Consider the following 72,089-nt stretch of genomic DNA (forward strand, 5'->3'; position numbering starts at 1 on the left):
TTTGTCTCGGGTTTGTGTAATAAAATTCATTTAAAATTTAGATTATTTTAAATTTAATTAATATAAAAAGATGTCTGATATTAAATTGATGAGTGACACATACTCAACCAAATATAGTATGTATTAGTGATCTCCCTTTAAATGACACATTAACAAAAATTGATGAAATTAAAATATTATACTAGATTTTGTCATAGAGAAAGATATTTGACTCAACCATGTAAGAATATAACCTCTATTTTATGTTTTCTCAAAAAAAATTTTTACAGTAAACAGTATCTCAAATGTGCGATAAAGAAAGAGAAGTTAAATTTATAAACTAATTTGTTGTTTTGTCTCTTCTCACACTTTTTCTTGCAATATATATATATATATATATATATATATATATATATATATATATATATATATATATATATATATAGCTGTATGTTTTTCTTTTACTCATTCTATGTTGTATAATATTTACAAAAGATTCTTTAATTCCTATTTTGAGAAAAACAAATGAATCTTTTGACATGGGCCCTGCTGGTATCCCTTTCAATGCCACTTGCATCTATAGGGTCCATCCTTCCGATGTGCTGTCCAAAGAGAAATTTGTATCGATGACAATCAGGAGTATTCATGGTATAGTTTGGTGAGAGATCCGAATTAAACTTAATTAAATTATAATAAAAATTATTTAAATTAAATCAAATCAGTTTAATTTATTTAGAATTGAATTGAATTAAAATCACTAGTTTGATATACTATTTTGAAAATTGAAAATCTGAATTGTTAGAAGTTAATTTTTTTCAAACCGAATCATTTATTAAAAGAATGAAATTGTTAAGTTATTTTTATAAAAAAAAAAAAACTTAAAAACTTGTTTTTAGTATTTCTTAATTTTGAGTTTTGGTTCGATTTCAGTTTTGTTTTAGTTCTAGAACCGTTTGTGCAATATAGTTTGATTCACTAAACAAACATAACGATTTAGTTATTTTAACTTGAGTTCAATTCAATTCGGCAGATAGATTCAGTTTATGATTTTTTTTAAACAGTCCTACATACCAACATTAATAAAATTAGTGGTCTTTTAAAACTAATAAGTTTTTATAAATATTAAATTATATTGGACCAAAATGAAATAATGGGCCTAAACCATGTTTGATTGGCAATCTCGATCCACTCATTTCAAACCATGTGAGATACATATAGAGGATTTAAACGAGAATCAGTGATATGATACACATGTTTAGCATTGATGCATATTCACCATGTTTTACTATATCCTTAGTGATCAGTCATTCAACTGTTAGAACAAGATTTGTTCTGATCAATATTCTGTGTTTTGATGATAACATTATATATGAATTTTGTATAAGATAATGTGGTACTCTAATCATTTGCATTTTCCATTTCAGGAAATACATAAAGAGTATGCACAGATCAGCGCTCAGAAGCAACTGACTCAGAAGGTTCTGGATGGCTACATCAGAACATGCTCTGGCAAGACATCAGAAGATGGTCAAGCAGAATCAGAACATGAACTGAAAGCATCAGAAGAACGAATTCAGAAGCAGAAACTCTGAAGTTCTGAATGGTATCACGCTTAAGCTCTTCAAAGTCAGAAGACAAGAAGATGCTTTGCACCAAGCTGTTGACTATGAAATTCAAACGTTGTTATTCTACAAATCTGAGTCCAGAAGATAGTACAAGATGACAGGCTACTAAGTCTAATCTCTGACGGACAAAAGGAACGTTAAAAGCTACAAAAGGCAAAGTCAGTAAAAGCAAGAAAAGCAAGGCTCGAGGTAGTTGACAAAAGTGTGAAACATTAAATGCAAAGTTGTACTATTCACGCAAAGCATTAAATGCTCCCAACGGTCATTTCCTCTCAGCGCCTATAAATAGAAGTTCTGATCAGAAGCAAAGTAGAACAATTGTGCAAAATACTGAAACGCTGTCAAAATCAAAACTCACGAACTTCATCTTCAACCTCACAAACTCTTGTAATATTTTAGTGAGTGTTAAGCTTAGAACTTAAGAGAAATATCACTGTTGTGATTATAGCTTTATTAGAAGCAATCTTACTCTTGTAAACATTATTTTACATTGTTTGTAAAAGGTTCCTAGAGTGATCAAGTTGTGATCTGTAGACTCAAGAAGACTTAGAAGGTTTCTAAGTGGAGAATTTCCTAGAGTGATCAAGTTGTGATCTGTATACTCTAGAAGACTTAGAAGTTTTCTAAGTGGATAACCATTGTAATCAGTTGGATTAGTGGATTAAATCCTCAATTGAGGTAAATCACTCTAAGGGGGTGGACTGGAGTAGTTTCGTTAACAACGAACCAGGATAAAAATAATTGTGTTCATTGTTTTTATCTTACAAGTTTTTGAAGTCACACTTATTCAAACCCCATCTTTCTAAGTGTTTTTCTATCCTTCACCAACACCATCCTTAATGGAGTAAGATCATGTAAGTCATAACGAAGATTATAACCTACGGTTCTACGTGCCTCGCAAGTCATTTCTTACTACATCTTTGTTGATGAGTTGTCCACAACACATTCAAATAGAGAAGAGTTATGTGAGTTTTACCCGATATTGAAACTTCAAGACTCTGTGTGTTTCGCTAGGTTATAAATGACTATATATACATATCTTGCATACTAGGTCTTATTTATCACTTTTTTACACATCACTAATTCAAAGACCATTTATTTGGCATATGATAGCCAAAGTCACTACTGTTGTACTCAGAACAAGTATAGTTAACATCCACTGTGTGGTATGGTAAAATGTTCATGAACCACACTCTTTCAAGAGCTTTTGATTAATCTTCCCGTGTTTCAAAATGATGGCCACTAGGATTTCATCCAGTACTGGTGACCAAGAGGCCAAAGCGGAGATACAGGCTGATGTAGAAGATCTAAGTATCCAGAATTAAACATGCAAAGAAGGGTTTAGAACATTTAGAAACAATAACAATAGGATGGAAATCAACAGGAGGACATGGAGGTTATGGATCCCTAACCCTTCGTTGTCGAAATCAGGGACTCCCTAGTCCTATAAAAGTTTAAGCCACCCCCTCTAGTGATGTTTGATGGAAAAAGTGGTCTTCAAGAGAACATTATTAATGTCCATACACATATGGGGATCGTAGGTGCATAGGAATCTCTCAATTGCAAGCTTCTCTTAAAAACCTTGAAATAGGTGACTTTGCACGGGTACATGAATCTTCTCAGGTTCTCTAAAACTAGTTATCAAGACTTGTCCATGAAATTGATCCATTAACGGCCAAGAATCGTAAGGTGTACATTACAAGCATTTTTAATGTGTGTCATTATAGTAATTTCAAGTCCTTATGCGAATAACTGACGTGTTTCAACAAGCCCACCATCAATGTGATAAACCATGACTAGGAAGTGTTCGTGGAGACCTTTTAGAATGGAATCAAGTCATACATTTAAATGATTCCCTCCCTCCAACACCAGCATACTATATGAAAGAAATAATGGTGAAGGCTAAATGTTTCGTAAAAGAATAGGAAAGAAATGCTAAGAAAATATCCATAGTCGCGAAGGAACGCATCAGTATAGGAAATCTATTGAGCACTACCCTCAAACAATTAGGGACAATGGGCTTTCCAAACCTCCTAGAAAACATGTCGGTGACTACACCCCGTTAAACACCAGGTGAAAACAAATATGGCGAGAGGTTTTCATACCAAGGACATTCTCGAACCTTAATCCCTAAATGGGAGGTGATGGGAAATAAACCCAACAAGTAGTGAAAATACGATACTGTTAAGGATTATTATACATATGACTTCCATCAGGTGAAGAATAAAATATAGTGCCTCGTCCAAAAGGGGTACCTAAGAAGATACATTGAGTGCATGTTATATAGCTCTAAAAAGAGATCATAACCTTATGTCTATGATAGACGTATAAGTCCCAACCGATAAATAAAAAGAAATTGAAGAAATAAGTGGAGGAAAACCCACTCACAATAGAATCAACAGTATTGCTATAGGTTTCATTTGGAGGAGGCGAATCAAGCTCCTCATGTAAGAGGTATGCCCACTAGGTCATGCACTTAGTTGATTCATCATCAAATCCTCACCTAAATTATGCATATGATGTCACTTTCTCCCATAGGGACATTTCTATGATTCTATGCCATGAAGGTGACTTCACGGTCATCAGTGTATAAGTTTTTAACTAGGATGTCCAACGATTACTCATATACCTCTAAAGTTTTGTTGACGTCCTTTACTAGGATGCATTAGAAAGACACTAGCTAAAACCAACATTTGTAGCCTTCTAAAGGCTCCTTAGAGGGCTTCTCGAGACAACGGGTACAAGTCCAAGGATATATCTTCATTAGAACAATATTCAGACAGGACGAGAACATTGAGACTATAAAATCCATATACATTATTGTAAATGCTCCTTCATCATACAATATAATCGTTGGTCACCTCGTGTTCAATGTCATAGAAAGGGTTTTATCCACACTTTACCTTACCATGAAATACCCCTTAGATAATGGACAAGTAGAAGTTGTGAATGGAGATAAAAAATTAGCCATGAAGTATTACCAAGATAGCTTTAGAATAAAAAAAAAGATGGCAATGGCTGCCAACCTTCCACCGAGGCCGAATGTACATAACGTGAATGTCAACTTGGTGGACCTAGATCCAAGGGAAGAATACTTGGAAGATAGATTAGTCAATATGAAGGGCCTCGAACAAGTTCAAATCGACCCTCACCGTTTCCAGACTACAAAATTAGAAACCACCATGACAAAAGACGAAGAAGAGGAACTAATCCACCTGCTTCAGAAGAACGTAGAATTATTTTTCTATAACTCCTCAAATATGTCAGGAATAGATGTCGATAACATTAGTTATTGTTTTACCCTTAACAACATTATTAAGTCGGTTATACAATAAAAATAGGGGGGATATAAGTGGATATTCATTGAAGAAGAAGTAAAGAAACTAAAAAAGGTGAGGCAGATAAGCAAGATCAAGTATCCATCAAAGTTATCTAACACGGTGATGGTGAATAACTCCTCGATGAATGAAGAATGTGCATGGATTTCAAAATCTTCAATCTTGTATGTCGATTTGTACCCCTTAACTTTATGATATCTATTCAGGTTACAATCAGGTCAAGATGAACATATGGGACGCATCCAAAACTACTTTCAAGACCAATAATTACAACTACTATTACTAGATAATTCCTTTTGGTCTTAAAAAATCAGGCGCTAACTATCATAGATTGCCTGATAATTCACATAAAGGGCAATAAGTTATTAGGTATATCTAGCCACTTCAAAATTGCAAACCATATTTTCCAAGACATTTCACAATTAAAAAAATGTATAATTTAATTTTTCTTCAACACCATAGCCATTGATGCACAAATAAAAACGTTGAATTTTAAATACAACATTTAATTATGTTTTTTTGTAATAATAATTGTAGGTAACAACTTCTCTATCGATTAAAATGTGTATTGTTCTTCCGACAAGTTAGCTAATATCATTTTATTTAATTACATTAAATTATTTATTAAATAATTTAAATTTTAGACAATTTTAATATATTTAGTTTTTGAATAACTCTCTCTAACTTCTTGTGGTGGATAATGAAAAAATCATATTGTTGTTATAATATGATCATTACTTCTGCTCTATTTGCTTATTTTTTGATAATTTTGAATTTATTGTGTGTAATTTGAATCTTCACATTTCACCTAATAATTTTTTAAAAAATATTGAAGTTGATCATGAAAGTGATTTATGTACTATAATGTATGACGGAGCAATATTATATGTAATAATAAGACTTGATTTTCATTGATTTGAAAAAAAAAACATAGTACTTAAATATATTTTATAAAAAAAAATTAAAAAAAGTTATAATTGTTTATATTGTTTTTCACCCAACAATTATTTTATATATATTAATGTCAACTAATTTCATTTTCATATTGGAGTGAGAGTTAAAACAAAGTATTTTCTTCTTTGCCTTCACTTATAAAATCGTGAAAATAAATTATATATATGAAGTGGATTACAAGGGTGCTAAGAATATAATACTTAGTATAAAGTGAATTATGTATTAATTTACAGAAACTGGCACCAAAGAAAAACACATGTAAAAGAAGAGATTATCTGAAGATAAGTGGCTAGAACTTAGGATTCCTATGTTGCTTAACTAAGGCTGTAAATAAAAAGAGGAAAAAACAAGAAGACAGTAGTACAAGATTTAATTGGTGGATCGATCAAATCCATGGTAAATGTAAAAGAAAGTGGTGGCAAATGCCAAACAGTCATAGTCGGCATTTGCCAAACTTGGTATGTTCCTTTCATTCAAGTGACGACAAAAATCCCTTTGTGGTTATTCCTTGCGCAAGTACTCCAATACGTCGTTTTGGTGGGGTGGAATTTCACGTGAAGACATCTTTCGAGTTCCCTGTAAATATTTTCGATTTTGGCATAGATTATCTTGAACTTTGTTATTCCATACTTTGATAGGATACGTAGTTATCATCCACTCCCTCCAATACTTTTTAAACTTACATGTCTATATAAAAAAAAATTAGTACTTATGGTTTTTCAGAGATGTTAAAGTTGATATGGATAGCTGATCCCAAGTGCAAATAAAATAAGAAAATTTCTTTACCCACCTCCCTATGGGGGGTCACCCCAGCGAAATTCCCAAACTACCCCTGCTTCGGAAATGAACTTCCGAAGCGCTTTTTTTTTAAAAAAACTTCCTTGATTCGGAAGTTCATCTCCGAAAACACCTCATGGGGGGTGCGTTCGGAGATGAACATCCGAAAACACCTCATGGGGGGTGAATTCGGAAGTTCATTTCCGAATTATGCAGAAACTGTGTTTTTTTTTTATGTTTTTTCTTAAACGCAACCGCATTTTAATTAAACGTTACCGGCAAATAAAATAAACAATAGATAGACTGAAAACACTAATATGATAAATAAACAAAAAAAATACTAATATGAAAATATTATATACAAACCGAAATAAATAAAAATAGTGTGCTAAATATACAATCCAAAATCAAAAAATGAATAAACCCCACCACTACTGAGTGTGCCTAACCCGCTCACCCTGGGCCCTCCTCTGCCGCCTGTACCCCGCCGCACGGCCCGCATCAGTGACGATCATCTCCATCACGGCGACTGCCTCTGGTCCGCCCTGATGAATGACACCTCGATGCAACGCGTCCCGCCCAAGCATCTCTATCCGCTGGCAGATCGGAAGGAGATCAATGGCGTGGTCATCCTCCGCCTGCCGGTTCTCTAGGATCTCCTCGTGTGCTGGCCTAGGAGCGCCGGGAACGTCGGGTCTCAAGAGAGGATGGGACACCCGGTAGAACCATGTGACGTACCCCTCCACACTGTGCCAGTCCTGGGTGACCCGCATGCGACGGTACTCCTCCGGTACCACATGATGCTGCCACTCCTCCCATATGGCAGTGAGCTGCACTCTGGTCACTGTGTCAGGAGCAGCCTCGAAGGGTGACCTGGGTATGATCTGCACGAACCCAAACTGCCGCATGCACCGCTCCGGGAGATACCGGACCATGATGCCGGTCCCGCATGCCAACCAGCCTGAATATAGAGCAACCCCGTCGAAGGGGACAACCTGAGCATAGTCGGCGAACGGCCTCCAGGTGACGTCGTCGTGCATCGTGCGGTCCAGGTACAGGCGGTATGGTCCCACCGCATCGTTCCCCCTCTGGAGGGCGTATCTGGCGGCCCTGGGCATGGCGTCAACGTACGCAGGATCGATGTGGAAGCCGTGGATGCGGGAGAAGTAGGAGATGATCCAGCTCTGAAACACAAATACGATAATGTATTAAAAATAAATACGAAACATAAATAAATAAATAAATACGAGAATGTGTTAAAATCAAATGTACCGTAAGCAGAGTGCAGGATCCGACCAGCTGCCTCGTCCTCCAGTTGGAGGCCTCATTCAGCTTCTGGTAGAGATATGCCAGAGTAGCTGCCCCCCAGTTCCACTGGTGAACGGTATCCAGGTCCATGAAATAGCGGAGGTAGGCCACGTCGACGTACCTGGCGCTCTTGTCCACAAAGCATGCAGCGCCTACCACATGCATGTACCAGCACCGAAGAGCGCAGCCGCGGTGGTACTCCCTGAATAGGTCGTTACCCTCCTGCTCGGCCTCGACCGCCGCGTCCAGGTGGAACTCAAAATAGAGGCTCAGTGTGTTGAACCGGACATGAGGCCCAGAAGTCGAGACGCACTCTAGGTGAGCAACCTCGTGCGGCAGGCCCAAATAGTGCATCATCCACTCAATGGCCTCGACCCTCTGGATCCTGGAGTGGTCCAACAGCGGCCCCCTAATAGGCAGGTGGAGAAGACACTGGACGTCATGCAAGGTGATCGTCAACTCCCCCACCGGCAAGTGGAAAGAAGACGTCTCCTTGTGCCAGCGCTCCACAAATGCCCCCTGCATGCCGGTGCTGATGGTGGTGTACCCGGTCATGCAGAGCCCGCAAAGCCCTGAACCTCGCACATGGTCGTTAAACCACTGAGCTGCTGGTTTAAACAGACCGAAAATCTTCCTGGAGTGGTTCACCATTTTCAATGGCTCTCTCTCCTGTTACAAAAAAAACAAATAAGCGAGAAATAAACGGTAAAATTATAAAAAATGGTGACAAATAAACGGCTAAGTTAAAAAAAATACCTCTCCCTCCCAGATCCGCCGAGCGACGTGATCCTGGTAGTGAATCAGCAGGGAAGTGTCAAAAGGCCCTCCCGGAAAGCTATCCACCTCCTGCTCCTCCTGCTCCTCCTCCTCCCCGACTGGAGGGTCAACATCCGGTATGACCTCCTCCTCCTCCTCATCCTCATCCTCCTCTTCTCGCTGGCGGGAAGAAGATACCCGAGCCAGCCTACTCCTAGAGCCTGAAGCAGATGAACTCTCCACCAAGTCCTGTGGAACGCGGACACGGCGTCCCCGTCCCTGCCCCCGTCCCTGCGTCGACGCCAGATGCGCCGCCGCCCGCTCGCGTCTAGTCGACGCAGTCTGGGACTCTCTCCCCTGTCTGATGCGTGCTGGCTGGTCTGACATGATCCTGTAAACAATCGAAATCGATTAATATGCGAGACAAATGAAAAAACAAAAAAAAATGAACTTCTGGTACAGTTCGGAAGTTCATTTCCGAAAACTGGGATGGAGGTGTTTTCGGAAATGAACTTCCGAAACACCCCCACGCAGAGCTTCTCTGCAACCTCCAATGGCAGACCCAAAAACCTAAACCAAATCCATTTTTTTGCCTACTAAACATCCTAATATCAGTACTAAGCTATCTTAATGTCATTTTTTCAGATTCTAAACACCCTAATATAGTTTAATCAAATAGATCTAAAACTTGAAAAAACAATGATAAACTTACCAATTAGTGTTTAATGATGAGTTTGGTTGAGTTTGGAAGAAGAGTTTGGCTACTTCACACTTGCTTCTGCAGAAATTTCGCCTATGGAAGTGTTTGATGATGATTAGGGTAAATGATTTGGGGGAGGGGGAGAGTTCTGCTTAATCTGCAGAACGCGTTTTATTTCGGAAGTTCATTTCCGAAATTGTAGTTTCGGAAATGAACTTCCGAAATAAGACACTTTTTTAAAAAAAAAAAGCGCTTTCGGAGATGAACTTCCGAAAACACCTTTTTCATGCATTTCGGAAGTTCATTTCCGAAGTCAGGGGTATAATGGGGTTTTCACCAGAGGTGGACTAGAAGATAGGGAGGTGGCCAAAGAATTTCTCTAAAATAAAAGAGTCATGTTGATGTAAAATTTTGTCGGAATCTATGATATAGATCAACCACATAATAATGTGGATTGTTAATTTGTTGCCCGTAACTAGCGTTATGGCTCGAGTACAGTGTCGTCGAAAGAGCAAGTGCCACTGCATCGCTGCGTTGATGCAATAGAAAAAAAAGCAAAGATTTTCATATTTTTGTGAATGAAGTGTGGGTAAAGAAGTTAGTTTATGAGAGTATGATTCACTTTGGGATATGGAAGATAGACACTAGAAAATTTATGAAAATAGTTGACACTGTAGTTAAGACGAAGATCAATTTCATGTACCTACAAACAAAACAAAAAACTAAGTGGACATGCGAAAAGGAAGAAGAAATAGACAGCTCGAGATTTAAGTTTTGATACACAAGCAAAGTTAGGTCGAAAAATAGGGTGAGAATGATTGTAGACAATGGGTGGAAGAAGGATATTATGAATATCATAGCCCTGAAATTTACACAACTCCGGTTGGGTTAGAAGAACACCTTAAAGTAAAATTTTGAGAGAAATTGTGAGGCTTATTTCAGGATATACTCCAATAAAATAATATTTTTTATAAGAGGATCTAAATGGACATGTAGGGAGTATAGCAAGAGATTTGGAGGCGTGCATGAGAGGTATGATCTCGAGGAGGTAAATGTGGAGGGTAACTCCACATGTAGTTTTGGTCGACTTTTGATCTTACTATAGCTAATATTTGCTTTAGCAAAAGAGGTGAACATCTTATCACACATAAGAGATGTGTGATATGTTCTTATGATGACTTCTCGGCAAGTGTATCGATAGTGTCAAAGTAATATAAAAAAATATCGTCTCCACATGGATTGAAATTTGACAAGGTAAAAATTATGCGAATGAAAAGTAATAATTGGGGAATTTTTAGATGGTTTTGGAAAAACAAAAATAAATTGTATTGTCCCTTATTGATGTTTAATGCATTATATGAATGGTAAAATCGTACGTTATACTCCCGCAAGAATTAGCAAGGCCACTATACTCAATCTCTTGGTGTATAACTCACTAATTTCTACTAGATGTCTCTTATCACTATTCAACTAGCGTAAGTGAAATTGGCAATGTAACAGTACGTTAATTCAAATGTCATTACTAGAGGTCTCATATTCCTATTCAACCAGCGTAAGCACAAAAATTGTCCTAGTTCAAACGCATAGGCTAAGGGTTAGTATTCCATATGCGCCTAAGATCAGATTAACAGAGTATCTCAAATAAAAAACATTAAGCAGAAGAGACAATTAAATAGAAATAAAATTTCAATTATTCATATAATATCAAATTAAAAATATGTCTCAAAAAGTTTAATACAAGTTCATCTCATAAAACTCAATCTATAGTAGATTAGATACTCATATTACAACAATAAATTACCAAGATAGATGATGAAGTTTGCATGAAAATCCCTTGAAGAAACTAGCCTCCAGTGGCTTTTAATACACCCAAAATCGTTTCTCTGGTGCTCCTTGCCATCACTTTCTGTCTCAATTCGGTTCAAAATGCGTCAGAAAAGCCCAGAAAAAGAACCCATCGCGTGCACGATGGCTTTGTTACATCCTGTGTGATAAAATCACGTGCGCGATGCCCTATTCGTTGATGTGTTACGCACACGATGTTGTGTGATGCGATGCGTGGTTATTCCAATAAATTTTGTGTTTTTGCTCCTTTTCCCATTCATTTTTCACCGAGTTCCTATTTCTTCATACTTAGAGATGTTTGCATCTTTCTTCGGCCTTTATGCTTCATATTTTCTCATCTTTGACTAATTTTTCTCTGATTTCTCATCTCACATAGATTTTTGTCTTATTGAGAAGTCAGATAGAGATTTTGTAGGACTGTAAAGTTATATCCGAAGAGATATTGACTATACAACATAGAGTATTGTTAATAGATGTAAGAGTGGAGAGGAGAGATAAAGAAGAGAAGAAGTCACATGGGAGGGTGAAATACAAGAGAGTTTCCAACACATGGTTTTGGAGGGGTTTCAGACATCCATAAGAAAGTGTAGTGATGTATGGAATAAGATGGTCCAATAGATTAGAAAAGAAGCTAAAGAGATGTTGAGAGAATCAAGATGTTTTGAATCTAGTGGTAAAATCATGGTGTGGAATGAAAGTTCTCAAAATAGAGGTAGAGTAAAAAGGAATATTTTAAAAAATATTCTTGGTGTAAAAACGTCAAAAGTTGTGAAAAGTATAAAAAAGTTAAGAAAGAGACCAAGAAGACAGTGAGTGAAGCAAAAGCCTAAATTTTTTGATAGATTATACCGATCTTTAAGAATAAAAGAAGAAGAAAAATCTACATATAGGTTTGCTAAGGGGAGACAAAGAAAGCAAATAAAATAAGATAAGTGAAGTGTGTTAAAAATGAAAAAGACAAAGTTTTGATTTAAAAAAGGATGTAAATAATACTTGGAAGACATATTCTTAAAATTTATTTAATTAAAGATATGATATCTCACTGAATTTCACTAAGCTCAACACTATAAAAGAAGACTGAAATTATAATTACTATCGTCAAATTCAAAAACAAGAAGTAAAAGAAACTTTAAAAAAAGATGAGTAACAATAAACCATTAAAGTGGTTGTGCGAGACATTGATTTAATCACCCGACTCTTCTATGAAATTATGAGGTTAGAGCAACTGTCAGATGAATGGAAAATAAACATGTTAGTTTTAATCTATAAGAACAATGAGATATACAGTATTGTGCAAATCATAATAGGTTAAATTTATGATTCATACCATAAATTTATGAGGAAAAAGTGATTAAATGGAAACTAAAAAAAATTACTCAAATTACTAGGATTCAATTTGATTTTATGCCTAGAAGTTGACTATGAAAGTGATTTATCTGTTATGATAGAGTGCCTAAATATGCCTAAATAGATTTTATAAAAATCTCTGGAGAAGAGAAAGCGGTTAAGATTATATATTTTTTCAATGAACAATTCTTTTAAACATATTGATGTCAGTTACTTTCATTTTCATATTGGAGTGATAGTTAAAACAAAATATTTTCTTCTTTGCCTTCACTTCTAAAATCGTGAAAATATATATGAAGTGGATTACAAGGGTGCCACAGGAGTATCTTAGTATAAAGTGAATTATGTATTGAAACCCTATAGATTATCTAAAGGTAGGTGGCCAGAACTTAAGATTTCTATATTGCTTAACTAAGGCTGTAAATAAAAAGAGAGAAAAGAACAATAAGACAGTAGTACAAGGATTGATTGGTTCCTTTCATTCATGTGACAACAAAAATCTCTTTGTGGTCCTTCCATGCATAAGTAATCCTATATGTCTTTTTTGGTGGGGTCAAATTACGTGAGGGCATCCATGTTCCCTCTAATTTTGTTTGAACTTCAGCTGAGATTTTCCATCAATTATTAATAACTTACAATATCTAAATCAAAATCTCTTTTTTATCCAACCTCAAAATCTGTTTTTATCCTAGATTCTCTTCACTCGAAACACTGTCTCATTAAGCCAGCTTAATCAGTAGTGGTCCATGAACATGAATTCGAACTCGCGACATTTCACTTATTCATTTGTAAATCACAATGATCCAAACCAACTTATAATGTCAAGTTTTGTGGATACTATTAAAGATAAAATACAAACTGAGTCCAACCATATAAACAAAATATCATTTTCCCTTAGTCCCAAGTACAAACCAACAACAACAAACATAACATTACTTTAATCAACTGATATGGGTGCGTAGTCATCGGCAGCTGGTGGAGCTTGAGATATGGCCGATAATACAACAAAAGTACCAAATAAGATTGTGATTATTGCAGTGAAGTTGACAAGTAAAGCTTCAGAACCATATTTTGGAAGTCCTGAACTCTCCAAAAATGTGAGCTTTTCCAGAAACCCAAGAGAAGCAGTGGCAAGAGCTAAAATATACACAAACAGCCCGAATAATACATGCCATGGAAGTGACTCACGTCTTATCTCTGAACTTCCACCAGGGTAGAAAAATACAACAAACCCAAATATCCACTACATGTATCAAAATTACAATGTTAGAAAAAATGGAAGATAAATGTATTCATTTGTAATTCTGGCTGATAAACCAAACTCTGATACTATATTAAGAGTCGAAAGAAAATAATTTCATTGATTACGAAGTAACTATATAAATACATTTCCTACATCAAGCAAGGGAGAGAGTAACAAATTAATAGAGAAGTAACTGAAGGAACTCACACATGACTTAATCATATAACTGTAATATAACTAACTTACTAAGAGGTCATTTGGGGTGGTTGCTGGCTTAGAAAGTTAAATGTGAATACAAAATATGTTTGGATAATTACAAGTAAGGATATTTGTTATACATAAGTAGAGTTTGTTAAAATTAGTTAAGAGTTGATTAGTAAATTAGTTAAGTTTAGTTAGTGTGGGAATATTTAGCAAAATATAAATATGGAAAGATGAAAAGTGAAATGTAAAATTAAGAAGTAATAATAGGAAGAAATGTAAAATTAAGAAGCTTATATTTATGTATAATGTGTTCTCAGTTGGTATAGTATGTAGCTTACTATATAAATTTATGTCCAGGTTTGTTATAGTACTGTAAGAGAAAAATAAAGAGTGTAACAAAGTGAATTTCATTTTATTGGAAATTTAATTTTCTTTGTTAAACATATATATTTTTTCATTCAATTAATTGTTTAGAATACATTTTTTTCCAACTTTAGTAAGGGTTATATTTTATATCACTATTGAAAGTCAAATTTCCGTTGCTGCTCCAACAATTAGTATCAGAGCCAATTGTAAAATATATAAATATAAATTCGCTAAAAAAATTAAGTTTTACCACTTTAAAATTTTATAATTGGATATGATACCAATTGTTTGAGCCGCAAAGGAAATTTGACTTTTAATAATAATATGAAATACAACTCTCACTAAACATAAATAAAAAATAATAATGTAGCCTACACAATTAATTGTATGATGAAATATATATGTTTAACCAAGAAAGATTAAATTTATAATAAAATTAAACTTTGCTTGTTGCACTCTATAGTTTTTTGTTGTAGTATTACAGACAAACATAGACTAAAATTTATATAGTAAGCTATACTATAAAATGAGAGAACCACATTACACATAAATATAAGTCTCTCAATTTACTTTCCTTCCTATTATTACTCCTTAATTTCAAGGAATTTACTTTACATTTTACTTTTCATCTTTCTATTCAACTGTATGTCACAGTAAATTTGTAGAACAATAACAACAAAAATAATGAGTAAACAAAGTAAGGTTAGTGAGGTTATTTCATACCATTATTAGAAGGTTAATTTCCACGGCAGATCCAAACATGAGTATCACACTCAATTGTTAAAATTTAAGAGTGGTAAAATTTTATTTTGTAAAGATAATGACTTCTATTAATGGAATCATCAAGGTTGAGAAATATGAAATAGAGAAATTTAATAGAAAAAGTGATTTTTCCTATTGCAGGAAGCAAATGAAAAAATTACTTATTTCACAAACGCATAAAGTCTTGGCAGGAAAAGAACAAAAATATGAAGGATGAGGATTGAGAATAGCTAGATCTTAAAGCAGGGGCATCCACAATCTTTTGCTTTGAGAGGGGTGTTGCATTCTTGGTCAATGAAGAAGCAAAGGAAGCTAGCGTATGGGAAAAGTTAGAGACCAACTTCATGACGAATTCTCTAACAAATCAGATTTATTTGAAATCCAAATTGTATACGTGTAAGATGGAAGAAGCGGCTTAATCCATGGTTATATCAATAAGTTTGATAGGATTATATCAAACTTAAAACATATAGATGTTAAGGTAGATGAGGAAGACCAAACACTCATGCTACTACTTTCATCGCCAAAGTCCTATGAAAATCTAGTTCAACCAAACCATTGATGTTTGTAGGTGATACTCTAACCATGGACGAGACTAGAATGTCATGGTTAGTGGATGGCCTTCGAGAGATTGTTACAAGTGGAATGTTATCCACTGATGGAAGAGAACAAACTCGAGGATTGTTTGCAACTAGAAAAGTATGGGGTTGGCAGCCTATGGCAAAAACATAGTTGACGTAACAGACATTGCACTAAGGACTGTCTTGAGTTTTCAGAGGTCATGTATAGATTAGCTATGGTTTAATTGTGACAATATAAATAGGGCCCTATTTTACCACGGTTTAGCGGTAGGCCACCGCCTTACATGCCCTTAAAAACGGCCTTGATTAGACATTGCAGCCTATGACAGCGGACATAGGATCCACCACGTCTCAACATCGTGGCGTCTATTTGACAACACCAATGAATTCACAATAAACAAAAACCATAACTTCACCATAATCATAAACCACTTTAAAGGAAAAGTAGAATACTAGTATTATTCAATGGTTTACCTGAATGCCATAAAAGGATATAACCCCGATTCCAAGCCATGAATGCAAGCTGTACAGATTAGCAATCCCACTTTCATTGTGATTCTTGAACGCAGCACAAATTCCAATTATTCCAAGAATTAATGCAATCGCGTGGAGAACAAGGTGTATCAGTTTCTTCACTTCCTTCTTCAACGGAAGAGATTTGTAACTTATAATCGCTGCAATTATTTTTCCAAAAAACAATTTGTATGTCAACAAAATTCAATGTCATTAATTGACTCATAAACAAGTAACAAAGTGAAATGTGAACCTATTTTATTTACCTTCACCTCCAAATATTATTAAGCCAATAAGCATAAGAACAGGATGAAGCTGGATAAAGAAAAAGAAACATAAGATAAGAGATTTAAAAAATGATTAAGTGTAGAACTACTCAACAATAAGTGCTTTTTTATATATATTTTTAGGATAATAGCAAGTGACTAATATCATAGAATATAATCAATCAACTTGCCTAATAAAGCATTATTCTTGATACATTTCTCTGACTTTATGATCCATGATAACAGATCATGACTAGTTGATTATTTAAATTTGAAGGACCATATCTTTGAATATCACTTTTTTAAATTATTAAGCATATTAATTTGAATCAAAATAGGCATGGTCAATTGCTTACAGTACAAGCCACTACAAAATTTTCAAACACAAATGATCTTTAACTAGAAAATAAGGCAAGTATTCACTATCTTAATTAACATCAACGTGAATAGATAATTCAAAGGCTATTGATATTTCTAGTGAACAACCTAGCCAAATCTAAAAAATGGTAGAAAAATATGAAGTATGTTCATCAAAGTCTAAGTGTATGTTCACGCAACCATAATGTTTGGCTGCTCTCAAGGACAAAGTTAGGATTTATAGTTTTTGAGTCTAACCGTATTATAACACTGGAATATTTTGTTCAACTCACTTTAAATCAGAATCAATTTTACAAAATCAATTCACTCAAAATCAAATTTTTTTCACCAGCAAAAGCAAACACATCTCATTAATGCAGTGCAATAGAAAAATCCATTTTTCATTGAAATGAACAGATAAGCATGTGTTGTCAACATGCCCATCTTGCAGGAAAGAAAATTAGGACACCATCAACTAAAAAAAGCAACAAAAATAAATAAATTTACCAGAGGACATCATGATAAAGCAAAAGGGATCGGATACTACAATGATGCAAACGACTTTTAAACATATAAAAATAATATCTGAATATTTTAATTTATCACAAATTAGTAGCAAGCTTATGAAAAGCATCTCCAATGAGTCTCATCATACATTTAAATATATCCTACCAAATTTTTTATGTAACTACATTTAAACATATATTTATTCATGGCGCGAGTTCCACGAAATTTTACTTGTTCACTTTAGCATGTGGAGATACAAATTCAATTAATGAACCACTACCAATAATTCAATCAAAGTTTCTCTCTGATTATATTATTAAAAAACGAGAACCATACATGATACACCTAATGATACAAAACTTATACCAACCACAAATATAAATTTCAACCAATATCAAAAACCAAATATATTTTCTCCTTAATTAATATTTTACATTAATTAAGAAAATAATTTTAATTAGTTTTTATTTATAGAAAAAAAAAGAAAAAATAAATTAAACATAATTTTTATCTAATTTTATTTTAAAGAAAATATTTTTTTTAAATGAAATAAAATAAAAAAAAAAATTCTTAAACAAATAATTATAGTTAACGTGAAATTATTATTTTTATTTATTTGGCATTTATAAATTATTATTTTTAAAATAAAATAAACATTTATAAATATTTTTTTCTTAAAAAAATAGCATATTGGCATTTATAAATTTTTTATTTATAGTTTTATTTTCTAACCAAGTCAAATAACAGGTGGATTTTATTTATAGTTTTATATTTTATTTATAATTTTATTATTTACTTATAATAGTAAGGTATTAGGGGGTATGCTTTACAATAATATTTATTAGTATAAGTATTGTTTATAACAGTTTTATTATCTACTTATAATAGTAAGGTATTAATAGCTTTATGTTTTATAATATTTTTTATTATCTATTTATAATTTTAAAAATAGATACTATTAAGATAGATGTTCTATTTATAATATTTTTATAATAATAGACATGGATAATTATAGAAAAACTTTAAATAACCTTTTCTCTTATTTATAAAGGTTTTTTTATTTGTAAATTTTCTGATTGAATAATAATAAATAGAATTATTGAAAAATATCAAAATTCTCTTTGAAGTTATGAATACATCTACACACAGAAATGTATACACAATTGTGGTAATACATTTGTGTATATCAGTATTCATAACTTCAAAGAAAATTTTGATATTTTCGATAATTCTACTTATTAGTATTCCATCAGAAAATTTACAGATAAAGAAACATTTATAAATAAGAGAAAAAGTTATTTAAAATTTTCTATAATTATCCTTGTCTATTATTATAAAAATATTATAAATAGAACATACATCTTAATAATATCTATTGTTAAAACTATAAATAGATAATAAAAATATTGTAAAACATAAAACTATTAATATCTTACTATTATAAGTAGATAATAAAACTACTATATATAAAACATACTTATAATAAAAAATATTATTGTAAAGCATATAACTTAATACCTTACTATTATAAAACTACTAATAAAATTATAAATAGAAAATAAAACTTTAAACAAAATCTACCATTTATCGCTATTGATAGAAAATAAAACTATAAATAAAAAATAATATTATAAATAGAACATACACAGTATCTATATTCTTTAATTATGATTATATAACTGATAATTACTCCACACACCCTTGGAGACATAACCATTCATCCCTGTTTGGCTATTATTTTCTATTTATAGTTTTATTTTCTATTAATAGTCAAATAAGGATGGATCATTATGTCTCCAAGATGGGGAAATAAATTAAACATAAACCTAAATAGTATCTTATTTCATTTTACTACAAATATATAAGTTATAATTAGCTCACACACCCTTTAGGGACAGAATTATCAAAAAGACAAAACTACATCAAATAAATGGAGGAAATTGCTTACAGTACAAGCCACTATAAAATTTGATATTTGACTAGAAAATAAGGAAAGTATTCACTATCTTAATTAACATCAACACGAATAGGTAATTCAAAGGCTAATGATAGCACTAGTGAACAACCTAGCCAAATCTAAGAAATGGTAGAAAAATATGAAGCATGTTCATCAAGAGTCTAAATGTATGTTTGGTAACCATACCTGATTCTTGACGTGTAAAATAGATGTTGACATGTTTAGTTGCTCTTGAGGACAATTAATTATGTTTTTTCAGAATTTATTCTACTTAAAATTAAAATTTATAGTTTTTAAATCTAAAAATAATTTTTACATTGAAATATTTTGTTCAAGTCACTTTTAATTAAAATCTATTTTATAAAATCAATTTTTTTCACCGGCTAAAGCAAACACGCCATTAATGCTAATGCAGTGCAGTAGAAAAATCCATTTTTCATTGAAATGAACTGATAAGCATGTGTTGTAAACATGCCCATCTTGCAGGAAAGAAAATTAGGACACCATCAACTAAAAAAAGCAACAAAAATAAATAAATTTACCAGAGGACATCATGATAAAGCAAAAGGGATCGGATACTACAATGATGCAAACGACTTTTAAACATATAAAAATAATATCTGAATATTTAATTTATCACAAGTGGATATTTAAATATATCCTACCAAATTTTTTATGTAACTACGTTTAAACATATATTTATTCATGGCGCGAGTTCCACGAGATATTACTTGTTCACTTTAGCATGTGGAGATACAAATTCAATTAATGAACCACTACCAAAGTTTCTATGTGATTATATTATTAAAAAATGAGAACCATACATACACGTAAAGGATACAAAACTTGACCAAATATACTTTCTCCTTAACGATTTATAAAGTTAATATTTTACAAATTTAAATTTTATATATTATTTTAAAATATATTTGATAAAAATATATAAAAAAAATTAATTAATTTTTATTTATAGAAAAAATAAAAGAAAAAATAAATTAAATGTAATTTATATATAATTTTATTTTAAAGAAAATAAATTTATAAAATAAAATAAATATTTTTTCCTTAACTATGGTTAAGGTGAAATTATTATTTTTATTATTTGGCATTTATGATTTATTGAATGTAATTTTGTTTTCAATAAAGTGTATATGAATTAAAAACAAACTAAAATTCTATTCCATTAAAATCAAAATTGTACCATAAAAAAAATCTTAATTTTAACCATTAATTAAAATTTATTCAAATTAATTAATTTATAAGATTTCCAATCAATTTAAGGATATTTTATTTACTCATCAATTAATGATAGTTTTATTACTCGTCAATCAATGATACTAACCCCACTTTTAATGAGAATAAACCGCATTTAATATTGACTATCTAGGACGTTAGAAAAGTCTGGAAGCAATTTTTTTTCATCCGGAAGCAACTTTGAATTCAAAGATTCCCCACATTTCCAGTTAACATCAAAATGCAGCAAACAAACAAACAAAAAATTTATAAAAAAAAAAAAAACTTAAGTACTCCTTAATTTAAGTGTAGATTAGTCATCCCAGCCTAAAAAAGTGGACCACAATTCAAAAGTTAATTACTCTTTAATTTTAATTAATTTTTTTTACTAAGATCATTGCACAACCTACTTACTCCCCCAGAAACTTGAAACAAAATTGGATAGCGAAAATTAAAATTAATCGAAGAATTAACAATCAATTTTCCAGAAACAAAACCGTAATAGGTTTAATCAATGAAAAAAAAAAAAAAAAGAAGAAAGAAATTGATAAGAAAAAGAGAAAGAGAAACATTACATTGAAGATGAGAGCCTTATTGGGAGAACTCCAAGCCAAACCACCTCTGAAATGGAAGTTCCAGACCAACACCAATACGGCGGCGACAACACCGAGAACGTGAACAACGTACGTGAACGGAACAGCAGGAACACCCAACGCCATCGTATAAGGTTATAACTGTTTGTTTGTGTGAACGTGTTGTTGGGGCTAAATTGTGGAAAGAAAAAGGCACACAGGGGACACGAGTTTCGTCGATGTGGTTGTTAAGATATACGGTGTGTGGAGTTACAGGTCATCTAACTACCCTTCTAAGTACTGGCCGAACGATGATATAGAAATGTTCTTGTTTTCTAACTGGATGTTCGCCACGTTGGTCTTTCTGGTACCAATCTTTTAGCTGTGGAGCCGTGGACTAAGTTTAGTGGGTCCAAATTTAAATATAAGTTAATTTTTTTAAAATCACAAAATATAAATATAAATTTTGAAATTATAATAGGAGAAAATTATAATAGGAGAAAATTTTCTTACCATTTCTCAGATGTGATTTATATTATTTTTTAATATAAATATAGTAAATATATTTAAATATTATTTAGATAATAAACAAAAAGGACTTATATATAATTCTTTATACATGATTCTTACTATTTTTAATAAAGTATAATAAAAAATTATACACTTATTATATTTTTATTGAAAAATAGTAAGAACCATCTCTAAACAATTTTATCTATCTTAAACAAAATTACTTATATAGTATATTTTTATTTAAAAATAATATAAACGGCATTTAAGAAATTATATAGTAGTATTAGTTTTTTTTTTTTGCCTTTTCGAACTCTAGATGCTAGAGGAAAGGGACCCTAATAATCCAGAGTTTGTGTCGAAAGTATAGATATTGACCAAATACTATTTTCGAATTCAATATTCTCCGGATTACGTCCTTAACAGAAACTCCTTTACTACTTGACCTCGTTAATTATATGTTAATTAATATATCCGATAGTTAGAGTTTTTTGTGTTACAATACTTTGAGTTTTGTTATTATGGTTTGTTAATTATTACAGTTCACTACAATTAGTTAGCTTTTATATATACTACTGATTATTGTATAATTTAAGTGCAACTTTTATATTGTCAAAAACAAAAGTGCAATTACCAAATGTTAGTTGATTCAGTAGTGATTGGCGTTGGACTTGGTAGGAAGAACTTTTATATTAGTCTAGCATGTTCTATAAATATTGATTCTCTTATGGCTCTGTTTGGTAAGACGCGTTTTCGAGCTTATAGCTTATCTCTTATGTCTTATAAACTCATATGATAATTTAGACTCGTTTAATAACGGTATTTTCATCACGAGTTTATAGCTTATTTTACTAGCTTATAGCTTATTTTCCAGACGATATTTCAAATAGCGTTTTAGCTTATGTCTTATAACTTTTTTTTTATCCTTATCACTTTAATTAAAATTCATCTTTAGCCCTTATAATTTATTTTAATTTAAAATAAAATAATTATATATTAAATATCTTTTATGTTATTTTACATTTATAAGTTAATTGAACCGCTAATTTACCAAACACTTCAATTAGCTTATATGCTATTAGTCTCAATCATCCGCTATAAGCTATAAGCTATCTGTCATCAGCCATCAGTCATAAGTTATAAGCTATCAGCTAGCTTATAAATCAACCGTTATTTTTATCAAACAGGTCCATAGGATAATTCTAAGTTAATTGAACCGCTAATTTACCAAACACTTCAATTAGCTTATAAGTTATCAGTCTCAACCATCCGCTATAAGCTATAAGCTATCAGTCATCATTCACCAGTCATCTGTCATAAGCTATAAGTTATCAGCTAGCTTATCAATCAACCGTTATTTTTACCAAACATATCCATAGGGTAATTATAAGTTAATTGAACCGCTAATTTACCAAACACTTCAATTAGCTTATAAGTTATCAGTCTCAACCATCCGCTATAAGTTATAAGCTATCAGTCATCAGTCACCAGCCATCAGTCATAAGCTATAAGCTATCAGTTAGCTTATCAATCAACCGCTATTTTTACCAAACAGATCCATATGGTAATTATAAGTTAATTGAACCGTTAATTTATCAAACACTTCAATTAACTTATAAGTTATTAGTCTCAACCATCCGATATAAGCTATAAGCTATCAGTCATTAGCCATCAGTCATAAGTTATAAGCTATCAGCTAGCTTATGTTTGTATTGTTTTAGCTTTTATTGTAATTTTAAGATATACCCAAATTCATTTAAGTTTTTTTTTCAATTTTTCTTTCTTATTCCTTAGTTTTATTTGTGTCTCATTCCTTATCCATGGTGAACTATAGCCTTTGATTCATACATAAAAATTTTCACAAATGATTTGAGTTTATCTTTATTGTTAGGTTTTGTTCTTTTGCGAAGTTTGATATCAAGAAAACTATTACTACAACTAAATTGGTTCAAGAACATTGCATTCAAGAACATTGCATGATTTTATTCTTTAATTAAATTTGAGTATATTATTTATGGTTCTGATTGTTACAATCATTTCAATTTTATTTATTCTTCTTTGGATTAATTTATTTTTGTGGCATATGAAATTATGTCATTATCCCTTTGTACACACCAATGTTATTTTACTATTTTTTTTTTATTATTATTGTTCCATTTAAAAATTATAAATAGATATAGTTGATAATACAGAATGATTTGAATTGGTGGTGATGATCTTCGTTACAGTAGCATGAGGTGAATCTGTATGGTTATCACTTTGAAGTCCAAGTTAGTTTAAGATTTAAGATGGGTATAGTAAGAAGATGGAGATTAAAGTACATTGCTTTCTGTGTGAATTGTCTTTTATATCTTGGGTCAAGTGGAGTGGATTTAAGGTGAGTTGGGCCTTAGACATTTGTACCTTTAGTCGGTCCAAAACTATTTCCCCCAAAGTTTTGTTGGGCTCTGAATGAGTCGAGGAATTCTTAAATGAGTTGTTCGACCTTCAATATGTTGTCCAATGTGGCCTAGAACAAAAACGTTTAGAGTCAATTAAAAAAGTAGTGGGAGACAAGTGAATTAAATACATTTTCATCATACAAAGGTTTCATCGTCTTTCTCAGAGTATCACTTAGAGCGGTTATAGTCCCTTGATCAAATTATTTGCTCATTCTCCACCTACCTCGCTTCATCTGTATCACACATCCAAGTACCCTCTTCGACTCAACTTTTATCTTTCATCACTTCCAAGTCTTTAGTTAGGATGGGTGATAGTATTGTTAATCAGCGTGTAACTCTAGAAGTGATACTTATTCTACTTCGGGATTATGGGGAATCCCTTGATTCTTATCTTCTTCTACTTGCTTATGATTGTATGGATCTAGAAGTGATATCCTTATGTGATGATTCTGACTCACAAAGGGTATCTAGGGATTTCTTCAAGGAATGAGCTTCTTCATCCGACTCATTTAAAGCTCTATTATCAAATGTCTGCGGATAGGTGAATCTCACTAAGGTTCTCATACCCCCATCCCATCTTAACAGAGGAGGAAATAAAAATAATGCAGCGAAGGAGGGAACACACTGATGACTTCCTTCAACTTTCCCTGAGAACCATTGATCGCAAACCTAACATTGTTGAAGTGAACTCCCACTTAGATTTTTGGGGTGAATCAGACATAGTGTCTTAGACCACACCAGCGAACATTCTAAAGTGGATCATCTAGCCCAGAGAGGCATGAAGTTGATGGAGGCGGTCGATATAGTGAAATAGGGATGGATGAATGCAAAGGTGGTGGGTACCCTGTTTGTTCTAAACATTAAGGCATCAATTAAGGTTGCAAGCATCGTGGTCGACGATCTTCTAAAATGGAAACCCATCCAATAGGCCAAAAGAAGAGGATATGCAGTTTCTTTAGTGAGTGCACAATTCCTCTATATGAGTACATGTTCACAAGGATAAGACTATGACTACCTTTCTCCGACTTAGAAGTGGCCATCCTGAAACATTTAAAAACTGTTCCTTCTCAGCTTCATCCGAGGTCTTGGGCCTACGTGAGGGTATTACGGTTGTATGTTGGTGTAAACTTTGGAAGCCTTCCCTTGGATATTCCTTAATCTATTCCACCTGAAGGGTTCCTCTAAGGACAAATTTTGGAACCAAGTACTCATTAGTTTCTATTTGGACGATCCTTGGTTCAACCCATTCACCCAGTATTGGGTATTTTATTGGACGTTTTGTGCTGGTGAGGCCCTTTGTGCCCGAGTCCCATCTCACTTCGTGCTACTCCTCTACCAAGTCTTATCCCTTTTGTAGGAGATCATTTCTGAAGTATTGGTCTTTATCTCACTTCAACAGGAAGTCTCTTATTTTTGCACCAAGTTGGGCTCCTCTTTCCCCTTGCGAGGTGATAATGAAGGAATGAGTTTGGTCCCGATGAGGTGACTCCCAGTGAGGTGAGAAAAAGGTAAATTAATACTTGCACCATCGTGAGTATGGTTATCCAAGAGGAAAGAAAATATATTTTTGGTAATGACAGAGTCATAGAGTTTATTTAGCTTTCTTTATTGTATTTTTCAGATAACATGGATAAGCAAGAGATGTTATATGATATTGTCGGTGCTCAAAGTGTTTTGATTGGTTCTGATGGTCAGGTTGTGATGCCTCCTTCCCAGACCTCAGCTCTTTCCCCGCTATTGATCTTGTCTCAACCACTGAGACCACTACCACTACTCTCAGGGTAGACCAGCTTGTTACTGACAATGCCACTTTGGTTGTTGAGGAGACTTCTCCATCTTCAATTTTGATGAAGAGGTCCCGAAATAAAGGCTAACACTCCCCTCGAGAAGAGGGTTCTCAAGAGCAAACTCATCTGTTTAGGGACGATGCTTTAGAGGAGAAGACCCCATTCATACAGATGCCTGATTTTTTTTCCTCCCAACTTGCCTGCACTCTTGAGGAAGTTTTTACGGTTGTGTCAACAGAGGACCTGTCTTATATTCTAAACCTCTTTAAGGCAGAAAAGATAGGGCTCGTCTCTAAGATCACCTGTAGAATGTGCCGAGCATCTTCGTTACTCTCTTTGGTCGCTACTGGCCAATGAGATGTCTTGGTTGTCAATAATACCTACAAGGAAAGAGATACTTGGAAATGGAAGTTTGAGGTGATGACATTATGTCATTATGTAAAACTTGTGAGTATTTTCGACAATTTTTGGTGGAATAAGGAGCAAAAGTCAGGCAAATATGTGGAAGAATTGAACAAAGTTGCAAAAGAGTCATAAAAGTGGACTTAATGAAAAAATGAAAAAAAGGAAGAAAAGAAGTCACTTTTGATTTTCACGCGTGCACGACGCTTTCATTGTGGGTGCGATAAAGCAGCATCTTTGGGGCGATGGACATCAACGCGGGACGCGGTGAGGCATTTTCCTGACACGTGACAACTGCTATTTATAGAGTTGTTTGCTACTTTTTTTTGGGATACGAATTGGGATGCAAAATTGACGGCTTAGAGTTCTTAAGCAAGGATTTTGAAGGTTTTGGAAGCTATTATGGTCTGTTTAGTTTTTGGTAAATGGAGGGGAAAGGAGATAATATTTAATAGTTGAGTGAAGACTCATTTTGGTCCCTCACAAAAACTACAAACCTTAAATTAATCCCTCACAAAAAAAAAGGATCTGATTTAATCTCTTACAATATTTAACCGAGTCATATTAGTCCTTATGTTAATATTTTTTTCTAACCGACTTTTTTTCCTACTTTTAAACCGTGACTCGACTGCTTGGATTTTTTATTTTTATTTTTTAAATACCAAATCTATTTTTTAAAAATTCAGATTTAAAAATATAAAAAAGCCAAAATTGTTTTTTTGAAAGATTTAAAAATATAAAAAAAAAAAGGCAAAATTGGTTTTTAGAAAGAATTAAACCAAAGACATTTAGGACATATCGCATGCCTCTACCACTAGGGCAATGAACATGAATGAAAGATAATTCTCATGATTTGTAGTTATATTAAACCTAGGACCTTTTAACTTACATTTTTATCTATAAAATTCAATAGTAGATTTATATACGATGATTTGTCATGTTTCACAAGTAACTTGTTATTTTAAAAACAAAAGCATCGTTAGTGTAAGTAAAATTGCATATTCTTAATTATTAAGTTAAGTATTCATCATTAAAACTTTAAGTGAAACTTATTCTGCATAACTTTCACATCATATTCTTGAAAAATTTCTAAGCAATCTAATTTATATTCATTTCAATTGATCATTGTAAGAGAAGATCATTATATGTATAGAGTTTGATACAAATGCAGTAACTCTGTACAAATTTATTATTCAAATTCTGTTTTGTTCATTAAGTGTAAGTGATCATTATATTCAAGTGAAAATTGTGTGTTTTCTCTTGTGAGTGTTGTAAAATCAAAATTTGGTATGCCTTTGTGATTGTGTTAGATAGTTAAAAGAGTTAAGTGGATCGACTACAACGTATCTGAAATAGTGAAATCTCTCATAGGGTGTGAGAACAATAGAGTATCCTTGTTTGGAAAGGGGAACCAGGATATATATTGGTGTTCTTTATTTTTCTATATTTATTTTCAGTGTTTTACCATTCATAACAGTTACGAAAAAATAAGAACAATATTGATAAAATTCAAAATCGAAACAGATTCACTAATATCGATTAATCTAATTAATTCACCCTCCTCTTAGATTACTTTTTATATTTACAGTAAAGTGACTGCCATTTAATTTGAAGGGACTTAGGTTTGTGACTCTACGGTTACATGTTTTATATTTTTTGTTTTAAATTCATCTTTTCTTGCGGAGGATTAATTTGGGTTTTGTAGTTTTTGTGAGGTACCAAAATTGATCTTCACTCTAAATATAAATGAAATTTTAAAAAATCAATAAAAGGATTTGATATAAATATAATTTTTAGGAAAAATAATAATTGAAAAGAAATAATTAAATAAATAAAATTAAAAAATTAAGAAAAACATAAAGGCTATAATTACAAACATACCTTAAATTTGGTGCCCAAAAAATTGTAAAAAGACTTAACAACTTCAATATATAAAATGATAATAATAATAATAATAATAATAATAATATTAATATAAAATTTAATATAATATTCCCTTGAAAATTTTCATATTTGTTTTTCCCAAATATATATAGAATTTTTTTTATTTAATTATCAACATATTTCATTTTTTAAACAAATAATTATATATATATATATATATATATAATATTTAAATAAATAAAAAATTATTATATATAATACTTTAATTTTATATTAATATCACTAATTTTTCCGTGCATCGCACGAGTGTAAATACTAGTAACGATAATGTGTACTAGTATTTAGACCTGTGCGAGGCACGGGTTAAAATTTCTCTAAGTAAAGAAAATATTTTAAAACTACTTATAATTTACAAATTAATAATTTACAAATTAAGTTATAGCAACATTATAATATACTATAATATGTTTACAAATTAATAATTTACAAATTAAGTTATAGCAACATTATAATATACTATAATATGTCTTTGTTATTAGTATACATAAAAAAATTAAATAATAAAATATTGTTAATAGATATATTTGGATTACTAATGATTTAATTTATTTAATTATAAAACAATTATTAATTGATAAATTATGATGTTAATTTAAAAGGATTAGAATTAGTGAAATGATTACATCAATAATATATAACTCACTTTTCCATATATTATCTTTAAAAATATTGTCTCTTAAATTAAAAATAACTTCAAAATTAAAATAGTAGTAACATAAATAATTAAAATATAATATATTTTTCTCGTGATAAATAACCTTACAGAAAAAAAGGATACAAAATTTTAAATGACCATATAATATTTTTAATTAGATTAATTGAGATATGAATGTAACAATAATAATTGTAATTAAAATTAATACATGTCATTTAAAAAGGAAAAAATTGTGTTTTTCATTAGAAATGTACGTATTTATAATTGGTCTCATATTTTTTTTATTAAAACATATATTTATATTATATATTTTAGTATAAATACTACTATTTTGTATAAACCAAGAATGAGATTCTTTAAAAATTTTAATAATATTATATCACATAGAAACATTTATAGATATAAATTAATATTAATATCTTTATTAATATAGGGATCACGTATAAATTATAAAAGAATATTTAAATTAATTCACCTAAATACCTCGATTATTATTTTTATTTAATTTACCTAATTAAAAACATATTTTTATTTATTTGATGATTTACTATTTCTGTATTTTATTTTATAAGTCCTTTGTCTACTAAATGTTGATTTTTAATTCTAAACATATTGAAATATTCCTTTGAAAAAGATCAAAGTTTTCACACCAGTAATAATTGTGTTTCTATGTATCTATTTTTTTTTATTGAAGAGATTATAAGAGATAAATTTTATAATAACAACATGAGTATAAAAATTTGAAATATGGATTAAAAATGATATAATGACAAAAAAATTGATATATGAATTAAAAAACTCACGGTTTAATAATGGTTTAAATGAATTTGAAAAAATATTCCAAGACTCAAGTTAATTACATGACTACATAAATGTAGAACATTATATCAGCAAATAATGACATTTAATTAATAGTGTTCATTACATGAGCAAATAATTTTATAATAAAAAACATAGAAAATAAATCAATAATTATTATGAATAAATATTATTGGGGATGTCCATATGTATTCTAGTCTTTCATCTTCATATTTCCTATTAAGTGGTATAGTAAGGTTATGATTTTTCACCTTCCTAATGTCCTATAAATAAGGTCCACTTTGCAATGTAAATAATACTTCTTGAAGAAGATAATAGAATATCACTTTCTCTCTTACTTTCTCTACTTCATCTCTATATTGTTTGGGTTAATTTCATAACACGTTATCAGCACGATACTCTACAACGCGAGTAATGATATAGCCAGGTTCTACGTTATTTTCCTAATCTTAATATATTTGAACCAATATAATATAATCTATGATTTTATTACTATTTTTTTTTCTTCATATAAATATGTTTATTTTTTATATATTTTGTAGAGAAATTGATTTTCCTTCTACAATAATATTAGATTTCTTTGATCATTCTTGTTAAATTCCGGAAGAATTTAACATTAAAGCATTTTTATATGTTTGTTCGGAATTGAATTTTAACACATAGAAGTGTTAATTTAATATTCAAGCATCCCTGAAGGATTGCACAAAGAATAATTTTTCTTGACCGTTGTTTATGGAAATAGTTTGTGATGTGATATTTGTAAAACTAAAGATTATTATTAAACTAATTCCAAATTGTTGTTCAAAGATTGAGTTTAATCGAGTATTGTGTTTATCAATAATTGATGAATTCCAGAAGAATTCAATGTTCAATCACCTTTAAAAGGTCGCATCTATAATATTATTGAATCCCAGAAGGATTTCATAAATTTTTGTTGTTGTATCGATCTAAAAATTCATAATTTGTAATATGTTCATTAAAATATTGTCATTCCAGAAAAATGACACAAATAATTTTAACGCATCCCAGAAGGATGGTTATATATATTTTTTAGATTATTGTTTATAACAAATTATTTATATAGTTCCTGAAGAACTTATCGAGCATCCCTGAAGGATAGAAAAATAAATTATTTTTATAGTTCCTGAAGAACTTATCCATCCCTGAAGGATAGTAAATCAAATTAATTATATGACGATATAATTTTAGTGATATAATATTGTATGATTAAATATGTTTGATTTTATAAGGGGTAATTGTTTGATAATTATATGATCATATGTTCATATGAATGTATTTGATTAAAGTGTTTAATAATGAAATACTATTATATTGGATTTGACTTATATTGGAGGTATCGAATATTTTTGTATTACACAACACAATTTGGACAGAAAATATGTAATAGAAAAAGCTACCGTCTTTTTCCTCGGGCTTGTACTACACTTATATTAGTACAATTGAAGCACATGTCATTGTAAACCAGTAGTTTACAAATTAGACTTAAATGTGTCGTTGGTAAAACCGATTGGGTCATCTCGGATATAATATGATGCGAATAATTTGTATTGAAGAACCAGAAGTTTCTTCAATCCAGTCAATATTTGTGTGTTTCTAAAGGAAAATAAAAATTTGAGAAATTGCGTTTTTATGACATTAATTGTTGCATCGACTAAACTATCATGCATATGTCTCTACTCACAACCAGAAGTTTATGAAATTATTTTCTCAACTAATTAGACTAAGATCTTGTTTTCTGGATTTTTTAAAAATTCATGTATAAGTATCACATATATTGTTAAAATTGATATTGAATATCATATAATATATGTTCATAAAAAGAAAATGGACCCGAAGATCCATTATTTAGACGTCTAAAGTTAATTATATGGTTGATACTTATGAGATCATCAATTCTAAATTATATATTTGAAACACCCAAAATATGATATTAAGATATTTATTCGCATTAAGCCAACAAGATACTGTATCTTAGTCCTCCCTAATTTATTCTAATACTTCTCATCTTAATGAACATTTGGATGTGTTGTGTATATTCCAATTGCTCCAATATAATACATTAAGATGAGTCATGATAGAATATTGGAAAAATATAATTAATATGACTCTCAATTTTGAGGATATAATTTGAGAAAATAATCAAATACTTGATTGCAGCCCAGTAGGCTGATTATCACTTGATAAATTAATTTTCCCAATATTCGGGGGAGGGAATAAGCAGCTGAAATCATGAACAAGAAGTTCAAATGAACAACTAAAATCATGAACAAGAAGTTCAAATGAACAATTTAAAATAAATTGTTGTCTTGATCCTCGTACAAATCAATATGAACCAAAAGTTCAAAATATTATTCATTCGCAAAGTTTATGAAATAAATTATCAGCTGATAATACTCCACTCAAAGTGGATCCTCCTATTGGATAATATAATATTGCAAATGAGTTGTTGCTGCGCCTAAAGCGTGGTATGAAAGTCGGTTCCAATGTTAAAAGTCCTCTACTAAGAAAAGAAACTAAAGATGACCCAAGTGAGGATATGAAAATGCTAAGAGCACTTTGATCTAATTTAATTTTCAATTCCAGAAGAACAAATCAAGTACTTGAAATATGAAATAAAGAGATCTCGATAAATTATGTCATGGATGAAATGGAATGGAACCGAAATTGAGATAACCAAATAAAGTCAATATTGACAATGTCTTTGTATACAATATAGCGTTAAAAGTGATCAATGATAACGAGGATCATGAGTCAAAGTCTATTAAAAATTGTAGACTAAGTGAGAATTGGCCAAAATAAATATATTCAATTGAAGAAGAATTAAACTCACTTTACAAGTGACTCACTTTTGGACCTGTAGTCCGAACACCTCAAGGTGTGAAACTAATTGGATATAAATGAGTTTTTGTGAAAAAGGAAAATAAGAATGATATAAAGTTTGATTTATTGCTCAATGATTTTCACAAAGACCTAAGATTGATTTTGATAAAACATATTCACCTGTAGTGGATTCAATCGATTTTTGATAATTAATTAGTCTTGTAACACATGAAGGGCTTAATTTGAACATGATGGTTGTAATGACATCTTATTCATATGGTTCACTTAATAGTGACGTTTACATAAAACTCCCTGAAGGGTTCAATATACCAGAAGCCCGTGATTATGGATCTCGAGAAAACTACTACGTCAAATTGAACAAGTCTCTCTATGAGCTGAAAGAATCTGAATGCATGTGGTATAATCGCCTCAGTGAATATTTATTAAATGATGAATATACAAATAATTCAATTTGTACTTGTATTTTCATAAAATGATGTGGAAAAGAATTTGCAATACTAGTTATCTATGTGAATGACATACATATTATTGGAACTCCTGAAGAGCTTCCAAAAGCTATAAATTGCTTAAATAAAGAGTTTGAGATGAAGGATCTAGAAAAGACAAAATATGTATAGGTTTGCAAATTGAGCATTTGGACAAAAGAATATTTGTACATCAAGAAGGCTATATAGAAAAGTGTTGAAATGATTTTATATGGACAAATGTCACATGTTGCCTACTCCAATATGGTTGTTAGATCATTAGATGTGGAGAAAGATCTTTTTAGGCCTCGAGAAAAGGATGAAAATTGCTTGGTCCTGAAGTACCATATCTCAGTGCAATTGGAGTACCAATGCACCTTGCTAATTATACACATCATGATATATCATTTAAGGTCAATCTATAAGTAAGATAGAATTATTCATCTACACGAAGATATTGGAAAGAAGTCAAACATATACTTCGTTATCTTAGAGATGCTGGTTACTTGTCAGATTCTCACTATAGTAGATCAGAAACAGGTTATTTTTTTGCATGTGATGGTACAACCATTTCATGGAGATCTATGAAACAACTCATGGCAACAACTTCATCAAATTCTGCATAACTATTAGCACTACATGAAGTCACTTCGAAGAAGACATTTTAAGCAACGACTACTAAGAATATCTTCACACATATAAAAGTTTGCATGAGGGGGAGAAATACATATGTTTTTCACTCTTTTTTCCTTCGCCATGGTTTTTTTCCATTGGGTTTTCCTGGTAAGGTTTTTAACGAGGAAATTCATATTCAAAGGATATTGTACTCTTTTTCCTTCACTAGAATTTTTCCCACTGGTTTTTTTAGTAGGGTTTTAACGAGGCATATCCTCAATGGACATCCAAGGGGGAGTGTTATGAATAAATATTATTGTGGATGTCCATATGTATTCTAATCTTTCATCTTCATATTCCCTATTAAGTGATATAGTAAGGTTATGATTTTTCACCGTCCTAATGTCCTATAAATTAGGTCCACTTTGCAATGTAAATAATACTTCTTGAAGAAGATAATAGAATACCACTTTCTCTCTTACTTTCTCTACTTCATCTCTATATTAATAATATTTTAATCAATATTTCACACATTTGTTTCAATGGTTAAAAAGAATATAACTCCTACATAATTGACAATCATAATATTTAGATAATTTGAATAATTAGAAGTTAAATAATACTACTAAATAACAAAAAAAAATTATAAAATGAAATACAATTATATATAAAGAAAAGAGATACAAAAAGAGAGGGGGACTAGGCCAAAACCCTCTCAACCAGAAGAGAACCTGAAGAAAGGCAATCCTAGTCTATTCTTCACAAAATCAGCACTCAAAAAAGGGGAATATGGTTAAAACCAATTGAGTCTGTAATCATAAGACCTAAGTTAGCAAGGGAATCTGCACAGCTATTCCCTTCTCTAAAAATATGAGAAACTATAAAAGACATCTTCGTAGTTATATTAACACAATTAATTCATCTATTACGAATAAATATAATGGAAATTCAAAGAGCTTACCACTCCGGTGGTGCTGTAAGATTTAACGGTGAGTTTCTGATCGGAGTTGTAGTCCTTTGTCAAAAGATCTAGCAGCAAAAAATAAAAAAGGATTAGAGTTAATTCTGATTTCAGGTTCCAGAAAAGTGTTAACCACTTATGCTATAAGCTTATTGAACTTATTTTGTTAAGCACTTATGCTATGAGCTTGTATTGAAATTCTATAAACAATGCCAAAGTAAATCCATACCTCTAATACCAAAGAAGAACGATATAAACCCAGATGAAAGAGATTTCGTTTTGCAGAAGAAGAAAATCGCAACCGTAGGTCAGATTAGGGTTTTTTGAATTCGCTAAAGGGATTTTCGTTAGAGAAGAAAGAGAAGGAGATGGTTGCAAGGGTGAACGGCGTTTTTGGCAAGAGGGAGAGAAGGAGATGGTTGCAAGGGTGAACGGCGTTTTTGGCGAGAGGGAGATAGGGTTTCTTTGCGTGTGGTCGTTGCAGGGAAGAGGAACAGTGAAGGCAAAACGCGTGATTTATTAATTTTGTTTTAAAAATTTTATTTTTAAATAAGCTACGAGAGCGCTTTTCAAAAGCGCCTTTGTAACCAGACCTATACCAGCGCTTTTTAGAATAAAAGTGCTTTCGCATCCTACCCCTATACCAGCGCTTTTAAAAGCGCTTTCATATCTTACCTATAGCAGCGCTTATATAAAGCGCTTTTCAAAAGCGCTTTCGTAGGATCCCTTATACCAACGCTTTCTTCCCTTGTTTTTAGTTTTGTTTTTAGCGAAATCTATAGCAGCGCTTTTGCCTAAAAGCGCTTTCGTAGATGTGCTGCTAAAAGCCAAATTTGGCGTAGTGTCGAATCTGTCTCCAACCAAAGATTATGTCAACCCTTCTCATTGGCGAACTCGATTGTCGACATAGCACCAGAGAGTTCGGCAATGAGAGAGTTTGCAAAACCCAAGAAATGAGCAAACACTCCCACAAAGTTACCTTCATGATTCCTAATAATACTGCCACAAGCTGAAGTGTCAGGATTGTTGAGAGAAGCACCGTCACAATTTATCTTAATCCTGTTTCTCGGAGGAGACTTCCAAAGAACTTTAATGATTCGCGGAGCTTTAGCAATTGTAGTTAATATTTTATATATATTTTAAATCTAATAAATGATAATTTAATTATATTTGTAGTTATATTTCCTTTTGGAGAATAGGCTTGAGATAATAGTAAAATAAATATATGTTCCAACTCATGCATACCACGAACAATCCAACACCTCAAAATTATTTTTGGGCATGCCACATGCAGTTTCAAACCTAGGAGATGGTTTCTGGTATTAATGTTTCAAACCTAACAAAATTTAAACCGTAAAAAAAGTTATGTAAACATTCTATTATGAAAACATACTTAGATAAGTGTTTTGGCCGGATTTGTTGATAAGTAGCAATGTGATGCTTTCAATAACTTCTTCTTTTATCTCTAAGACTATGTATAATGGTTTAGTTATTCAACACTCTACTTTTCCACTTTTTATGTTCCACATCATCTTATCTCTCTTCCACCTCATCATTCAACACACATTCAAATTTTACTCACTACAATGGTTTTGTTTAATAAAATTCAATACCCTACTCCACTGCTTTTATTTCTTATTCTTATTTTCTTTTATATATTTGTTTTTATGATTATATATTTCTACATCTCAATTATCAATTGAAACTAAATTAAAATAATTAAGATTTAAATATTTTATTTTAATTTTTTTCTAATTTAGTAATTTATTTAATTTTTTTTTCCAATTTTATATTTTTAATTTTTTTTCTTGCAAGTAATAAATAAGAGATGTAGAAATAGTTATTATTAAAACAGATAAAATTACAAAAAAAAAAAACTAAAAATATAATACAATATACTAAACACACAATACACTTAAAATGAAACACACATAATTTAATTAGTACAATAGACTCAGCTCACAAACAATTTATTTAATCATGAAACATTCCGAACTTTGTCCATATGTGTTTGACTAGATCTGCTTGCAATTCGTGTTGTACATTTGAATCACGCATCACAGATCTAGCACGCACATGATTCACAAATGCAGGTAGCACCTCGGTCGAGAATGACTCTGGTGTACTAGACTCACTTGCCTCAGATTGATCATAATTTGTCCAATGTTGAGCATATGTATCTCGTTCATCCTCAACAATCATATTATGTAATATGATACATGACCTCATGATGAGAGTCAAATCGGTTATGTCCCACAAACGGGCAGGTTCGCAGATGATTTTAAATCGAGCTTGCAACACTCCAAATGCACATTCGATGTCCTTCCGACATCCCTCCTGATATTTTGCAAATAACTTATCTAGTTCACTTTGAAATTTGGGTAGTTGAAAGGATAATTAGTAGAATTTTGGGTGTTAAAAGGATTATTGTTGGGATCTATTTCACTACAAAGATGTCTAGAGCTACAAACAAGAATTTTTTGAAGGCTAAATAGAAAAAATTGAGAGAAAAAAGTGATTTTTTTTTGTGTCCAAATCAAATGAAACAAGTCTCTATTTATAGACAAAAAAAATGATGAATTTTGGTGAAAATAAAAATAAATAAAAAATTGATTTACTAAAAAATAATTTACATTAAATAATTATTATGAAATAAAAATCTAAACATACCCAACAACCAATAATATTTTGTCACATACTTTAGGTGACCCCCACTCTTTTCTTATTCAACATGTTGAAAGTATTCAGCACCAATTAATCAACATCACATTAAACACGTGATTCAACACACCATTGTAGCTATTCAACTATTGAATAAATTATTCAACACCCCCATTGTAAATGGTCTAACACAAAAAATTTCATACACTTTTTCAAATTTTCCAACTTGAATAATTTTTGTTCTGTCCTAATTTCTCTTTTATAGATATTATCTTTGGTCCAAGTATTATTTGGAGGGGCTTCATGGTGGCGGGTTCTGGTTTCGGAAAGCCATGTATATTTGAAATCTGTTTTTTGAATTAAGGAGGATGGAAGAACATGGTTCGGTTAAGGTGGAGAGGGAGATGAAACCTTAGGGTTAGCTTGTTTTGAAAAGTTGTAGTTCTATTGTGGCTTTTTATTAAGGGTCTGTTTGGTTCAATCGAGGGAAGTGGAGAGATTTTTATCAAGGGGAAGGGATGTGAGGGGAGGGATTTTAATTACATATATGTTTGGTTCAAAGTATGAAGGGGGAGGGGAGGGGATAAATTTTATTTACAAATATGTTTGGTTCACAAGGGCAGATGAGGTATTTTAAAACTAATTTACATTTTTAATCTTGTAATTTGATTTAGGATATTTACTATTTATAAGTATTCAATTCGTAACATAAAAAAAATTATAAAAACGTAACAGTTATAATATATAGTTTAAAAAAATTATCGAATATATAAAATCTAACCAAAATATAGCAATAGTTAAAAAGTAACATAAAAATAAAATAAAATAATTTAATTATAATTATAACAAGGATAAATATGTAAATATAATTATAATTAATATGAATCACCTCTCCTTCTCTCTAAATCCTCCAAATCAATAGTAGATACACGTTCTTTTGTGTATTATTAAATTGCATGTCTCTATCAGACGATGGAAAATCCTCTGCTAGGGTTTGTGACGAATGCAGCGAATGAGCATGGTAGTCTTGCTCAAGCGAGTCCGGGGAAGAGTACGGCGGAGATTGATCTACAAGAACGAAGTACTAAAAAAGTCAAAGAGAATAGTAATAATATGCATGGGGATCCAGTTGTTAGTGATGCTAAGAAGTCTGTTTCTTTCCGAGATATCATGATTGGTCAGAAGAATGTGGAGGCGGAAGAAGACATGGTGGAGAAGAGTGAGGGTGAGGAGGTTCTGGAAATTGGCAGCGGAGGAATCATGGTGGAGGAGAAAACTATAGGAGGATATTAATGTCCCTCATTTATATTCTCTGAAGCTGAGGAGAAGAGGATACAAAAACCATGGAGGAGGGGAGTAATTGTTAAACTGTTAGGAAGGAAGATCAGATATAAGGCGCTGGAAACCCGGTTGAATCAAATGTGGGTTCGCAAAGGTGTTATTAGTATCATTGATCTAAGTAATGATTACTATCTGGTGGCTTTTTCGCATGAGGATGATAAGAAGGCAGCTCTCGCTAATGGTCCATGGTTTATCTACGACCATTATCTTACAGTCAAGGATTGGAGGCCAAATTTTCAACCGAATACATATTCAATTGATGAAGTGGCGGTGTGGGTCAGAATCTCTGGTTTACCCATTGAATATTATGATCCAAGAGCCCTAACGGTCTTTGGTAATCGGATTGGGCGAACTATCAAACTAGACAAGACGACTATCAAACAAGAGAGAGGTAAATATGCTAGAATTTGCGTGACTGTTAACCTGGCGAAATCGCTTCTAGCCATGTTTGATATTAATGGAAGCTGCTATAAAATTGAGTATGAAGGATTGCATCTTCTTTGCTTAAATTATGGCCGTTATGGGCACTACAAAGAGGGATGTATGCATAATGTGAATACGGTGGCTGCTAGAGGGTCTAGGGCTGAGGGAGAAGAACACCAAGCTAAGGGGATGACAGATATTGTGGTTGATAATCATAATGTGGAAGATGGACCTTGGAGAATTGTGCAGAAACCGAGAAAAACTAGGAAGATCCCAGAGGGCCGGAAAATTGCTGCTCCGACGAAGATTAACGATGAAGCCAAAGTGGGGGGATCTCGATTTCATGCCTTAATTGTTGAAGATTCGGAGTTGATGGGCAATGATAATATCATTAATGTTGATAATAGCTGTGATATTATTGAAAATTATGATAATTATGGGCTTAAATTGAACGATAAAGGTGGAGTTAGTGGTATTACGAATGTTGTCGGATTTGATGGGGTCTCTAAAAGAACTACCTTTTTTTGGAAAGGACAAGAATCTTCCAAATAGTGATGTGGCTGATTCCTTGACGGAGTTAGATTTAAACAAGGAGCAAAATGATGGTAATATTAATGGGGAGAAAAGAGTAATCATTGCGGGGGATGGTGGGAGAAGACACGTGCAAAATTCTGAAACTAAAAGAGCAACTCTTGGAGTACGTGGGGGGGATCCAAGCTAAGGAAAAAACAAGTGGTATAAGTAAAAAGGGAATGGAGGGCATTTTTGGAAATTCCAACATGGGAAATTCTATAATGAAAGATAATCCTATTTTGTTCTGTTTGAAAGTTAGAGATAGGAATGAAGATAAAGGAGTTAGCATGATGAATATTAGACAAAATGAGGAGTTCCCATTGGCTAATATTCATGCCTATGCTGTGGAAAATATTGATCTAGATGAACCGCCTGATCATCATACACGAATAATGGATAGTGAGCTTCTTGTTAGTTCTGAGGATACTAACAATAGGAACATGTATGAAAATGTGACTGGTGATGAGCTGGAAGCATCAACGGAGTTTGTTGTCGAAACTCCTTTAGATAATTAATCCTATTCCTCTTTTATTGTGTAATGATGTATACAAATAAGAAAATATTGTTGTGGAATTGTAGAGGAGCTGCTGGGAAATCCTTCTTCAGATTTTGCAAGCAGTATGTGGACCAATATAGACCTTCCATGATGGTTATTGTCGAAACAAGGTGTGATCCAAGCAAAGTTAGCAATAGCATTAATAGACTGGGTTTTGATTCAATGGAGACAGTGGCTAATAGAGGTTTTGCGGGTGGTATTGTTATGGCTTGGAAGTCGGGAGAGATGGATGTCTCTTTGTAAAAAAGATCCTCAATTTATTCATGTTAGGGTGAAGATGAAGGATGAGCCGGATTGGTTGTTTACTGCCATATATGCTAGCCCGCAAGAGTGTCTTAAGAAGCTGTTGTGGGATGAGTTGAAGAGTTTAGCTAGTAATATTAATGTTCCGTGGATGGTTGCTGGAGATTTCAACGATATAGCTCATATATCCGAGAAGAGAGGTGGCGTTCTGGCGGCAACGAATCGGTGTGGGTTGTTTAGGAAGAGAATGAATGACTGTATGCTAAGTGATCTGGAGTCTCATGGTCCAAAGTTTACTTGGAGAGGGCCAGTTTTTCAAGGTGGTCAACATATCATTGAGAAACTTGACAGAGCCATGAGTAATGACTTGTGGAGAGTCCAATTCCCTGATGTTATCGTGAAAGTGCTAGTGCGTGTTGATTTTTCGGATCATCATCCAATCCTTATAAATTTGAAAGAAGAGTATGTGGATCCTATAAAGAAGCCTTTTAGATTTGAAAATGCATGGTTAATGCATGAATCTTATCAAGCAATGTTGCAAAGCTCTTGGAGGAAAGACCAAGACGTTACGTTAAACCATAACAATATCCAGGCCGGAATTGAGAGTTGGAAGTTTGAGACTTTTGATTAGGTCAAAAGAATGAAAAGAGAGATTATGGGAAGATTACAGGGAGTTCAAAGGAAGCTGCAGCTTAACATTAACTATGAAGGGATGAGGAGACTTGAAGTCAAATTGCAGAAGGAGTTAAGCAACATTTTGAACAATGAGGAGCTTATGTGGTTTCAAAGATCTAGAACAATGTGGCTTGCTGACGGTGATCGAAATACTAAGTATTATCACATGAAAACCATTGCGCGTCGTAAAAGGAATACAATTCTTATGCTCAAAGATGCTCATGGTGGCTGGATTGATGATCCCAATAGTTTTAAGGAACATGTTACTAACTTCTATAAGGAACTTTTTGCGAGGCAGAATTATTGGTGTAATTGGCAGCAGTCTGATATTAGCTTCCCCGAGCTCCATAGTTCTGACCTGCTTGAGCTGAATGAAGATATTAGTGTGTCTGAAGTGCGACATGCTCTTTTCTCAATGAAGCCTTGGAAGGCGCCTGGCCCGGATGGTTTTCCCGCGGGCTTTTACCAGAAAGCTTGGGAGACTGTTGGGGAAAATGTTATTAATTTTGTGCAAACTGCCAGGCATAACTCGAGTACTGTTGGTGTTTTTAATAAAACTGATATTTGCCTTATTCCAAAAGTTGATCAGCCTCAGAATGTATCTCAGTTTCGTCCCATTTCTCTTTGCAATACCTTGTATAAAGTTGTGAGTAAGGTGCTTGTTGGTCGTTTGAAGAAGCATATGTCGTACTTGATCTCTCCCTATCAAACAGGTTTTGTTCCAGGGAGATCTATACATGAAAATATTATCATAGCTCAGGAAATTATTCACAGTATGAGCAAAAAGAAAGGGAAGCATGGCTTCTTTGCTATCAAGATTGATTTGTCGAAAGCCTACGACAAAATCAGCTGGGAGTATATTTGGAGAATTCTGATGGAGATAGGGCTGCCTGAGAGAATGATCAACCTTATTATGCATGGGGTTACTAGCGTTGAGACGAATATTAACTGGAATGGCAGTCGTAGCGCTTATTTTTGCCCCCAGCGAGGTATCCGTCAAGGTGACCCTATTTCGCGGTATTTGTTTGTGCTTTGTATGGATAAGCTGTCTCACCTTATTGAATATGAGGTGCAGCATAACAAGTGGAAGCCTTTCCGTAATGGTAAAGATGGTGTGAATATATCGCACCTAATGTTTGCCGAATACCTCCTCCTTTTCGGAGAGGCTACTGAGCAGCAGTTGTTATGTGTTACTCAAACCTTGCAGAAGTTTTGCGACATGTCGGGGCAAGAGGTTAGCATTGAAAAATCTGGTATCTTGTTTTCGAATAATGTATTGCGAAGAGTTAGAAACAAGCTGGTGCATTTGTCGGGTTACCGGGAAATTCATAGCCTTGGTAAATACTTGGGAGTCCCGATAAAGAGTAAAGCCTTACGGTACCAAGACTTCAGCTATGTGTTGGATCAGATTTCTAAGAACCTTTCTAGTTGGAAGGCGGGGCAATTATCGTTCACGGGGAGGATTACCTTAACTATGAATGTCTTGGAGGCAATCCCTATTTACCCGATGATGACTAATTTACTTCCTCAGAGGTGTATCAATGAGATTCAGAAGTTGCAAAGAGGTTTCATATGGAGGGATACTGATACTAGTAGGAAGCTTCATGTTGTCAAGTGGAACACTGTTACATTACCTAAAGCCGAAGGAGGGTTAGGGCTGAGAAACTTAGGGGTGATGAATCAATCTTGTATCATGAAGCTTGGTTGTAAAATTATTAACAGGGAGTCTAAGTTATGGTGTGAGGTGCTCCGGGGGAAATATGACACTAATGGTATGCTAGAAGGGAGGAAGGCTAAATCAACAGACTCTAACCTGTGGAAGGCGATTCTGAAAACTAGTCCTCAGTTGTTGGATGTTGGTATTTGGGAGATTGGCGATGGCTCTAGTATTAAAGCGTGGGACGATAGCTGGCTGGAGGCTGGTATTTGTATTAATGACCATGATGTGAACATCCCTATGGAGATCAGGGATGCTACTGTGCGTGATTTGGTAGGAACTGATGGTTTCTGGAATTGGCAATTGATGGATGATTGGTTACCAAATCAGCTAAAGTTATGTATGAATGTTATCCTCCCCCCTGTAGCGGATAGTGAGGAAGATAAATTCAGGATAGCAACTGAAAAAGATGGAACTTATTCTGTGGGGAGTATGTACCATATCCTTATGCATGCAGAGGTTCCTAGTATTAACCAAGTATGGAAACATATTTGGTCCTTGCAGGTTCTGGAAAGGGTGCGGAGTTTTATTTGGATTCTGAATCATGATAGGTTGCTCTCTAACTTCAGAATGAATGTCTATGGTCTTGGGAGTGCCAATTGCAACCTTTGTGGGAATGTGGCTGAGCATACGATTCATGCCTTAAGGACTGTACTGTGGTTCGCAAAGTGTGGGAGAACCGTGTTCCGTTGAGCTTGGTGCAAACGTTTTATGGCTCTAATTTGCAGGACTGGATTACTCTTAACGTCATGTATAGACCTAAGGAAGATATGGTGTGGCGCAACTATTGGGCTCTGGGGTGTCACTTGATTTGGACGTGGCGAAACAAAGAGAACCATATTAATAACTACAAACGGTCATATAATCCCGTAGCTTGTATTGAAGAGAGGCTGCAGGATTATCAGCATGCCTTGATGACTAAAGCTATAACCATGGATAGTAGGAGATCATCTACTTTGGTTAAGTGGAATCCTCCTAAGGATAGGTTTGTTAAGCTCAATGTGGATGACTCGAGGGACAAGGATGGTGTTGCTGGTTGCGGGGGTCTTATTCGTGATGTGCATGGGAAGTGGACCAGTGGGTTCGCCAAGTTCATTGGAAAGTGCAGTGTGCTAGCGGCGGAGTTATGGGGCATCTTCATGGGGCTGAAGCTGATTATGCAGCATGGTTTTTCTAAGATGGAGGTGAATTCGGATTCTCGGGTGGCCGTGGAGATTCTATCTAATGCGAATAAGAATATGGATGGTGTTTCGAAAATGGAGCGGCAGATTATTCAAATGATGATAGCTATTGGAGAGATGGAAATCACCTTTACTCATAGGGAGACAAATGCTTGTGCCCATTCTCTAGCTTGCCATGGGAGAGTGATGCAGCAAGATCTTTTTACCTTTAATGAAGCGCCCGACTTCCTGTCGAAGGATTTGAAGTTGAACATGGATGGTGCTCTTGTGTCTAGATTTTCTGTTGGTTAGCTGTTTGTTGTCTTGGGCTTATGCCCTCCCTTTTACCAAAAAAATAAAAAAATCCTCCAAATCAGGGGAAGCAAAAAGTGACTCAGGAGTGAATTTCATCCCCTCCATCTACCTTCCCTCCTTCTCTTAAAATTTGAACCAAACACATAAACTATTAAAAATCTCCTCCCCTCCCCTCTATTTACCTCCAACCAAACAGACCCTAAAAATAATAGCTGCTAACAGAATTAAACAAAATATATAGAATTCAATTAATTAGGATTAGCCATTCAAAACATAGGTTATAACTAGTCGTCTACCCGTGCGATGCACGGGATTGTCATGCATATTTATAAAATTTATGGTTAGTGTAATTTTAAAAATAAATTAAAAAATATTCAGTAATATGACATCAATTTATATGTTATATTATTGTCAAACTCTATATGTTATTTTCAAACTCTAATATTTCTTTAGAGTCGAATATTGCTTCTCAATATTTGTTTAGAGAAAGCATTTTTGGTTTAATTTAAATAAAATTATGTGACATATATTTTAAATTAGCTATTTTTAATTAATTAGTTATTAAAGAATAATTGGAAGTAGTAATAATGTAATTAGTGGAATTTATAGTTAATACATTTTTTATTTTTAAGACATTTTTAACTAATTAATGTATTAAAAAATAATTGATGAAGTTTGTAGAATAATTAACATTTATCACCAAATAAATATACTAATTAATCATAAACTATTAATATAGGTTATAAATATAAAATCAATGAAATCAATAAGTACAGTGAAAGGAAGAGGAACGCCATCGGATGTTATGTTTCATATTCAATATAAAAAAGTTTGTCAAATAAATAAATACCTTGTTTCATATTTAATAAATATTTCTCCAAATAATAGCAAATTTTAGTAGATAATGAGTATTCTCTTTTTTTCTGCCTCATGGAATCACCAAAAATCCATCATGATGATTTTCATCATTTTCACATCCATTATACCATTCTCAGTCACATTATCATTCTCCTTACATTCTTCTTCTTCTTGTCTATTGTCATTTCAAGCACTCGTACACCCATCAAAATAATATCAATTTAAATAAGATTTAAGAAACTACATAAGAAAAAAAAAAGTTAAATAAAAAAAAAACACTCACCTTCAAATTTTAACACAATCTTGCCAATGTTATCAATACACCATTAAGAGTGCTATAATACAAAACAAATCTAAAAGAAGAGGAGAAATAGAGAGAGTAAAATATAACAAATGAAAGTTGTGGTGTGATTTCTTTATATGTGATTTGTGAATGTAGATATGGTTGTGAAATTATATAAGTATAGTTTAGAGCTTAGTGGGGTTATGGGAAGTTTTAACTCTTTTTTAGAATAATTTAATTTTAATATTTACTTAGAATTTACTTAATTAATTAGAAATGGGTTTAGTGGGTTAAAAGAAGTTTCAATATTATAGTGGAAGTTATCAAATTTGTGTTATTAATTTTTATTTGATGAATTAATTAACTGCTATTTTATAAATAATAATATTTTTATTTAATTAATTTTATGTGTAAGAATTCCTTATAGACGTGGGAGTTATTATTATTTTTATTTGATTAATAAATTAACTGCTTTTTTATAAATGTTAACATTTTTATTTAATTAATTTTATGTGTAAGAATTCCTTATAATTGTGGGAGTTATTATTATTTTTTAATATTTTTAATTAATTAAATAATTAAAAGTATGGAAGAGTGGGTTTATTTTTTCAATTCATTATTTAATATTTTATTAAATCAAATAAGAGTTGTAAAGTGATTATGAAAATGTGTTGTTAATTTTTTTAATATTTTTAAGGAACGTGGAGTTATGATGGGAGAGATTGATTTTTTTTATTATTATTATAAAAAATAAATTTCAATGAGCTTATGAAAACTGGGAGATTTATTATATATTTAGTTAATTAATTATTTATTATAGATTTTGGCGGGAAATTTTGGTGAGAAGAACTTTTAGGATTATAATTTAGTATAATAATAATTTAGTATGATATGATATAATCCATTACTATATTATATTGATAATAGATTGTCTTTATATATTTAAATCTAGATAATTACAATTAATTTTTTTAAATAAATTCAAAAATATAAAAAAATACAAATATGAATAATTAAAATTAAATATTTTTAAAAATAAATTCAAAAATATAAAAAATACAAATGATTTTCTATTTCTCAATGTCATTTGCAGAATTTGAAATTTTGGCATGGCCCAAAAAGAATGACAAAGAAAACTGTGTGATCAGAATATATTATCATTAATCTATTTTAAAAATAAATAACAATAAAAATATAAATTGATAAGGATTGATTTTAGGATAAAATTTAGGTACAATTCTTTAGGTGTGATTTTTACTATTTTTCAATAAAGTTATGACAAGTGTATAATTTCCTGTTACACATATGCTAATTTCTCCTATTTTCACTCACTAAACTATATTTAAGTATATTTGTCATATTTTCATTGGAAAATAGTAAGAATTACACCTAAAGAATTATACATAAGTTTTATCATTGATTCTATTGTATGATTCTGTCACGGAATGTAAAAGTATCAAAACTCACAATTTCTTTAAATAGTTATAAAAAAAATTAATTGTAAATAATTCACAATTATTAATATCATCAGTTTAATAAACAAATAAATATAGTAAAAAATAAACGTTTTAATAATAAGAGGATTGTGATTGTTTAAAAGTGGAATAAAATATTTTTAAGAACAAAGTTCAAAGAATTTTAATCAATAATAATAATAATAATAATAATAATAATAATAATGATAATAATAATAATTATTAATAATAATAATAATAATAATAATAATAATAATAATAATAATAATAAACTCTTTTAATCAATTAATTATATTTTCTGTCAACAAATTAATTTTTTTGAAATCTGTCAACAAATTAATTACATATTATAAAAATTGTAATTTTGATTATTAGAAATTAATGTGTGAAGAAAAAGTATTTTTTTGTTGGGATGTACTTAGACACTAATCACCACAAAATGCATCATACATGTACTAAGCTGATCTATGCAATGACGTTTTCCTCTATAAAGAACAAATACATAAAATATAAACAATGAAATAAAAACAACATGGCCTTATCCTTCTTCAACTGAGAAAGGGACAATGAATAGACCGTAAGCACGATCACTATTAGACGCAAATATACATCGTGTGGTCACGTGACCACTGACTTTCTCTATGTAGTGTTGAAGGAGGACAATTGTGTTGTCTTTATGAAAATAAAAATATCATTAAATATGTTTTCTTTTTTGCAATTTTTTAAAAAATGAAAAAATTATTGATGAGATCTAAATTAGAAGCAAGAGAACATTCATATCAGTATATTCTAAATTATTTTTTGAGTATATTTGTAGAGTTGATGAAAATAATATTAGTGTTTTTAGAATTATCTGTTTATAGTTTTCTTCTCGATGTTTAGCCCTCTCTCTAATCACACAAAAAAAAACATCCATATTAGTATATTTTAAATTATAAACAGTTAAAAAATTCGTGCAAATTATAAAAGAATTAGTTTATAAAAGAAATTGATTAATCTTATAAAATACTAAGAATATTATTTTGCATAACATAGATTACAAATATTAATAAGAGGAATTTCAAACATATTAAAAAACAGATATGAGATATAAGTAATGTAAAATTGCCTCCAACAAACACTTGAAAGTCTTTGACTAAGCCTCCTTTCCGCTCTACTGGAAACTTTTCAATATGCTTCGAGTGCCTAAAATAGAAATAAAAGATAAGAGGCAGATGAAATATCGATTTGGAAGCCAATTTAACCGCTTCGCCCCTATTCATTCTCTAAAGTAAAGGTATCGACAGAAAGAAGTCCCTAACTTCAAAAGTGGCAGCAGTGCTCTCGTATATAAGAGAAAGGCAGCTTTTAGGAGTGATCCTTCCCTCTAACCGCTAACTCGAAATAAAATAAGCTAAGAGAGATGTGGCAAATAAGGATTTTCAAGAGGTGCGTCGAGAAATTCCATCCCTTTTTGATAGAGTCCATAGCCTTGCTTGTACTTACTTAAGGTCCTTACCAGCTCTAAATGTAGACAACATTTATTTCAACTAACACGATAAAATATAAAATTAACAAAAAAAGATTTTTTTTTTATCTAAAATGTGTTGTTTGTCTTTAGATTGCTTTGTGAAATTTCACTTCTATGCACATACAATGTTTTTTTTTTGACAATAATGCATAGAGCTACGCCTAGCCCAAGAATTGGCCGCCTTAACAAGAGAGTGGGCAACCATATTCGCTTGGCGTTTAACAAACTTAACCTCAAAGTTGTGAAAAGAAGATAAAAGCAAACTAATAGAACGAATTATATGATGAAACTCGGACCTTCCACTAGGATTAGAATGCAAAGCCGTAACCACGCTAAGAGAGTCACTTTCAAAAATAACTCGGTCTAGATGAAGAGCAATAGAATCCTGAATAGCCTCTTTAAGAGCTAAAGCCTCAGCTTCGAGAATAGAGAGATTTTTAATGTCCCAAGCCACACCCGCGTGAATGAAAATGCCACCCGCTCCCCGCACACACCAACCTCTATTTGTCGTTCCCAAGTGCAAGTTGAAACCGGCGTCGACATTGCATTTAACCCAATCCCCCTCAAGAGGAGACCAAATTACCTCAAGGTGCTGAAGATTGTTATTAACCGGAACATTTTGGGCATTATGCAATTCCTGCCATTGATGGAAAGCAAGCCACCCAAGACGGGATGCCTCCTCCTTTTCATTATTCCAAACCATGTCATTCCTATTCTTCCACAATGCTTCTACCATGACAGCGACTCGACCTGCTACCTTCCTATCTTCCTTATTACAAACATCAAAGATTACCGAACGAACATCCGACATAGCCTGAAGTCTAGGCTCAATGTTGTATCCGTAATTTTACAACATTATATTAATTTATAATCACACTTCATAGAGTTTCATTTCACACTCTCTACCAATTATGTTATCAAATAAAACAAAAATAATTTTCAATAAAGATTAATTACTATGCACTTTAAAAGAATTTCCAGAGTCAATTCATCACCATCATCCATTTACATTATTTTGTAGGTAGGTAGAGTCAATTCATCATCATCACCCATTTACATTATTTTGTAGGTAGTTAAAGTAAAAGTTAAATTTCTTCCGATGTGCAACGTCAATGATTAACTTATTCTAAGATTAAGTTTTTTTTAGCTTAATCCAAATTACAGTTTTTAAATTGAATATGTTGAAATTAAACTCAAACTTTTGAGTAATTTCTTATCACTACACAATGACAATGAAGAAAACAAGAAAAAAAATTGGCAAGTAAAGGATTAAGGTTTACGAAAATAAAAGGAAGAATATGATTTTGTGCAGAGTTTCTCTCTGTCCACAAACTGTGGAAAAATCTCTTATTCACTTGCAATTGCAAATTCTGTGAATACTTAACTTGTTATAAAATAGGGGTTGCTCCCTCTATTTATAGTTTTAGGTTTTCTTTCTCCCTAAAGCAAAGCCCAAAACTTAACAGTCCAAAATACTTATTTTAGACCCAAGTCGAAATACTGTGTGAAGCTAATTGCTTCGACACTTCGACAACTACATACAACTCAACAGGCTAAGCTTTTGACACACCTTGTGTCAAGAAACATGCTGCTTCGACACAAGGAATTACAATTTAACACACCATCTAATTCATTGTATCTAAACTATCTACATTCATCATAGCTCTTAGTGTTCTGAACACTTCGACATGTACTCCCTTCGTCATGATATTTGCAATCTAATTCTCAGTTCTGCAGTATTCCAGATTCATCTTCCCTTTAGCTCCCTGCTCTCGAAGATAATGGAACCTCATTTCGATGTGTTTGCTTCTGTCATGTGCTATCGGATTCTTCACCAGATTGATAGCTGGCATGCTGTCGATCTTCATGGTAATTGCTTCATGATTTTCTGTTGTAATCTCTTCGACCAAATTCACCATCCATGTTGTTTGACATGCACAAAGGGAAACATCTATGTACTCTTCTTCGCACGATGATAATGTCACTACTGGTTCTTTTCTAGAACTCCAAGCAACCGGTGCACCACCTAGCATAAACACATAACTAGCTGTGGATTTTTTATCCTCATCATCACTACACCAACTTGAGTCAGTGTAACCCACTAATTTACATTCTTTTTCTTCATCAACTGCAGGAAACAAAATGTCATAGTCGAGAGTTCCTTTTAGATACCTTAGTATCCTCTTCGTCGCAGCTAGATGCGATACATTTGGCTTCTGCATGAATCTACTCATCATACCTACATTGAATGCTAGATCAGACCTTGTGTGACAAAGGTATTGTAATGACCTAATAAGTCTTCTGTACTGGGTTGGGCCGACATCATCTTCATCAGATTCTTTTGACAGTTGCAGTCTTGGTTCCGCAGATGTCGAAGTCGAGTTACATTCTTCCATCTCAAATATCTTGATAATTTCATTTGCATATCTTCTCTAATGCATCATCAAGCCTCTATTACTCTTTTAGAATTCGATGCCGATAAAGTATGAAATGTCGCCCAGATCAGACATTTCGAACTCCTTGCTAAGATCACCTTTGAAGTTTTCGATGTCTTTCTTGTAGCTACCTGTTATTAACAAGTCATCGAGATAGAGACATAGTATAAGCAATTCACTTTTGCTTCATCTTACATATATTCCATGTTCAGTTATGCACTTCACAAATTCCTTCTCCCTTAGGAAACTTTCAATATTCTAATTTCAAGCTCTTGGAGCTTGATTAAGTCCATATAGGGCTTTATGCAACCTATACACCTTTATCTCTTCGCTATTTTTCACAAACCCAACTGGTTTTGCAACATAGACTTCTTCGTCTAAAAGGTCATTCAAGAATGCACATTTAACATCCATCTGACACATGTGTCAATTGTTAATGTTCGTCGGACCAATAACCAACATGATTGTTTTGATCCTGGAAACATGTGCAAAAACATCATCGAAGTCAATTCCTTCCTTCTAAAGAAATCCTTTCGCCACAAGCCTTGCCTTATGTCGAGTCACTTCCCCTTTCGGATTACACTTCACCTTGTATACCCACTTCACATCAATTGCCTTCTTGCCTTGAGTAAATTCGACGAGTGACTAAGTGTTGTTGTCTTTGATGGACTTCAGCTCCTCATTCATTATTTTCATCCACTTCGAATCCTTCAATGCATCAGCTGCATTGAAGGGTTCGACATCGGTGTAGAAAGCATAGTGTACCAACTTATCATCATCCTTGACTACATCATCAGATGTAATCACACGTTATTGTAAATTTGCAGGCATGTGTCTAGTTCTTTAAGGTTTTCTTATACCTGCATCACCTCTGACTTCTTCTTGTCGAACTTCTTCTATTTCAAATTCAGTTGTTGGTTCTTCACAAAAGATTCTCACTAAATCCTTATTGACATTATCAGTCCAATCCCATTCCTTAAGCTCATATATAATCATGTCCCTGTTGATCACTACTTGCTTGTTCACTGGGCCGAACAACTTGTATCCACCAGTCGAATGATATCCTATTAGGATCATTTGACTCGACTTATCATCAATTTTTCTTCTCAACTGATCTGGAACATGTCTATGTACTATATAGATTCATATACCTTCAAATGACTCAAGCTAGGCTTCACACCAGACCAATATTCTTCTGGCATAATTCCTTCTATCTTCTTCTTTGGACATCTGTTCAATATGTATGTTGCAGTCGAAACAACTTCACCACAAAACTCTTTAGGTAAATGCTTGTCTTTCAACATACTTCTCACCATATTCATGATGGTTTGATTCTTCCCTTCCACAAATCCATTGATGTGGTGTGTAGGGTGGCACCACCTCATATACAATCCCTTTTTTTCACATAACATGTCGATGAATTTCGACACACATTCTCCACCACCATCTGTTCTTAAAATCTTGATCTTTCATCCACTTTGCCTTTCGACCATAGATTTAAACTTGGAAAATACCTCGATCACTTCACTTTTCTTCTTGATCAGGTAAGTCCGTAATTTTTTACTGAAATCATCTATGAATGTGACAAAGTATTTATTACATCCATTCAAATCCACCTGGATTGGGCCATATACATTAGAGTATATGACTTCAAGAGTTGCCTTTGACTTTCTTTCAGCATCCTTGCTGAAGCTATTATTGTGTTGTTTTTAGTGAACACACTTTTCACACAATTCTCTTGGAATGTCAATCTCTTGTAACCCTGAAACCATATTTCTTTTTTTCCACTCTATGATGTCATTGAAGTTGATATGGTCTAGTTGATAATTCCATATCCATTCATCTCTGCTAGCTGCACTTGCAAGACACTTCTGCTCCATCACATTGAGTTTAATCTTTGAAGGTTCTATTCTGAGACATAGGAGCCTTCAATATTAACCTTCCACTTGCGTTGACAACTCTCATCATCTTGTCTTTGATTGAAACTTTATAGTTCTTTTCAACGAACGACCTTATACTGAGCAAATCACTCTTCATGCCTGGTATATACAACACATTAGAAATTACTAACCTCTTGCCATCTTTCCTTTTAATCAGAACGTCTCCAATATCATCAACTGCTAGAGTATTGTCATTTTCTATATTCACCATATTCTTCATTGAGGGCTTCATGTTGATAACCCAATCTTTCCTTCCAGACATGTGTGATGAGCATCCTCAGTCCAAGTATAATTGGTTCTTGTACCTCTCTTCATCTCTTGTTTTGACCATCAACATCATTTATTCTTCTTCGTGCTTTGCAAACTTTGCATCACTTTATTGATTCTTATGTTTTCTGGACAATCACTAGAAAAGTGACCATATTTCTGACAATTGAAACACTAAATGTGACTTTTTCCAGGCTTTCGGCCTCCACATCTTCCTCTACTTGCAGCACTACCTCCTTAGTTGCTTTGGTATGGGGGCTTTCTCAGATTCGACCAACTTCCTTCTCGGTGATTTTGACTAGTAGAATTGTTGTAGCCTCCTCTTCCTTTGTTGCTCTTCCAACTCCCTTTACCTTTCTTTTCCTTTGCTGATTGAGCCTGCAAAGCCACATCACTCTTCGACTTGCGTGCATCTCTTTCAATCATTCTTTGTTCATGAGATTCAAGCGTCCCTTGAAGCTCTTCCTTTGTCAATTTCGACAAATCTTTCGACTCTTCTATGGCTACCACTATGTGGTCGAACTACGGATCCAATGACCTCAAGATCTTTGCAACAATTGATCTTGATGTCAATACTACTCCACATACCTTGATTTGATTCACCAATTTCGTAACCCTAGTGAAGAAATCAGTTATGCTTTCACTTTCTTCCATATGAAGCAATTCATACGTTCTTTTGTGAGTTTGTAGCCGCACCTCTTTCACCTTTTTTGCACCTCCAAAAGACTTTTCAAGAATCTCCCAAGCTTCCTTTGCAGATTCTACATCACTAACCTTTTCAAAATTATCTGGACTCAGACATTGATGAATTATAAAGAGAGCTTTATAATTCTTCTTCTTCTTCTTCAATTCTTTGTGTGTAGCTTCTTGTTCATCTATCGTGTCTTTTACTAGCGGTTCTAACCCTTCTTTCACAAGATTCCAAAGTTCCCAACAACTGAACACAACCTTCATCTTCTTGCACCAATTCTCATAGTTATCTACTTTTAGAATTGGAAGACTCGCCTGAAAATGACCATTCAAATGATTCATTGCCATCAACATTTTCTTCCCTTGAATCGTTTAACCAAGCTCTAGATACCAGATGTTGAAATTAAACTCAAACCTTTGAGTAATTCCTTATCACTACACAATGACAATGAAAGAAACAAGAAAAAAATTGGGAAGAAAAGGATAAAGGTTTACGAAAATAAAAGGAAGATGATGATGATTTTCTGTAGAGTTTCTCTCTGCCCACAAGCTATGGAAAAATCTCTTATTCACTTGCAATTACAAATTATGTGAATACTCAACTTGTTACAAAATAGTGATTACTCCCTCTATTTATAGTTTTAGGTTTGTTTTCTCCCTAAGCCAAAGCCCAAAATACCTATTTTAGACCCAAGTCGAAATACTGTGTGAAGCTAATTACTTTGACAACTACATTCAACTAGACATACTAAGCTTTCGACACACCTTGTGTCAAGAAACATGTTTCTTCGACACAAGGAATTACAATTTAATAGACCACCTAATTCACTGTGTCTAAGTTATCTACAATTATCATAGCTCTTAGTCATCTGAAAACTTCGACCTGCACTCCCTTCATCATGATATCTGCAATCTAATTCTCTGTTCTACAGTGTTTCATATACATCTCCCCTTTAGCTACCTGCTCTCGAAGATAATGGAACCTCATTTCGATGTGCTTGCTTCGGCCATGTGCTATCGATTTATTCGCCAGATTGATAGTTGACATGTTGTAGATCTTCATGGTAATTGCTCCATTATCTTCAACTGTAATATCTTCAACCAGATTCACCATCCGTGTTGTTTGACATACACAAAGGGAAGAAATTATGTACTCTTCTTTACACGACGATAGTACCACTACTGGTTCTCTTCTCAAACTCCAAGCAACTAGTGCACCACCTAGCATAAACACATAACCAGGTGTGGATTTTTTATCCTCGGCATCACAACCCCAACTTGAGTTAGTGTAACCCACTAATTTACATTCTTTTCCTTCATCAGCTGTAGGAAATAGAATGCCAAGACTTCCTGCTCAATCATACCCGAAAGAGGTTTCCTATCCTAAACACATTCGTTCAATACTTCCTTGCTCAATCTAAGTAGAAATAGAATTCTTTGCCCTAAACTCACAGCTCAATACTTCCTTGATCTATTTAACCAGAAAGAGACTTTCTTGATCAAACACTCAGTCTGAGACTTCCTTGCTCAAACACATTGTTTGAGACTTTTACAAATTCTAAACAAATTGTTTAGGATTACAAAAAATGTACATGATATACAATCAGAGGTACAAATAGTACAACACAAGGAAAGATCTTGTTACTTGAGATTTCTTGAATATACGAGTGTAAGAAACCCTCAAGTCTATGTACAATACAAAAACTATGCATGAAATCTTAGAGTGCGAAACAACTCATGTTCTATGTTGTATATATATATATATATATATATATATATATATATATATATATATATATATATATATATATATATATATATATATATATATATATATATATATATATATATTCTTGTTGTTGTTGCTTCTTTTGAATTTTCATATCCTTATATATACAGGGAGCAAAAGAGATGTTGGAAGCTTGCTTGCAGAAGTATCTTTGTTGAAGAAGTGGTTTCCGAGAGAGAAACGTTGGAGTAGGTACGATAAGGATATTCATCGTCTGAATGATCTCTGTATCCATTGTGTCTATCTCAAGTAAGGTGTTCATAGGCATGTTGTGGTAGAATTAAGAAATCGTGTCACACAACCTTGAGCCTTGCGCTAAAACCTCTAGTTGACTCTCTCCATAATTCTGGCAGTTGACAAGATGGAGCTTCTTTTACAAATAGTACGGACTAAAAGGCATTGTACTACGTTTCCAACTTATTAGAGGCTGAGTCAAAATGGAGATGAGGTTTGTAACGCCCTGATATTTTAATTAATTATTTAACTAAATTATTTCGGATTAATTGTCAAAGTTGTGAAATGTTGGAATATGTGGATATAAGTTACTATGTTGATGTTGGTTGATTAGTTGATTAATTTTGGTAATAATACTAATATAATTATTAGATTATTCAATATGGGCTTATTAAGTGGTTGGTGATAGTAAAATGGGGGTATGAATACTAAGCCCAATAAGAGAATAGAATTATATGTTTAAGTGGAATAAAAGAAAATTGGGGAAAAGAATTAGAAGTGGCATTTATGAAAGAAGGAAGAAACAAGAGAAGAGCTGAGCTAGGGCAAAGGAAGAACCTCCAATGGTAGAGCAACTTTTGAAGAAAATTGCTAAGGTAAGGGTGGGGTCCTTACTCTCTAAGGGTTGGCATGATGATGGGTATGGTAGAGGTTAGATTTCATAATTGTATGTCCATGAATGTGTGAAGAAGTTGAATTTTGATGTGTTGATGAATGTTGAAATTGATGTATGGTTTGTTATGCAATCGATGAAATTTGTGTATTTGTTGGAATAGGTACATGATACTGATGTTGGGCCTGAAAAATCATGACTTAAAATGATGTTTTGATATATGAAAATAGAGCTTTTGGGGTTTTGAAGGGTTAAACTTGTAGCAGCCAAAAACATTGTTTTTTTGAAACTGCTACAGCGAGAACCGGTTCCTAGTTTGGAGGAACCGGGTTCCCAGAACTTCTGTGGCGTAAAAATGTTGTTTTTGAATAGGGGAACTGGTTCCCAATTTGGGGAAACCGGGTTCCACTGAGTCGAACTGAATTTTCTTAAAAACTTCAAAAAGCCATAACGTTTGACTCGGGTGTCCGTTTGACGCGCCGTTTGGATCGTTGGAAAGCTCAAATAAATTCCTATCTTATAAAAATGAATTGGGAACCAGTATAAAAATATTTAATATAAATTATACTTGTGGTACGTATTCTATTTGTATGAGTTGATAAGGATGTTGTATGCTTGATGCAATTGGTTGTATGAATTTGATTTGTATAAGCTGATAATGATGCCTTGTGATGAATTAACAATAAATATGCTTTTATTAAGAATTTGAATTAATCGGGTCATGTCGTTACTTGTCTTGTGTACTATGATGTTTGTTGATTAATATGATGAATTTAGTTGAATTGCCTCCAATTGTGGGCGTGATAACGTTGTAGGCCCTATGGCCAATGTTGATAAGTTGTATGTTGTCGTTGAATTTATTGTTGTTGTAGGCCCTATGGCCAATATTGATAAGTCGTATGTTGCTGTTGAATTTATTGTTGTTGTTGTAGGCCACTAGGCCTTATAGCCAGTGTTGATTGAATTGACTTGTTGTTGTTATAAGTTGTTGTTGATGCGTTGATTAAGTTGCAGGTCCTATGACCAATGTTGTTAAGTTGTTTTGAAGTTTCCGGTCTCGTGACCAATGTTGATTAAGTTGTTGCATTTTGTCGTTGTTGTGTTGTGTTGATTAAGTTGGTGTTGTGGTTGTTGACGCATGCATAGCATTGCATTATTAAGTTGGTCTGGATTGGCAATTTTAAGTTGGAGCTAATGTTCACCACGTTGGCCTGGATTGGCAAAATAAGTTGAAGGCTTATGCCTTGTTGACGCCTCAATAACCTGGCGGATTTTTAAGTTGGGAGTTGTGCTCCATTGGTACCACATGCATATGCATAGTTGAGTCACATCTGGAGTTGTATGTTGTTTGAGGTTGCTATTAAGTTATGATATTTTGATGTTGTATATATTAAGTTGCTGCTGTTAAGAAGTTGTTGTTATTATTAAGTTGTTGTTTTTGTTAAGTTGTTGTTGTAATTAAGTTGTTGTTGTGGTTTTTATGTTGATGGTTGATTTAATGTTGTTGCTGTTAACAAGTTGTGCTGATTTAAGTCTGCCTATTACTTGTTGTATAATTGTTGTATGAAGTGGTGAAATTATGTATGATTTATATCTCCTATATTATTTATCATGCATTCCTTTATATTGTAAGAGATCTCACCCCTTCTGTTTGAATGTTACCCCTATGCTGGTAACGTGCAGGTGATACGCAGTGATGAAGATTTAGTAGTTTCATCGAGTCCAAGTTGGTGTTTCGCTCTGATACGTAGCACTCGAAATGATGTTTATGTTGTGGTTCCTATGTTGTTATTACTGTAGTTGTTTAATAATTATAATTTGAATTTGGTGTTAGGAGAATAAATTTTGTTAAATGATTTCTAAGTTAAAAGTTGCGAATTTCGCTGCATTGTTATTAAAAGAAATTGTTTGTGGTTATAAGAAGAAAGTAAGTTGTCAATTGTCTTTTGAATGCTATGTATCTATGTTGAGTGAAATATAAGTTGAAGTTTATGTTGAAATGTGATACCCTGAATATGTTGAAAAGTTTTTAAATACTCTGATTTTTTTATTATAATTTACCGGGTAGATTTGGGGTGTTACAAGATTCATTTGAAAATCAGATTCAGATTATAATATGAATTTACATGCTTCTTCTTTATAAGCCATTTAATTGGGCCAGAACCTAGTTAATTACTAGCTTAATGATCCTTCACACTTAAACAAATGTTAGTATACCTTATTGTTATTTAAGTACTTTTGTATCGTTAAAACACAAGGAGTATGAACAAATTTTATTCCACCAGAGCTAACAGAGTTACCAGCAGACAAGAAATCTATAGGAGTGAAGTGGGTGTATAAGACAAAGTACAAATTCAATGGTGAGATTGATCACTTTAAAGCAAGGTTGGTGGCAAATAGATACAAGCAAATACTAGGTATTGATTAGCTTGAGGTATTTTCCCCTGTTGCAAGGTTGGATATAATTCAAATGCTTATTTTGATCTCAGATCAAAATAGTTAGAAAATACATCAAAAGGATGTTAAGTCTGCATTTCTTAATGGTAATTTGGAAGAATAAGTGTATGTTGAACAACCTGCAGGATATGTAGTCAAAGGAAAGGAAGATAAAGTCTACAGATTGAAGAAAGCGTTATATTTGACTAGTTTGAGCACTCTCTTTATATATATTAAATTCGCGGAGCCTGGAGATGTTCTTATTGTTTACCTGTATGTTGATGATCTGATTTTTACCGGAAATAATTCAAGGATGGCTATAGATTTTAGGGAGGCTATGATCGGTATTTTAAAAAGACAGTTTTGGGCTTAATGTCCTATTTCCTTGGCATTGAGGTCGTTCAACAAAATGATGGAATTTTAATTTCTCAAAATAAGTATGCATGTGATATTTTGAAGAAGTTCAAGATGGAGCATTCAAAGCCAATTTACATGCCTATTGATGAAAATTTGAAATTGACAAGAGATAATGATGGCAAAAAGGTAGACTCAACCTATTATAAAATTTTGATCGAAAGCTCGAGATATTTGACTGCGACAAGACCAGATATAGTATATGGAGTTGGACTTCTCAGCAGATTCATGGAAGAACCACACATTAGTCATTTGCAAGGAGCTCAGAGGATTCTTTGTTATATCAAAGGTACACTGACTGATGGGATTTTTTATGCTAGTAATAATCAAGTGGAGCTTGTTTTTTTTGGAATAAAATTTACTTTATTAAACCAAAATCAGATTGTTACACACCGATCCCAAAAGGATCCAGGTACATCAAACAAAGCCAAGATATCAAAACTACCCTATAAGCAAGTTAGCTATATCAATATGGGTATGAACAATTCTATTGAGGCTTTCTCTATGAACTATAATATGTTTTATGTCTTGTACCAATTCAGTGTGTGTATTGTAACACCCCAAATCTACCCCGCAATTAACAGGAGTATCAGAGTACAAAATTTCAAGCAATTAGAACATAACGATTCGGAGCGTCACATTTTAAACAACAAACATCGCATACATATATCCTGCTCAATCACTTAGATACATAGCACACGTGTAGGAGAACAATATCGAAATCATTAATCATTGCCATCAAATCAAGTACTTGCATCGCAGCGGAAAATCACAAGTCAACAACCATACAACTCATAATGTCAAGGCCAAACACGGCACAATACATCTAACAAGTCTTAGCATAACATAAGGACAAAGTTCAACAAGGATAAACGCAAGAAACAAGACGTAAACAAGTAATCCAACGTTCCCCGAGTGCCACGTATCAGAGCATTGACACACACCGACTCGAGCTATAGGTACACGACTACTCCGCGTCATTACCTGCACGTTACCAACGGAGGGCAACATTCAAACAGAAGGGGTGAGATATCATTCATTATAAAGAAGCGTATGATAATATTCAAAGCGGAGAAATAATCATACATCGGTCACCACTTCTCAACATATATCACTTACTCATATTCACATCATTCACAACAATAATATCAATCTCAATTAAGGCATACATAGGAATTTAGCACATATGCTCAACGAAACAACCATCAAATCGACATAAGATAACATTCATGTTATGCACACACAATTATTCAAATACGACTCATCACACGACTTTACTTATGCAACTCGAACAATGCAAATGCATGTGATACCATTGGAGTAAAACTCCCGTCTCAAACATTTGCCATTGGGCCGTCTCAAACATTCGCCACAAGGGCCGTCTCAAACAATTGCCACTAGGGTCGTCTCAAACAATGCAATTAATGTGACTCAATGATGCACATTCGCAATCACACTTAACGACATAATCGACTCAAACAACATAATATACGTATACGACATGATCAACTTAAACGACATAATCAATTCCGGATATCCAATGTCAACAAAATCAGGTTTCTGTACTGTTTGGTCGACTCAGGTTCTGCATAGGTCGACCTAAGATGCGTGAAAACTCATATTTCATCATTTTTCTTCCCTAATCCCCTCCTACAACACCCATTAACCCATACTCCATCCATACATCATTTGAAAGCAAATTTAGCACACATGTAAGGTTCCTAAACTTATTTCTAATCATGGGTTCTCATACAAACATCATCAATCATACTTAAACTCACAATTTCATAGAAATCTAGTATGAACCCTAACAATCTCTATTCAATTTCTACATAATCATGGATAACAACATATAATCAAAACCCCACCCAAAATATCATCATACATCCCTTTAGCATGAAAGAATCTCACCCTTACCTTAGGTTTGGATTGAAGACAACTCTATCTTCAATATGAGATTCCCCTCTTTCTCTTCACTCTACTCTTCTCTTCTTTCACAATTTTGTCAAAATGAGCTTCTAAGTCTAAAACCCCTAAAACCCTTGTTTTGTTAAACCCTTACTATCTTAAATTACTAATGGGCTCTAATTGACACCCCTCACTTACTAATATCAACTTAGGCCCAATAATCAACAATACTTACTATATTATATTACATACTAACAATTCCAAAATAAAACAACATAAAATCAATCAAGCATATCATTAACACATAATTCACAATTAATTCATGTAACTCACATAAATAAATAATTAAAGAAAAACGGTCGTTACAACTCTCCCCCACTTAGAATATTTTCGTCCTCGAAAATTATCTCAATCGAATAACTCAGGATACGACTCGCGCATCTTGCTCTCCAATTCCCACGTCATACTTTCGCCGGTAGTTCCCGACCAAACGACCTTCACCAAAGCAATCTCTTTGCCTCTAAGCGTCTTCGTCTCGCGATACTCAATCCTTATAGGCATAGTCTCCACCGTGAGATTATCCTGCACTTGCACATCGTCCATATGAATCACATGCGAAGGATCCGAAACATACTTTTGAAGTTGCGACACATGAAACACGTCAAATTCGAAAGATTAGGCGGTAAAGCCACCCTATACGCCACATTACCAACCCTCTCTGAAATCTGATACGGTCCAATAAAACGAGGAGTTAGCTTCTTCGACTTCAAGGCTCTTCCTACACCGGTAACCGGCGTAACTCTCAAGAATACATGATCACCAGCTTGGAATTCCAAATCTTTCCTCCTCTTGTCATGATAACTCTTTTGCCTACTTTGCGAAGTCTTCATCTTCTCACGGATCAACTTAACCTTCTCGGTAGTTTCTCGAACAATCTCAGGTCCAAGTACTACACTCCCACCCGTTTCATGCCAACACAACGGAGTCCTACATCTCCGACCATACAACGCTTCAAACGGTGCCATACCGATACTCGAATGGTAACTATTGTTGTATGTGAACTCTATCAATGGAAGATAAGTATCCCATGTACCTCCGTGCTCAAGAACACAAGATCTCAACAAATCCTCCAAAGATTGAATCGTTCTCTCCGTTTGACCATCTGTCTGAGGATGATACGCCGAACTCAACCTCAACTTAGAACCCAACGCCTCTTGCAAACTCTTCCAAAAATCTGAAGTGAACCTCGGGTCTCTATCCGAAACAATACACAAAGGGACACCATGCAACTTCACAATCACACGGACATAAATTTCCGCCAACTTCGAAACCGGATAAGTGATGTTAATAGGTATGAAATGAGCCGACTTCGTAAGCCTATCAACAATCACCCAAATCGAATCATGTCCTCTCATGGTATTTGGCAAACTTGTCACAAAATCCATGGAAATACTATCCCATTTCCATTCCGGGACTTCCAACGGTTGCATTAAACCAGCAGGCTTCTGATGTTCAACCTTCAACTTCTGACAAGTCAAACATGCATACACAAACTGAGCTATGTCACGCTTCATTCCAGGCCACCAAAACAAACTCTTCAAATCTTGGTACATCTTCGTAGCTCCGGGATGAATACTCAGATTACTCCTATGACCTTCCTCAAGAATAGATCTTTTCAAATCCACATCATCAGGTATACAAATCCGATCACGGAACCTCAACACACCATGCACATCTAACTTGAAATCACCATTCTCAGCTTGATCGACTCCAATCATCGAATCAACCAATTTCACATCCAACTTCTGGGCTTCTCTGACACTATCCAGAAAGTCATTGTTAATCTTCAACATACCCAATCGAACACTCTTAGGGGTCACTTCACATACCAAACTCATATCTCGAAATTGCTCAAGTAATTCCAACTCCTTAACCATCATTGCCGACATATGCAAAGTCTTGCGACTCAAAGCATCGACAACAACATTGGCCTTTCCTGGATGATAATTCAAACTGAAATCATAATCTTTCAACAGTTCTAACCACCTTCGTTGTCTCATATTCAATTCCTTCTGATCAAACAAATACTTTAAGCTCTTATGGTCGCTAAAGACTTCAAATCTAGAACCATAAAGATAATGCCTCCAAATCTTCAACACGAACACTACAACAGCAAGTTCCAAATCATGTGTAGGATAGTTCTTCTCGTGAACTCTCAACTGTCTCGATGCATAAGCAACAACCTTACCATTTTGCATGAGCAGACCTCCTAAACCCATCTTAGAAGCATCACAATAGACCACGAATGATTCTTCCGGATTAGGCAATATCAAAATCGGTGCCGACGTCAACCTTTTCTTCAACTCGGTAAAACTATCTTCACAAGAAACATCCCACACGAAAGCCTTACCCTTACAAGTCAACTTAGTCAACGGAAGGGCTAACTTAGAGAAACCTTCAATGAACCTTCTATAATAGCCAGCTAGTCCCAAAAAGCTTCGAATCTCGGTAGCCGACTTAGGAGTTTCCCATCTCAACACTGCATCAACTTTAGACGGATCCACGGCAATGCCATCACCAGAAATGACATGCCCCAGAAAACTAACTTCCTTCAGCCAGAACTCAAACTTGGATAGCTTAGCATACAACTTCTTCTCTTTCAAGACTTGCAATATCAACTTCAAATGCTCAGCATGATCTGATTCTGATTTAGAGTAAATCAAAATGTCATCAATGAACACCACCACAAAACGATCCAGATACTCATGAAAAATACGGTTCATGTACTCCATAAATACTCCAGGTGCATTAGTAACACCAAAGGGCATCATGGAATACTCATAATGTCCATAACGTGTTCTGAAAGTCGTCTTCTGCATATCCTCATTGTCATACCCCAAAATTTGCCCACCATATTTTTATATTCAGGCTCAGCTGAATGTCAGAAGCACAAGACTTAATTGCATGAACACTCTCCTAATCAACTACTCTCCAACTAGGGTCTCGTCCTTCTCAAAGAGAAATCAATCTCTGATGCCTCAAATGGATCCCATGGCCTCTCATATGACTCATAGTATCATCATGACAAGTTTCAAGCCCCGATTCAAAAGATTGCTAAGTCAACTGCTCAAACGGTCAATAATCGACTATTTGACCTAAAAGTCAAACTATGGTCAAACCACGGTCAAAACTTCTGATTTTTGGTCAGCATCCTCATTATGGAGTATCATTCATCATTTGATCAAGGATTGATCATGATTCATCAAGAAAAGCTCCAAAATATCAAGAACCTGAGTTTCTAAATTAGGGTTTTCTAGAAGAAAGTCAACTGAACTTTGACCATCCATAACTCCTACATGGAACATCAAATTTTTTTCATCCAAAGCCCATTTTGAAGGAAATTGAATTCTCTACAACTTTGTCTCTCACATGCCAAGTCTAAAAATGCTCCATTTGATAGATATGGGTCAAAAGATTAGAGGTCCTCCGAATAGGTCAACAAAAACATCTTTTGGGTCAAAGCTCATAACTTGCAAATGGTAAACTCAATTGAGATGAAACCAAAAGGAGGTTTTAGAGGACATCCTAAGCTTTCCAAAAAGTCCTAGAATACCTTCACACGATCAAAATTGAGAGATTTGTGCATTGACGAAGTTGGACAATTTTGGAGAAATGCACAAAAGTCAACCTGAACAAAATTGCTTATTTTGACTATTGGGCCTAACTTTTGAGTTCCAAACATCTCTATGGGCCTTACAATTACATTTAAATTGATTATTTTATTTTTATAATAATTATCTTATTTATTTGAATTTTTAATTCGTTTAAATAAGAATAAATCATTATAAATATGAAAAATTAGTTTAAATCAAGGATTTGATTTTACAATCAATTTCAATCATCAAAATACTCTTCATTTAAGTACAAAATCGTGATAAATAGGATTGGAAGAGTTGATTCAAGATTTGGTGCAAAAATAGAAAAGAATTACATAATTTTCATAAAATTCTTTCTCCAAAGTTGCATGATATCCAAGCCCACACAAAACCCTAATGGATTCATATATATATTCACAACATTCTGATGCACAAGGGGGGGACGAAAATAAGGAGAAAAGAGGAGGCTCTCACGTTACAAAAGATCATGAAACTAGGGCAAAGGAAAAGCTCTTGCTGAACGAGTTGCAGCCGTTCCCAAGCGGTTTTAAAGATCATACCAGGTTTTATGATGTCCCAGGAAGCAATCTCGCTCGTTAATAGACCTTGAAGCGTCGCAAACATGGTTGTATATTCCTACAGTTTGTTCTTTTTTTTTTCAAAATCGTATTGCTATGATGTATGTGCTTTCGACTAATTCTAACATTTCATCCAAGTTCATATGCCTTTTTAGAACATGTTTGAATCGTTTGTTGTGAGGTTAGACGCAAGAATCACGTGGTGCCATGACTAGGGCACGAAGCTCACCTTGTTCGGTTTCATGGATGCAAGCAATCTCCGGCCAAAAGGATTGTACAATGAAGCTCGTGAGACGTTGATTAAATGATCTGGGTTCTTTTTATGATCAATATGGTCGTGTTTCTTGTTTTGGTTGATTTGCAGGTTTTTGCCACGAAAATTACCGTAGCTAATTCGCAAGGAAGCTGTAGCTAAAAGTCTGCATTTATTTTGTAATGAAGAAGATGATGTAGGTGTCGCGTTTTAATTGGAAGGTCAAAGTTCTCCACCCTCTCTCCTCATGTGATCACGCGTGGGCGATAAAGAATGGCCAGTCAATTCTGCCTAATTCTCTCTCCATCTTCTGATTGGCTGCAACGTGAAACATGGGACCCAGTTTGATTTACCTTTTGACTTTTCACCATTAACTTTTGTTTTTATATATTATTAATATAAATCGGTTAAATAACAATGAAAGCAAAGTGGCAGGCTTGGCAAAGGAGCGATGGAGGTAACCTTGGTATCCACGGTTAGAGTCCCCTCCAGGACATAATCTATTTTTCAACAATTGTTTGTTACAGATCCTGTGCTCTCCAGCCAACGCGCGCTACCATGTACTCTCAGCTATCCACCAATGGATCTCACGCGAACAGATCTGACGCGCCTGGGGTTGCTAGTCCACCATGGTCTTCAGAGCCTCCTCACACAGGATCAGAGCTAAGTAATTTTTTATTATTATTTAGTTCAATTACACAAACCTTTTTATTTTTTGCTTAGTTTTTCTTATAAAAATTATTTTCTTATAAAAATTATTTTAATTAGTTCTTTTGAATTTCAACCTCTATTTATATACAAATAATTTTAATTTAATTTAAGTTGATAATTTTAGTTAATAAGATTAGGTTTATAATTAGTCTTTTATTAAATTAATTATTCTAATGCCTCAAACCCTGATTTTATCATGATCACTAATCACTGTATTTGTTCATTAACTCTCAAGATTTATAATTTATCACCATAAAAATTCACAATGAGTTTTCTTAAACTTTTAGGGTTTGTTTAATCCCATTTGTTTATTCTATTAGGGTTTGTACCCATGACTAACGAATCTTAAATGCACTAACATTTCTCTTCTTTGCGCAAATTTTTAGGGTTACTTCAAAGATCTACCGACCACGCGCCCTGTCAACCAAAAGCTAAGTTCTAATGTTTTCCCTTTTTATTTAAAATATTTATTTTGCCTTATAAATTAGATTAGGGTTTATTTTCAACGTCAATGAACTATTCCTACGCTCACCCCTATTATTGTCATCTTGATTTTCAGGGTCAATCGACGTTCGAGGGAATCAAGGCGTTCAACATCTAATTTAAAATTAATTATTGATTTCTCTTATTCCCGCCTTTTAATTTCCCCCATTCCCGCAGGTGTTTATTGTAATAGTGTAGGATTTTTATCTTTCCGCCTTTAATTTCCGTATGATTTTAGCTGCGTGGTTAGTAAATTAGGGAGTGCAAGATTATCAATCAAACGTTAGATCACTAACCACACAAGATTAAATATTCGAATTGAATCACGTGATTGGTGCACACACTCACCTTTAGGGTAACCTCTCTTGTTGCCTTTGTTGCCTGTTGCCCTATAAACCTGTTGCCTCTAATTATGCTAAATAGTCAAAGTCCCTCGATTCCGAGGATACCTAAAGCAAGGTTGCCTTAAAGAATAAAAATCATCTAGTCCCTCGATGTTGCCTCGGAAAAATAAAGATGATTGTCCTATTGCTAAGGTATCCTCGCATGATGCCTAAAAAGATTAATGACTATTATATCCTTCCCTTAGACTACCTGCCCTCTTTATGGCATGGGACAGTCTTATGGAGAACGATCCTCGATGACCCTTAACATCCAATTGAAAGACTTCCTACCCTTCATGGTATGGATAGATCCTTTCGCCTCGAAAAGCTAAAAGAACGAATTTTCAAACTTAGGGTAGTTGCTACTAATTGCTTGCTCTAAAAATCAAATTACTTTTCACACTAAATTTTAAATACTTTCCCAAAAGACTACGCTTATTTACAAGCTAAAGTTCTTATCCGAATTTCTATTCATACACTACTTTTCAAACAAATCAAACATTTTCAAAGTGAGCTAAGCAATTAAGAGCCCGTGGATAACCATGGATGCAAAGGGTGCTTTACACCTTCCCTTTGTATAACTTACCCCCCGAACTCAAAATCTTTCAAAAGGTCTTTCCTGTTCTTTTAGCCTTTCCTAATTGGATAAAATAAAAGTCGGTGGCGACTCTTGCTTACCGCGACATTTTCGATAAAAAGTCAGTTCACCGTATTACACTCATCTTTCACTTTAATCTGATGGTAACCCGACCTCAAATCGATCTTGCTAAACACACGAGCACCAACCAATTAATCCATAAAGTCATCAATTCTTGGAAGTGGATACTTGTTCTTGATTGTCACCTTATTCAACTGACGATAATCAATACAAAGTCTCATACTTCCATCTTTCTTCTTAACCAATAACACTGGAGCTCCCCACGGCGACACACTAGGTCTCACAAACCTCTTCTCAAGCAATTCTTCCAACTGCTTCTTCAATTCAGACAATTCTAAAGCAGACATCCTGTACGGTGCCATAGACACAGGTCTAGTACCAGGTACAAGATCAATGGAGAACTCAACTTCTCTCTCAGGCGGCACATCAGGAATTTCATCAGGGAAAACTTCAGGAAATTCACATACTACCTTCAACCTTTCTATTACAGCCTGATTCTCAATAGACATCGAAGCAACTAATGCGAACACTTGAACATCTTCTTTCATCAACAAACGAAACTATCTGGTCGATAACAACCCTAAGCTTTCCTCTTCAGGAGAAGAAAACCTCACAGACTTATCATAGCAATTTATGTGAACACGGTTATGCTCTAACCAGTTCATCCCCAAGATCACATCCAAACCTCTCAACGGCAAGCACACAAAATCAACAAGAAAGTCTCTGTCAAAAATCGACACGGGACACTTCAAGCACACAAGAGAAGTGGTCACCGAACCCTTAGCCGGAGTATCGACAACCATCTCTCCGTTCATGGCAGACAACACAAGACCCAATCGATTAACACAATCAGCAGATATAAAACAATGAGAAGCACCGGTATCAATAATAGTAATTAAAGGAATGCTATTAACGAAACAAATACCGCTGATGAGCGAATCCTCACTAGTGGTCTGAGTTCCTGACAAGGCAAACACCTTTCCACTAGATTGTTCCTTCTTTGGTTTTTGACACTTGCTTCCAATATGTCCTTCTTCACCACAGTTGAAACACACCATATCCTTATGCGTACAATCAGACGATGCATGACCAAACTTCCCACAACGGTAGCATCTTCTAGCATCAACGTTACACGACGTGCTCTTGTGACCAACCTTGCCACACTTGAAGCATATAATACCAGCAGGAGCATCTCCCCCACTAGTTCTCTTACCCTCAATTGCTTTCTGCTTGCCCTTTCCACTTGAAGCTTCATAAGGCTTACCACGACCTTGATAACCCTTACCCCTCTTCTCACTTATCACACGATAATGAGCATTGTTATCCTCTTCATAGATCCGACAACAATCAACCAAATCAGCAAAGATACGAATCTTCTGGTAGCTAATTGCTTTCTTAATCTCTGGACGCAACCCATTCTCAAACTTAATGCACTTGGAAAACTCACCATTCGGTCCATCATAGTATTGGTAAAACTTAGCCAATTCACCAAACTTAGCAGCATACTCCACAACAGATTTGTTCCCTTGACTTAGCTCAAGGAATTCAATTTCCTTCTTGCCACGGATATCTTCAGGAAAGTACTTCCTTAAGAACTCCATGCGAAATACAATCCAAGAGATCCCTTCACCACTCGCTTCCAATCTCCTACGGGTCTCTAGCCACCAATCATCCGCCTCAACTGCTAGCATATGAGTCCCATACCGAACCTTCTGTTCAGGAGTGCAATCCATTACACGGAAAATCCTCTCAATCTCCTTAAGCCATGTCAAAGCGCCATCAGGATCATAAGTTCCCTTAAACACAGGAGGGTTCTCTCTTTGGAAGGTAGCCAAACTCCGAGAAGCATCACCCTCTCCACCATGTTGTTCGTTCTCCAAAACTTGAGCCATTTCTTCCAAACCAGCAGCTATCGCAGCATCATTCCTTCCAGCCATCACAAGTCTTCACTACAACACAAAAGCAATCAGCACAAACAACAATATAAGCTTGTTAGACTACACTACGACACGACACATGGCCGGACAAGACCGACTTGCTCTGATACCACTAATGTAACACCCCAAATCTACCCCGCAATTAACAGGAATATCAGAGTACAAAATTTCAAGCAATTAGAACATAACGATTCGGAGCGTCACATTTTAAACAACAAACATCGCATACATATATCCTGCTCAATCACTTAGATACATAGCACACGTGTAGGAGAACAATATCGAAATCATTAATCATTGCCATCAAATCAAGTACTTGCATCGCAGCGGAAAATCACAAGTCAACAACCATACAACTCATAATGTCAAGGCCAAACACGGCACAATACATCTAACAAGTCTTAGCATAACATAAGGACAAAGTTCAACAAGGATAACCGCAAGAAACAAGACGTAAACAAGTAATCCAACGTTTCCCGAGTGCTACGTATCAGAGCATTGACACACACCGACTCGAGCTATAGGTACACGACTACTCCGCGTCATTACCTGCACGTTACCAACGGAGGGCAACATTCAAACAGAAGGGGTGAGATATCATTCATTATAAAGAAGCGTATGATAATATTCAAAGCGGAGAAATAATCATACATCGGTCACCACTTCTCAACATATATCACTTACTCATATTCACATCATTCACAACAATAATATCAATCTCAATTAAGGCATACATAGGAATTTAACACATATGCTCAACGAAACAACCATCAAATCGACATAAGATAACATTCATGTTATGCACACACAATTATTCAAATACGACTCATCACACGACTTTACTTATGCAACTCGAACAATGCAAATGCATGTGGTACCATTGGAGTAAAACTCCCGTCTCAAACATTTGTCATTGGGCCGTCTCAAACATTCGCCACAAGGGCCGTCTCAAACAATTGCCACTAGGGCCGTCTCAAACAATGCAATGAATGTAACTCAATGATGCACATTCGCAATCACACTTAACGACATAATCGACTCAAACAACATAATATACGTATACGACATGATCAACTTAAACGACATAATCAATTCCGGATATCCAATGTCAACAAAATCCAATTCAAGGAGATTCCAAGAGTTCCCAAAGATATAATAAGCATATTCAATAGAAAGACATCAATTAGGACTTCACGTAGGTCCAAACGGCACTTAAAACGGAGTTACGGATCAAAAGTTATGGTCTTTACAAAATCTGCTCAAAATTGAACCCCTTGGTCGACGCAAACATCTCCCAGGTCGACGCAAACTACTTTAGGTCGACTCAAAACTCCTCTAGGTCGACCTAACTGAAGTAAAAATAGATTTTTTTGGCTTTCTGTACTGTTTGGTCGACTCAGGTTCTGCATAGGTCGACCTAAGATGCGTGAAAACTCATATTTCATCATTTTTCTTCCCTAATCCCCTCCTACAACACCCATTAACCCATACTCCATCCATACATCATTTGAAAGCAAATTTAGCACACATGTAAAGTTCCTAAACTTATTTCTAATCATGGGTTCTCATACAAACATCATCAATCATACTTAAACTCACAATTTCATAGAAATCTAGTATGAACCCTAACAATCTCTATTCAATTTCTACATAATCATGGATAACAACATATAATCAAAACCCCACCCAAAATATCATCATACATCCCTTTAGCATGAAAGAATCCCACCCTTACCTTAGGTTTGGATTGAAGACAACTCTATCTTCAATATGAGATTCCCCTCTTTCTCTTCACTCTACTCTTCTCTTCTTTCACAACTTTGTCAAAATGAGATTCTAAGTCTAAAACCCCTAAAACCCTTGTTTTGTTAAACCCTTACTATCTTAAATTACTAATGGGCTCTAATTGACACCCCTCACTTACTAATATCAACTTAGGCCCAATAATCAACAATACTTACTATATTATATTACATACTAACAATTCCAAAATAAAACAACATAAAATCAATCAAGCATATCATTAACACATAATTCACAATTAATTCACGTAACTCACATAAATAAATAATTAAAGAAAAACGGTCGTTACATGTATCCGTCCCAAAACAGATGGCATTTCTTCTAATCCAAATGGCTTAAATCGTTTCAGTCCAGGCTAGCTTCAGCAAATTCCTGCGCCAGCCTTTCCTCCTTATCTCCCGCAGCAGTCACGGATAGTCACCCGTCCATGGTTGTGGATGCCTATCATACCCGATCCAGCT

General features: G+C 33.7%; 4 protein-coding genes across 4 annotated transcripts; 2 read left to right on the plus strand and 2 right to left on the minus strand.

Moving 5' to 3' along the window:
• Positions 1–13,382: 13,382 nt before the first annotated feature.
• On the minus strand, positions 13,383–21,542 carry LOC131643549 (transmembrane ascorbate ferrireductase 1-like). Its single transcript, XM_058913798.1, has 4 exons — positions 21,194–21,542; positions 16,565–16,613; positions 16,260–16,459; positions 13,383–13,872 (listed from the first exon to the last, which is right to left on the minus strand). Exons 1-4 carry the CDS (start codon positions 21,335–21,337, stop codon positions 13,567–13,569), a joined length of 699 nt encoding a protein of 232 aa, XP_058769781.1. The 5' UTR covers positions 21,338–21,542; the 3' UTR covers positions 13,383–13,566.
• A 17,188-nt stretch (positions 21,543–38,730) lies between these two features.
• Positions 38,731–39,627, plus strand: LOC131649347 (uncharacterized). The gene has a single exon (XM_058919113.1). The coding sequence runs from the start codon at positions 38,731–38,733 to the stop codon at positions 39,625–39,627; it is 897 nt and encodes a 298-aa protein (XP_058775096.1).
• Positions 39,628–40,481: 854 nt separating this feature from the next.
• Positions 40,482–41,078, plus strand: LOC131649355 (uncharacterized). The gene has a single exon (XM_058919120.1). It carries the CDS (start codon positions 40,482–40,484, stop codon positions 41,076–41,078), a length of 597 nt encoding a protein of 198 aa, XP_058775103.1.
• Positions 41,079–48,552: 7,474 nt separating this feature from the next.
• On the minus strand, positions 48,553–49,251 carry LOC131649369 (uncharacterized). The gene has a single exon (XM_058919134.1). The coding sequence runs from the start codon at positions 49,249–49,251 to the stop codon at positions 48,553–48,555; it is 699 nt and encodes a 232-aa protein (XP_058775117.1).
• Positions 49,252–72,089: the final 22,838 nt, after the last annotated feature.

This window comes from Vicia villosa, linkage group LG1 (assembly GCF_029867415.1).
Source record: "Vicia villosa cultivar HV-30 ecotype Madison, WI linkage group LG1, Vvil1.0, whole genome shotgun sequence".
In the NCBI taxonomy this organism is placed as follows: domain Eukaryota; kingdom Viridiplantae; phylum Streptophyta; class Magnoliopsida; order Fabales; family Fabaceae; genus Vicia; species Vicia villosa.

Excerpts from the sequence above, each read along its gene's own strand:
- LOC131649355 (XM_058919120.1), top strand. The coding sequence starts at position 40,482 with ATGAAGGATGAGCCGGATTGGTTGTTTACTGCCATATATGCTAGCCCG.
- LOC131649369 (XM_058919134.1), bottom strand. The coding sequence starts at position 49,251 with ATGTCGGATGTTCGTTCGGTAATCTTTGATGTTTGTAATAAGGAAGAT.
- LOC131649347 (XM_058919113.1), top strand. The coding sequence starts at position 38,731 with ATGTGGGTTCGCAAAGGTGTTATTAGTATCATTGATCTAAGTAATGAT.
- LOC131643549 (XM_058913798.1), bottom strand. The coding sequence starts at position 21,337 with ATGGCGTTGGGTGTTCCTGCTGTTCCGTTCACGTACGTTGTTCACGTT. Across the intron at positions 16,614-21,193 it reads ATAAGGCTCTCATCTTCAAT|CTTCATCCTGTTCTTATGCT; the intron begins GTAATGTTTCTC and ends TTCTTTATCCAG. Across the intron at positions 13,873-16,259 it reads TATCCTTTTATGGCATTCAG|TGGATATTTGGGTTTGTTGT; the intron begins GTAAACCATTGA and ends TGATACATGTAG.